This window comes from Heptranchias perlo, chromosome 3, assembly GCF_035084215.1.
Source record: "Heptranchias perlo isolate sHepPer1 chromosome 3, sHepPer1.hap1, whole genome shotgun sequence".
In the NCBI taxonomy this organism is placed as follows: domain Eukaryota; kingdom Metazoa; phylum Chordata; class Chondrichthyes; order Hexanchiformes; family Hexanchidae; genus Heptranchias; species Heptranchias perlo.
Window position 1 is genome coordinate 130005866 of NC_090327.1, and position 72089 is coordinate 130077954.

The 72089-nt window shown below is 43.7% G+C and overlaps 1 protein-coding gene across 1 annotated transcript; it reads right to left on the bottom strand.

Moving 5' to 3' along the window:
* Positions 1-3080: 3080 nt before the first annotated feature.
* riok1 (RIO kinase 1 (yeast)) lies at positions 3081-47587 on the bottom strand. The gene is made up of 17 exons (XM_067981973.1): positions 47431-47587; positions 42175-42361; positions 41485-41572; positions 40594-40663; positions 38830-38872; positions 37648-37740; positions 35016-35128; positions 32236-32316; positions 30122-30208; positions 26811-26948; positions 25014-25117; positions 19942-20048; positions 13620-13685; positions 9549-9668; positions 7211-7264; positions 6429-6590; positions 3081-5422 (listed from the first exon to the last, which is right to left on the bottom strand). Exons 1-17 carry the CDS (start codon positions 47502-47504, stop codon positions 5309-5311), a joined length of 1701 nt encoding a protein of 566 aa, XP_067838074.1. The 5' UTR covers positions 47505-47587; the 3' UTR covers positions 3081-5308.
* Positions 47588-72089: the final 24502 nt, after the last annotated feature.

A 72089-nucleotide genomic window follows, 5' to 3' on the forward strand; every position in this document is an offset into this window, starting at 1 on the left:
CTCTGCTACCTCGGTTTGAATCCAGCAGATTGATGGAATGAAAGTCTCCTCTGTGTTAGGTGAAGGGTTCTAAGTGAAAGTGTTTGGATAATTCCAATCCTGTTCTACGTGAGCATGGGCTTATAGCACAAAATTACCAATTTCAGAGTGGCTTAAGGATGGTTTGTGTGGGAAATGTAGAAATATCACACTAGTGTTACATCGAAACTACAGCACAGAAGGAGGCCATTCAGCCCAACTGGTCTATGCTGGCGTTTATGCGCCACAAGAGCCCCCTCCCTCCCTTCTTCATCTGACCCTATCAGCATATCCTTCTATTCCTTTCCCCCTCATGTGCTTAACTAGCTTCCCCTTAAATGCATCTATGCGATTTGCCTCAACTACTCCTTGTGGGAGTGCGTTCCACATTCTTACCACTCTTTGGGTAAAGAAGTTTCTCCTGAATTCCCTATTGGATTTAACTATTTTATATTTATGACCTCTAGTTTTGGATTCCCCCACAAGTGGAAACATTTTCACTTCGTCCACCCTATCGAAATCTTAAGACCTCTATCAGGTCACCCCTCAGTCTTCTCTTTTCTAGAGAAAGGAGCCCCAGCTTGTTCAGCCTTTCCTGATAAGGATATGCTCTCAGTCTAGTATCATCTTTGTGAATCTTTTTTGCACCCTCTCCAATGCCTCTATATCCTTTCTATAATAGAGAACAGAACTGTGCATGGTACTCGAAGTGTGCAGTAGGGGTGCTCCTCTGAGTCTGGGACTGAGGCATATCGTTGAAGCAGAGTAGAGGGAGTTTTACTCTGCAATTAACCCCTACAGTACTGTAACGCTGACATTGGGTGCTTCAAATGGAAAGTGTTCCCTGCCCCAGCAGCAACATTGCTCATTTTGATGTGCACAAAATTCACAAAGAAGTAAAAGCAAGTCACAGCCTAACTAGATAAAATGAATGTTCCCCCTCCATTAAAATCTCTCCATGAATATATGCGGAGAGTACTGAAGTGTTGAAGTGTACTCCTAACAATCAGTATTCTCAGCATAATTTCATTCATTAAGAAAGTTATTTAGAAAAGTAAGTGTCTTCATTATGGAACCCACATCTCCTCTTCCTTCAGATGACCACGATTTTTCAAAATAAAGTCTATTCTAAATCCTAACTGCCTAGCTTTTGGCCTACCATTTGTCACAATACTTCTGCAGCTGTCGATCTGCTTAACTACTTCCTCATGTCCACCTGGTGTAACCACCCAGCTTTGCTCCAAGTCCAAGGGACGCAGACTTGAGCGTATCTGGTGCACAACTAGTTTAGCCACCCATCAGCACATCTGGCTGGACCACATCAAGCGTTATCGGGCCTCACTCTCTTCTGCCAAAACTGAACACTACTCCAGGATCATCCTGGAGAACAAAGATAACACCCAGGCCTCTGCCGCTTCCCTCAAACCAAGCCTTATTCCCAGCCTCCCCCCTGCCCTGAACCTATGTCTTTCTCCAACTTCTCTCCTCATACCTACTGAGCTCATCTTGTTCACGAGAATTCCTGCTCCCTTGATGCAATTCCCACTAAACTTTACTTCCTGGCGTCCCCCCTTTCCCTTCACCCGATCATTGTCAACTGTACCTTCAACCATCTAAGCCCCACGCTCTGAAATTCCCCTCCTAAACCCCTGGCACCTCCTTAAAACCCACAGCTTTGACCAAGCTTTTGGCCACCCCTCCTAATAGCTCGCTCTTTGTCTTGTCCATTTTTGTGGTATTACGCCTGTGAAGTGCCCAGGGACCTTTTTCCACATTAGAAGTGCACGTCATTGTTACAATTTCTATTGCTTCTTCTCAAAAGGGGTGGCCTTGAATTTTTATGCAACCCACAACCACACACTCCATTCATTGCTCATCGCATCCTGTAATAGAGCTGTATACTTTCTTCGCAATGCCTACTGCATGGATTAGACATTTACAAAGAGATGAAAAAGTCGTTTGTTCCAGAGTTGGAACTAGTTTTTTAAAAAAAAGTCATAACTAGCAGAAAATTTTCCTTAGTGGTTCAAAGGACCAGTGATGGGGGAAAAAAGTGATGTGGTGAGAATTAAAAAGTTGTGGTCAAACAGAAAAGGTGCTGTGATTTAAGAGCTACATCCCCCTCAACCAAAAAAATGTGTAGCAGGAGAAAATACAGAAAAGTGGAGAAAAAAATTGAACATTTGTAGTTTTTTCTAGCACTGTTTTTGTTCTAAGTGTTAAGGCATTAAAGTACTACTAAGGTGATACTGAAAGATTGAGCCCACCTTGACTTAAGTTTGAAATATCTCATCAAATATAGTTATATATTTTCAATTTTGATGTCCTTTTAATGTTGCTGTGTTTTCTTTTGAGAAACCGAGAGCAGGACATCATGAAGGCTAAAAATAGCAAGAAAAAAAGTATACTAGAAAGTAATGACTAGGTAATGCTAAGCTTGAATTTCAAAAGCATTACTTCACAAGCTATGCTCTTGAGCACTGTGAATGATTGAATCTTCTACTCTGCTGATTTTGTATCAGTTATCATCACCGCCAGTCTTATTTTTTGAAATTAATGCTTCATTAGGCTGTGCTTGGTTCCTCTTGGCATTTTGGACTGCTGTTTGATAATGGCATGAGTAAGGTAGTCATTCCTCCTCCATACTTTTCTTTTCTTCCAAAGTCACACTGGGGATCAATTCCACAGAGGAAAACAGCCCATTGGCACTGTGCCCAAATATCCATTCTTCATAACTGATCCTAGAGTGAATCTCAGTAGGCTATTCAACTGTGTAGATGGTAGTGGTGGGGGGAGGGGATCACTAAAGTCAAGCCTTCTCTTGTCCTCCTCCAATATTAAGACATTGACACTTTCCAGCATGGCTCCCTGGACAGCAATCAGGAGCAACAACTCAGGTAACTTAGCACAGAGCAGGAATCAAAGCTGAGATTTCCCTGGTCTGCATAGTACAGAATTACCACACACCTATGCATGTACTCAATTGGTAATTGAGGAAGCCATATGATTTCTGATTATCATATTTTGCCTATGCTGGGAAAAAAATTAAATAGTCAAAAAGAAACATCTTCACAACGCATTTATTAGATGCAAAAAGAAACTCATCAATGCATCAGCCTTTACCCACCAAGGCACTAGACACGTTTGTCCAATTAAAATTGGAGACACACTATTAGATTTATACACTGCTGTTTCTAAAAATAGAAACATTGGAACATGGTTCATTATACAAAAGGAACAGGAGTATTTTTGGTAGTCACTAACATGTAATTGTTTAAATTAACTCTCCAAGACAGGGTTGCCTCATTCATGAGGGCTTATTACTTTTCTATGACTTGCAGTAGCCAGCTTTGAATACTTATGGTTCAAAAACATCTTGCAAAACAGGCAGTTGGAGGTTCTTATCCCAATTTTCAGTGTGACATTCACCTGCATGGTACAGTTGCCATAGTTACACAGTCATCCAGCTACCTTTGCAAATGTTTTACAAAAGAATGAGGGGGGGAGGGTAGGGGTGGGATGAGTCATAAGACTAATTCAATTGAAGGGTTAAGAGGGTATTATGAACTGTGCAAACAAAGAGTTGGTAAATACTGTCTGGATCTGGAGATTGAATTACAACTTTGTACGTCACTTCCACATTCAGTAAGTTTTGCTATGCAGCTGAGAAAATGAGCCATAGCTTACAAGTGGTCTTACATTCAAGCAAAAGAAACACTGGTGCATTGGTATTAAGTTCTATTTTGTGTAAGCATTGGTTTACAAATAAAAAAAACTCATTTGGAAATGCATATAAAGTGAGAATTAACCTTCCTATGTGCTGAATATGAAAATGTAACATAAAGGAGATTAGCTCATACTTTCTACACATCATTTGAACTGCAGAATGTATTTCAGCACTCAAATAAATCTTTTTTGTTTCTATACATATACATGAGCACAAGATTTACCAAAACATGTTGAAAGTTCTTCTGTAGTTATAGTGGCTGGAAATCTTGCTGAGGTGGTTAAAAGTGAGCAGGGATTTGCTGCGGGGTCAGACACCATATGGCATCTTTAACAATGGGAGGAAAAACTGCACACATTATATTAAATATTAACAATTAGCCTGAGTTATTCAAAACAATTTGGAACAATGTGTTCCCTATTTTTTTTTAAATACTCACCAAGATAAAGCATGTCAGTGATTGGGAAAGATACACTTTTACTTTGGGAACCAGGTCAGCACCAGACACTCCCAGGCCAGGTACAGCATAGTGAAAGGCAGAGTAAATAACTCCTCCTACTTTGTCCTAATAACATGCTTTAACCTTAACTTCAAAGGGTTATTCCCCATTAGAATTTTTCAACATTCCAATCATCTATCTTCAAGGCTCTCTGAATGAGGCTGTCAATTTGTGCTGTATTTTATTAAGTTCAGTGCTTTTGACCAGTATCTATCAAAAACTAAGTTTAGACTGATCAAATTAATTTAATTTAGGACAGTCAGCCATCCTATCACCTTGGGCTGAACTTGAACGCAGCTTTCCTTCTTACAACAATGCTCTTAATCTTTATATTCTGAAATGTGCATTCTGTTTATTTAAATGATTTTCTGCTTGAACCTGTTTTCCAATACATGCACTGCTTTAAAAATAAAGGAAATTTGAGTTTGGGGGTGGGGGGGGGGGGGGGTGGCGGTGGGAAATACACTACCAGACACCTACAGCTTATGGTCCATGCTGTGCTGTTTAGAAATTCCTACTGTAAAAGGTTTGCTGCTAAATTCTGGTTGCTTACAAGTGATCTCACATTCAAACAAAAGAGGCACAGATGCTATGGTACCTTTCATGAATATTTTCCAACAAATTAGCTCCGTTTCATTTTCCTTCTATTTACACATACTGCTGACATTATGTGCTGCTCATTCACTAAAGTCATGGATAAAATATAATGAATTTCCTCTCTCGTTTTGTCATATATCAAGATTATATATTACTTCAAATTGCAAGAGTAGGATAAGTGGATACAGGTTCAAACTGGTAAAAGGACAACTCCTTCAGGATGCTCTTTCTCACACAGTGAGAATGGACACGTGAAATGGACTTTCAGATTGAGTAGTGGAGGAGAGATCCCAGGAATCATTTAAGAAATAATTAGGTATGGCAATGGGGGGAGCTGTGGGGTCTTCTTGGATGGATGAAACAAGATGGGCCAAATGACCTTCCTCATTTTATAATCTTGTGAATGGTTGACAACCAACAAATTCTGTGGTCACCAACTGCTTTACTACAAAGTCCAATTTAAGTTTCTATGTTTTCCCTTTCTTCATTTTAGCAACCTTCTCTTTTCTTTTCTTGACATGTTTAGGCACTTTGTTTTTTCGTTTTTCTCGCTGGGCTTCTTTAACTAACTTTTTTCTGTCCTATAAACAGAAATAACATTGTTCAGATACATGTAACATAGATGAATCAATACTAATTTCACTTTTTTCATTGTATTCCATTCTACATAACTTCTTGTCAATTTATTACATTAATTCACTCTCAGCAGTGCAAATAATGCAATTGATAATTACATCAACAGAAGTAATATTTAGAGAATAGGCATTTACTGCAAAAAATAGTGCACGAGTTAAAAAATTAACACTCCAGTACTTCCAGTATTCCTCTCAACCAAACAAAACCTTCTGTGTGGTATCGCTCACGGTCGATCGGGGGACTGGCTCTAAAACTTACTTTCTTATGGTCCTGGAATCTTATTGGTCCCTGAACATATGTAAAGGGCAAGAAAAGATCATCAGGCCCATCAAGTCCACCCGAACCAGTCAGTGGTGCAACCTCGCACACCATCCACCCAACCCTAGCAAATACTAGCCCCCACCCCCTGAAATTCCTTGGCCCCGATGGCACAAAGCCACTGTTATCTGGGTGGGTAGGGAGGAAGTTGGGGTAGAATCCAGTTACTGAAGGTCACTTTTTTGTGTCCTCTACCGTCCTCCTTTGACATCTTCTAGTCTCCATCATTGCAGTCCTTGTTCAGCCCTGATCGAATTATACCCTGCTCTCCAACCACATTTGGCCTGAAGCCTGCACTTCATCTTTACTCCCCATGCACCTCAACTAGTATTAAAAATAAATAACTGAGCAATAAATTGATCAAGGTTTTTAAATACTAAATAGCACAAATTTACTTTGCACGGCAACATTATACAGTGCTTTCATAATAAATAAGTAATTTGCAGCGCTTACCATAATAAATAAGTATAGCAAAAATTAATTGTCAGGTAGAAACTTTAATGTTAAAACTATTGTCTGCATCTTAAATGCTAGGACACCAATAAGTTTCATGTTATTAATCCTACCAAGCTCCCCCTCAGCCATGAAGATGCAGAATTCTTAAAGGAATCTGACCGACAAATGAAAACTAACCTTTTTGTTAGTTTCGTCTTCCTGCGTATGTTCTTTAGGATGGATCCTTTCTCCCTCTTCTTCAGAGCTATCGTGCTCAGAATTAGATTTTTCTTCACTTTCTTGCTCAGAATTAGATTTTTCTTCACTTTCTTCTTCCGAATTCTCGAGAAGTGCAGGTACCTGGTATAAATAAATAAAAATGAATTAAAGTTTTGGATTAATGGAACATAATCTGTCATCCACAATCCATACAATAAGTTGAAAATGTAGATCCTAAGTTACAGACAAGTTCATTACTTTTGAAGCCAAGTGTACAATAATTATTCAGTTGCTTTGATGAGTTTTTTTTAAAAATAGGGAAAGGCGACTTAGCTTAACAAGCCTGTCACTCTTTGATTAATCTCAACCCACCTACTCAACATATCCCCAAATATCTTGTCTCTAGAAACAGACTGAACCAGCTCAAATCCATTTATATTATTTATTTAATGACCTTCCTGGAAAGTTATTTCACAACTCTCATATGTAAAAAAAAGTTCCACCTGATTTCCCTTTGTACTCAACTTCCTAATTTTTAAATTTGTTATTTGAATCCTTCCCCAAAATGAACAATTTACCCAGATCAACTTTGCCAATCACCTTTATAATCTTGAAAACTTGATCTTCCTGTTTCCAAACAAAATAAGCCCAACTTCCTTAACCTTCCCTCGTGACTTAGACTAGATCCTGGGACTCCCTCAAAGGGCTGCTGGTTATACAAGATTCTTGACTTCTGAATGCATATTCAGCACAAATCTTACCTGTTGAACACCAGTCAAGTCTTTCTTCATTCCAGTTACTGTCTGGTACAGAATCTAAATGAAAATAAAAGTTCAGATTACACTGTGGCTTTAAATCTATTGTTGTAAAACATTTCTAAACATTATACATTTCTGATGGTAAATGTTATAATAAAGGATGGATATAAACATACATATATATATATATATATATTTAATATGCAGTATTTTCTAAACAAAAGTTTGATTTATTAAGTATGCCACCAGACTTCTCAGACATATTTTAAAATACCAACTCATTTAAAATGTGTATAATCAGCACTAAAGGAACAATTTTTTTGTGTTTTTTTTAAAAAGTCATCAAATTGGGGGGGGTGGGGAGAAACAGGAAGGAGCCACAGGGGTCTTACATTTAATGAATTTGAGCAGTCTCATGTTTATTCCCTGTGGTAAGGGGCCCACAGCACAACCTGCCATTAACTTGGAACAATTTGAGTGTACCACTCAAAGGCCACAAAGGTGGTTCATGTGGGACATGGAAATCTCACACTGTTGCATTTTCTTATGTCAGAGTGGAGGAAGTTTTACTCTTTAGCTGGTGTTCTAATCTTGCTTGATGCCTGAAATGGGAAGGTGGGTCGGGGGCGGGCAACTAACCTGCTCTCCAGTGATGGGTCTGTCCTTAAAATAGTTTGAAGTGCCTTTCCAGCACAGCTTGTGGGCCAGGAGGAGCAAGAGTGCTTCCACCGGGCCTACCTAGCTCACTTACATCCATCCCCGCATTCGGATCCCCTCAATCGGCTGACTCCCACCGCAATTGAACCTCTGACCTCCAACCCCTCCCATGCCCGACTCACATCCCGACCTCCGATGTCCAACAGCCCCCACCCCCCAGACCTCTGATGTCCAACTCTTCCTCCTCCCCCCCCAAACCCTGATGCCCAACTCCCCCCCACCCCGGACCTCTGATGCCCAACACCCCCCCGACCGACCTCCGATGTCCAACCCCCGGAACCCCCATGTCCAACTCCCCCCCCACCTCCAATATCCAGCACCCCCCCCCGACCTCCAATATCCAGCACCCCCACCCCCGACCTCCAATATCCAGCACCCCCCCCGACCTCCAATATCCAGCACCCACCCCCGACCTCCAATATCCAGCACCCACCCCCGACCTCCAATATCCAGCACCCACCCCCGACCTCCAATATCCAGCACCACGCCCCCGACCTCCAATATCCAGCACCACGCCCCCGACCTCCAATATCCAGCACCCCCCCCGACCTCCAATATCCAGCACCCACCCCCGACCTCCAATATCCAGCACCCACCCCCGACCTCCAATATCCAGCACCCACCCCCGACCTCCAATATCCAGCACCACGCCCCCGACCTCCAATATCCAGCACCACCCCCCCGACCTCCAATATCCAGCACCACCCCCCCGACCTCCAATATCCAGCACCACCCCCCCGACCTCCAATATCCAGCACCACGCCCCCGACCTCCAATATCCAGCACCACCCCCCCGACCTCCAATATCCAGCACCCCCCCCCGACCTCCAATATCCAGCACCACGCCCCCGACCTCCAATATCCAGCACCCACCCCCGACCTCCAATATCCAGCACCACGCCCCCGACCTCCAATATCCAGCACCACCCCCCCGACCTCCAATATCCAGCACCACCCCCCCGACCTCCAATATCCAGCACTCTTTCCTCCCCCCCCCCACCCCGGGACCTCCAATGTCCAACTCTTTCTCCCCACCTCCCCCCCCCCCCCCCCCACTGATCTCCTTCTGGCATCGGACAACCCCCCCACCCCAAACTCCTCCTCCTGGCTCGCAATCTTTTCCCCAGCCCTCCGATGTCCTCCACGGCGCCCCCCCACCCCAACAGTCATGGCCCACGATTTCTCCCTCCTTCCTCTCCCAGGCTGTGGCCTGGTGCCGCAGGCCTTCCCGCCCGACAGCCAGCCTCAATCAGGTTGAAAAAATTCGATTTGAAAAATTTAAAACAAGCCCTGCCGTTAAATTCTGCAAGACCTCTGGAAAACCCGTATTTCCCGGCTGCTAAATCCCACCACCCCACCCCCTTCCCGCCTCCCCATTATTGGGGCCAATGTGTTAGCAAAAAAAACCTCAAGTGCCCCAGCTGAAAAAAGTGTAATAATTACAATTTCTGTTAGGGTAAGAACCCATATAAATTTTTTTTGATGGGGAGGTTTCCACAAATACACAAGGATACATCTAATATCTTTCCTTGAAGCATTCCTTTAATAAGCATCAAAACATTGGAATATTTTCACACAAAATCCAGCTTTTTCCCTAAAGCAGATCACATGGACTACCACTTACATTGTCATGTTGTCTATCCATAATCATATCTTCTTCCTTGAGCTTCATCATTATGTCAACATCTCGTTCATAATGTTTCACTTCATTCAGTGTCCTGGGAATGTAGGCATTTTTGAACACCTACAGAAAGAGTAGTAAATATATTTAAAGCTAACCATAATCATTGGAAAGAATGGACAGAAATTATTCAAGATAATGTAATATCAATTTAATTATCTGCTTCTTAATGTCAAAATCCATGCTTCTATCTCTTTTCCCAGTCCAATACTCTGTTTTTTTAGTTTACAATTGTTAGAAAGTTTAATCTAGAAAATAAAACATTGAGAACTAAATTCAATGTTACAACTTTTTTAAAAAATGCATCTTTATTTTACTGATTATACATGATATACTTTTTCCCCCTAATTTTATTTTATACAATATAATTACAGTGTCAGCTGGTAGCACTCTCACCTCAGAGTCTGAAGGTTGTAGGTTCAAAGCCTACTCCAGGACTTGAGCACATAAATACAGTACTGTGGGAGTGCTGCATTATTAGAGGTACTGTCTTTCAAATAAGATGTTAAACTGAGGCACCACCTGCCTGTTCAGGTAAATGCAAAAGATCCCATGGCACAGTACAAAACAGCAGGGAGTTTGCCAGTGCTCTGACCAACATTCTTCCCTCAACCAACACCACTAGAAACTGGTATTTTGTAATATTTGCTGTTTATGACATTTTGCTGTGTGCAAATTGGCTGCTATGTTTGTCTATATAACAGTGACTACACCTCAACAGTAATTAATTGAATGTGAATTTCTTTGTGATGTCCTGGGGATGTGCTAAGGTTCTATAAAAGTGCAAGTTCTTTCTTACTTGTGTAGTTTGCTTTTCAGCAGTGTACTAAAATTAAAACACTACGGCCAACATAACACACTATTCCCATATATTATATATATATATATATATATATATATATATATATATAGCCCAATGTATATTTAAAGAGAGACACAGAACCAAATATCATGAGATGCGCAATAACAGTGTTGAGTTTGTAAGTCTGTAAATTTCCAGGTGAAAACAAATAAAAACTGGTTAAGATAATTTTTAAGTGGCAGAAATTATTAAAGAAAAATCAATAAAAACTGAAAGCAAACAACCTTAAGTCAGTTTAAAATTTAATGAGAAAAACTTGCATTTATAAGGCACCTTTATTGTAGAAAAATAAAGTGCTTCACAGAGGCATTCGGAAAGAATGGATGGCGAGCCAAAAAAGGATATAGTAGTCGAGACCAAAAGCTTGGTCAAAGAGGAGTGTTTGAAAAGAGGAAGGTGGAGAGGCAGAGGAATTAACGGAGGGCATCCCAGAGTGGGGCCTAGGTGACTAATGGTAGGGAAAAAGGATGGGGGATTGGGACGTACAATAGGCCAGCGTCAGAGGAACAGAGTTAGGGGGAGGGGAAGTTGTAGCATGGAAGAGATTACAGAAATAGTGAGGGGCAAAACCACATAGGAATTTAAACAGAATTATGAAAATTTAAAATTTGAGGCTTATGGGGAAAGGAGTCCAACATAGGTCAGCAGGACAGGGACGATGAGTGACTGAGACTTGGTGCGGGGCAGGATATGGGCAGCAAAGTTTTGGATGAGCTGAAGCTTATGAAGAAGAGTGGAGAATCTGTGGCTCGGCAGGAGAGCATTGGAGTGATCGAGTCTGGAGGTGACAAAGGCACGGATAAAGGTTTCAGCAGTAGATGGATTGAGGCAGAGGTGGCCGATGTTATGCTGATGGACGTTGTTGGTCTTTGTAATGGAGAGAATATAGGGTTGGAAGCTCATCTTGGGCCAAGACTGCAAACAGTCTGGTTCAGCCTAACAGAATGACCGGGGAGGGGGATTAAGTTGGTGGCAAGGATACAGAGTTTGTGGCAAGGACAGAAGACAGTGGCTTTGGTCTTCCCAATGTTTAGCTGGAGGAAACTGCGGCTCATTGAAGACTGAATGTCGGACTAGCAGTCTGACAGCATGAAGGCAGTGGAAGAGTGGAGAGGTGCAGCTGGGTGTCATCAGCATACGTGTGAAAGCTGATCCTATGACTGCTGATTATGTCGTCAAGGGACAGCAGGTAGATGAGGAAATGAGGGACCAAGAACGAATCCTGGAGGTGCTTCTGAGGTGACAGTGCAAGAGTGGAAAGAGAAGCCATTGCTAGAGATGCTCTGGCTAGGATTGAATAGGTGAGAGTGAAACCAAGCAAAAGCTGACCCAAAGAGCTAGACGATGGAGTAGGAGACATTGGAGGAGGATGTTGTGGTCTACTGTGTTGGAGGCTGCCGAGGTCAAGGAGGATGGGGAAGAATGATGCACCATAGTCAAAGAGGATGTTACTTGTGACTTTAAATTTCTACAATCAGATTTCTGCCTCTCCCACAGCTTTGAAAAAAGTTTAATCAAACAGGCAGTTGCAGGAGCAATGGGCACGGATGTGGGAAGTGTCAACACAGTCAAAGACTTCAGACAGGAAAGGGAGATTGGAGATGGGATAGTAGTTTGCAAGGACAGAGTGGCTAAGAGTGCGTTTTTTGAGGAGTTGGATTACAACAATAGTTTTGAAAGGGTGGAGGACTGTGCCTGAGAAGGTGGAAATCATTTACAACATCAGCTAGCATAGAGGTCAGAAAAAGAAGTTCCTAATTTTAAGCTTTCTCTTTAAAAACTTACTATCTTAAGCCTTTTTATTGCTTTCATTACTGTTATACTGTGCCAAAGTGTGCAGAAACTGTTCAATTTATGTAAGTGGTGCGAAGAGCTTCCTCGCAAGCTGGCTACAAAACACAAAAGAGTAGGGGTTAAAGATAGTTAATCAGACTGGAAAAAGGTGGAACCACTGTTGTTTACCATTTACATAAACGATTTGAACTCGGGAATTGGAAGTACAATTTCAAAATTTGCATACAACACCAAATTGGGGGGGGGGGGGGTATAGTTAATACTGAGGAGAACTGCGACAAAATATAAGATGACATTAATTGATTTGCAGAATAGACGTGTAATTGGCAAATGAATTTCAATATAGATAAGTGTGAGGTGGGACATTTGGTGCTTACAGTAAATGTTTTTCGCGCGCTGAGTAATTCATCCTCACTGGGCTCAATACTCGGGATATGTAGGCGATTTGACACAATTTCTGGTTGGTGTACTGGAGCAGGACTGTTGACTGTACATAGTCAGTGGCCGCCACTTCCAGATAGAACTGGTTCTCCCCATCGGGTGCCTGCAGTGTCGGGGCTGATGTTAGGGCTTTTTTTTTAGAAAGAATAAGGCGGCCACATACTCCTTGGAAAATAAGAGTCTAAATGGGGTAGAGGAGCAGAGGGTTCTGGGCTTACAGATACACAAATCACTAAAAGTAGCAACACAGGTTAATAAGGCCATTTAAAAAAAGCAAACCAAGCACTGGGGATCATTTCTAGAGGGATAGAATTGAAACGCAGAGAAGTTATGTTAAACTTGTACAGAACCTTGGTTAGTCTGTATCTTTTAACCCTTATAGGGCATTCTTTTTCCACATGCTTAGCATCAGTGCAAAGTAGAAACTGCTTCACAACACTAAAGGAGTGTAAATCAGGTGTGACTATCTGAACTGACTCTGAAGTGGAGTGGAATGGTGAGATTATTTCCTCTAGGAAATCTCGCTCTGCTTCATTCATAAGGTTGGACCCGAAACTGGATTCAGGTTGCATTTACACTATAACTGCAGCATTGGTGCACTGCACTGCAGTAGTAGTATGAATGCACCCTAAAATGAAAATAAGGGTTACTAGAATTTTTCAACTTTAACTTCAAAAAAAAAATCTTAGTAGTTCTTCACAACTGCTATTTTTGCAATGAAGCTAATACACAACCGTACTTGTACGAGGTCACCTTGTCCAGATAGTCATGCTAACAGCACATTTGTCCATTTTATTCTACACTTTTGGTGTTATGGTGTGTCCAAGAGGAAACTACAACAGCACTGGAAGTACAGTGGAAAATCTGAGCAAGAAAAAGCCAAGATATAGGCAAGAGCATTCAAATAGAAGATTCACCTCTTCATCTACTTTGTCCTGGTTGGATCGTTCTTCCTCTGTTCTATCTGTAGCTATTTCCATTGCCTAATCAACATAAGTACAACAGTGGTGGTGTTAGAGATACACAATAAACAACTCATTGGAGTCAAGGGATCTTTTTATTGTTCAATTATTTATGCAGTAACCATTTGTTTTTACTCTTGGAATACTATATGGCATCACATCCCTTGGTTCAGTAAAGCTATTCACTGCTGTGAATGGATTTTGCACCAACAATTATCTAAAAGTCCAAAATTTGTAGACAGCCATACTTCTTCGAAGGGAAAAAGGGAAGAGAAGACCAGTCATCACAAGAGATAACAAATGATTTAAAGACAACCCGAGAACCAAGTGCTACGAATGTTAAGTACTTGCCCCTAAATGAGCCCCATGTATATTTTACTCAAAAATCATTATAAACTGTAAGGCATTACAATAAAAGTTCTAGAATTGTTGAAAACTTAGTTAGGAATTGCTTGATAACGTTAATTTTTCTGACATCATTATTTGATAGGATTCATATAGACACTGGGCTCAATGGCCCCAATATCAGAGTGGAGGTGGGATGGCAACAGGGAGGGGACGGGGTGATTGGTCGCATGGGTAACCCGCCCAATAAAAAATGTCCGTTTCCCACGTGATTCAATTGGTGCCACTTAACGTGGCTTCCAGGTTTGCTGTCAGAAAGCCGCACAGTGGGCGGACTGCGCACCCGCATCACAGGCCGTCAGCTGCAGCAGCTCTATTTAAAGGGCCATTGCTCCAATGGCTTTTTCTAGAGCAAACACCCACACACCACAATGGAGCAGAACAGGGAAAAGGCTACTCCAAGGTTCAATGATGCCTCACTCCAGGTGCTACTGGATGGGGCGAGGAGGAGGAGGAGGGATGTGTTTTACCCCACGGACGGGAGGAAGTGACCTGCCTCTGCCACCAAGAAGGCCTGGCTCGAGGTGGCAGAGGAGGTACCAGCAGCAGCAATATCTCGCGCACATGGATCCAATGTAGGAAGCGCTTCAATGACCTAACTAGGTCGGCCAAAGTGAGTACACTTACTGATTCTCCCACATTCCGTCTTCCACATCACCGCCCCCACCCCCTAACTCATTCTGCACTGCCATCACTACTCTATCACATCACTCCCCACAACCACTTAAGGCTCATTCTCAACTTACCTGCACTTCCTCACCTCCCCATTAGTCACCCCACCACTACCACTCAACCCAATCCTCATTCAATGTCATGGCTCTGTCTCATACTCACCCTCTGATGCATCTTTTTCACGATCAGCCTCACCCAAACCAATGCATTCATCAGTTGGACACTTCACCATCACTCACTCACGTCGGTTCTTTCTCCCCTTCCAGGAGAAGAGAGCGCAATATGCATGGGAAAGGGCGAGGACTGGAGAGGGGCTGCAAAAAATAGTCGTCCTCACAGAGGCAGAGCAGGAGACGCTGGATCTCAGCCGAACCCTTGAGTGCCTGTCCGTCAGGGATACAGAGACTGGCACCCCACAAACTTCTGGTGACACAACTTTAACATTCAGCACACACAATATGAATTGATGTTAACATGCCTTGCCATCTTCAGCACCTCAGGTATGCTCATTGCAACATGACACATCTGTGATGATGCTTAATATTGCCTTCTGTTCTCTTACAGGGCCTTCAGCGACTGCTGTAACAGGAGAGGGCGATCCCTCAGAGGACCTAATGGCCTCTGAGGGAGCACCGTCACATCTTAGTGAGCCATCCACCAGCGCAGATACTCACACCTCGGTGGGTCCTAGTCCTCAGTTAGTTGGGTTGGCACCTGGTGAGTTACCACACACGAGCACGAGCATACACTGGTGGTAGGGGCAGCTGCGGAGAGTCCACGTCGGTGGGAGCACTCCTCTCCAGGCTCTGCTCAGCTGGACACAGATGCTGAACACTGGGGGCCATCCTCTAAAATGAGAATGATTGAGGGACAGCAGCACATTTGAGAGGTACTGGAACAGGTGCCACACGCACTCTCCACAATAGCGCAGAGGATGGAGGAGTCCAACTCCTGCATGACTGGAATGGTGGCAAAGGTACAGGAGGGACTCTCTGAGATACTGTCACAGGGACGTGAGCAACTCTCTGAGATAGTGTCACAGGTAAGTGCAGGAATGTCTGCGATGGAGAGAAGGCTAGCTTCCATTGAGCTTCAAGCACGGCTCACAAACGAGTCCATTCAGGCCTTGACAACAGACTCAGGGTGAACAACATTCTGCTGCCTTAAACAGGCAGACAGATACACTAACACTGGTCTTACATGGCTTCACACATGTCCTCCAAACTATTGTCCAGCAGAGTGGTAGGAGTGATGTGGCCTTGGCCCAGGGGAGGGAAGATGGCAAAAGGGGACGACATTCAATGCGCTCCCACGTCTCACCTGTTACCCCCCTCTCAACCAGTACCCACAATTCTGCCTCCTCTCCAGGTGGCCAAGTCTGCCCCCGCACAGGGGCAGGTGAAGCAGTCTTTGGAGGGGCCCTCACGGGCTCTAAACCCCAGAAGGCGTAGGCCCAAAGCATCTAAGCAGTCAGGGCATGAACACGAGCAACTTGCCACTACCTCTGCTGCAGCCACAGGGGATGCATCATGTAGAAGTAACCACAATAGAAAGGCGAAGGTTTTGTAAGCACGAAGGGGATGTACAAGGGTGTTTGACAGATGCTCATGTTTTTCATTTATATTTGGTTTTTGTTAAAATCACATTCAATTTGATGATTGTCATCACTGCTGCCACGTCTTGTCCATTCTTGACTGGCTTTTATGATAGGGCCCTTTCATGAGGTTCACCATGAACGGCGACACTTGATGCCACCCATTGGGTCACTTTACAGTGGGCGAATGTGTAGTTGCAGGACTGTTTTGTGCAGGGAGGGGTGGACGGCCTAGTGTGGGCGCTGCTCTTTCCAGGTGGTCTGAGGACTGGACTCTTCACTCTTTCTGATGTTAGGAGAATCGTTCACATATCAGTGACTCCCTGGCCTCACGAGCAGCCAGGTGAGTCGCTGCTCTGCCCATGGGCTCCACCTCCTCCTCAATGTGGATGACAGATGTGAATGGGGCCTTCTCAATCGGCACCCCTCTCTGTTGTGCCCTGTTGTGCAGGGCACAACAGACGACTATAATGTGTCCCACTCTGTCTGGTGCTATTGAAGCGCTCCCCCAGAATGATCAAGGCACCTGAAGCGCATCTTGAGCAGCCCTATAGCATGTTCAATTGTACATCTGGTAGCGGCATGGCTGTCGTTATATCGACACTGTTGCTCGGTGATGAGGTTCCTCAGAGATGTCATGAGCCACGTGTGCAAGGAGCCAGCCCTTAAGAGAAGAAGGGCGGGATGTTGGATTCGCTCAGGATGAAGGAATCGTGGCAGCTGCCAGGGAATCTGGCGCACACATGAAGGAATCTTTTGCGGTGGTCACGAATGAGCTGAGCGTTGATGGAGCGATACCCCTTCCTGTTGATGAACAGTCCTGTCTCGTGTGGAGATGCTCAGCTTGCTATATGGGTGCAATCGATTGCACCCTGCACCCGTGGGAAGCCAGCCACAGAGTGGAATTCCACTCTGTGGCTGGCTTCCCACGGGTGCAGGGTGCAATCGATCTCCGTCTGGCTGAGGTCGTCCATGGGGACGCTGACGTACTGCGAGGCCCTGCGAAACAAGCTGTCAGTGACCTGCCTTATGCACGTGTGCACAGATGACTGAGACACCCGGCGATGTCCCCAGTGACACCCTGGAATGATCCGGAGGCGAAGAAGTTCAGGGCAGTGGTGACTTTGACAGCGACAGGTAAGGAGATGCTGCACGGCCCGACTGGGAGCAGCTCGGCATGAAGGAGGCTGCAGATGTCTGCGACTACCTGGCGACTCACTCTGAGCCTCCGTATGCATTGCTCCTCAGAGATTTCCAGGAAGCTGAGCCTCAGTCTGTAGACCCTGTGGCGAGGGTAGTGCCTCCTGCGATGTCGCTCTCTCTGTTGTTGCCTTCTGGCGCAGCACTGTGTTGTGAGCTCCAAGTGGCGGAGGTGGACGCTGTGCCTGGTGATGTTGTTGTCCTTGTATGTAGTGGTGCATGCAGCCATGGCGGCCCCCCATCCTGATGGTGAGAGTTTGAGGGGGTCCGAAAAATAGTTAAATATGTGCGAACAGAAGAATTGTGAGTGGAAAGTAAGAATTTTCAATAAAAACACAAAGATCTCACAGCCAAAAGTTTGTCTGAAAGAACTGAGTGCCCGGCTGCAAGACCTCACCTTTTCTCCCCATCTGTCAAACAAGCATTTGAATGTGCACCTGGCTGCTGGCTGAAACACGTCTGTTAGAACATGGAGTGTTCCCCACAGCACGGGAAACACACTGAGGATGTATCAAAATCGGACCCCTGCCTCAATACTGCTGCTAATGACCTCCTCTGCCACCGGAAGCCGCGTTAAGTGGCACCAATTCAGTTGCGATCACGTGGGTAACGGACATTTTTTATTGGTCGGGTCACCCGTGCACACATTCACCCCCCCACGCTGCCATCGGGGCCATTGTCTTCGGCACCCTCCCCCCACAAACGCCGTTCCCTCGCCACTGAGTACAACCCCCTTCCCGGCCACTGTCTCAGGCTGAATGGGACTTTTTGGAACCTCAGCATTCTATTTGATCCTGAGCTGAGCTTTCAACCCCATATCTTCTCTATCACAAAGACCACCTATTTCCACCTTTGTAACATCGTCTGTATCCGCCCCTGCATCAGCCCATCTGCTGCTGAAACCCTGATCCATACTTTCGTCACCTCCAGACTCGACTATTGCAATTCTCTCTCTCATACACGTGCGCACTCACAAATGCCCTCTCCATTTAAAAAAATTCAACATAAACTTTACCTGAATGAAGATTTTCAAATTTGTCCCCTAGCTTTTCTTCTAATAATTTTGAACCAAGCAAATATTGATGGAAGTTGGGGAGAAGCAGTTAAAGTTAACTAAATGCTACTGATACATCCTGAGAAATTGCACACACTATATGTGGACATTCTGCAGGATCTGCCTTCAGCTCAAAGTTAAGGCTCTAGGTAAAAATATCAAGCCCAAGGTTTTTGGGAAAGACTGGATCATTCAAGTAAAGACTTTAATGAAGTTATTAAAGATACAAAAGAAAATTCAATGGATAAATTTGATGATATTGTGAAATATGTTTTTCTTATTTTGTTCAAAACCTTATTTTGGACATGCTATTTTTAGTAATTGAAATTTCTCATCAATTGTTTTCCAAAGAACATTGAGTGATTCAATTGGTTCACATTTTTTCTTTTTATTTGAATTTGCTAGGTTCTCCTGATATGTAAACAACCTTTCTGTCCTGATTTACCAAAGTCCTTAGTACTTCCTCACTGGCAATTTTCTAGCTACTTTCCTCACTTTTGATTTATACTTTTCCCACCTCTGGTTCAGATTTGCAGTTGTTTTAGTTTGAGCCAAACAAAAAGTTTTGTGAGAAAGTGTTACAGCAGGAAGTATAACAAATAAGAAGTGTGCGCTAGTTGCAACACTTTCAATGCATTATTAGTTGATTCCCTGGGTGTTGCATATGGGGAGACCCATGTAGTCTTCAGTGAAGTGGGGTTAGAGGGCAGGGGATAATTGGAGCAGGGCACACATAATTAAGGTACCATTTTAGTCATACATTCAGTCTTGGTTTTATAATACTTCGATTTTATACTAGTTATAGTTAAGTAGCTAAATATACAGCAATTTGGGAAGCAGAGTTGGTTGGAGTATAGGGGTTTCTCTGCGGTATAGGTAGAGACGCTAGAGATTAAAAAAGACGCTGCAGCACCACCACAGGCAGGAGGGTGTAATTACAGCGTGACAAGTTTATGTTGGCAGTTTCCACAATAAATATGTACATAAGAATTTAATATGAGAAAAGTTGACAGGAAGTGTGCACAGACATAAGATTATAAACATTCTTGCATATACACACAGTTTTTGGAGCATTTGGTAAGTCAGTTCTAGAGAAGGAATGAAGTAGGAAATTAATCCACATGCTGAAATAAATGATGCCAATTAAAACCACCGAATAACAAAAATATAAATCAACCCTGTATTCCCACAGAAGTGGGATTAAAACTAAATTTTCTGTGACCTATACGACCTATATTACCACTGATCGAACCTCAACGTGGTATAATTGAAGTTCAATCTCCCTTTCTGGATCTTACTGCTGAATGAAAAACAGTTTAATTTAAGGAAAGTACAGGTGTATAAAGTCTTACCTTCTGTAGGTAAGAATCAAGATTATCTTCTGTAATTGAAGGGTCTGTGACAAATTCAAAAAGTTCTCGCACTGTCATCACGGCAACATCATGTTTTCGGAAAAATTCTATCACAGAAAATAAAGGCTATAACGATGAACTACATTTCAATATTGATTATAGGAATCACATAAAATTCTTAAAACATTATAGATCATTGTCAGTTGTAAAGTCCAAGCATGTAAATCCAGAAAAATCTACAAGCCTTTTAGGTCTGCTTTAAATTTCACATAAGAAATGTTCTTTCCCTGCATATCTGACAAATAATGCCCACTGTTATTGCGGTATCAACAGTTTAAATGCCTATGCATGTTACTTCAGTGTACCGTGGAGTAATAAAGAATACCTCAAAACTATCCACTAAGAAATGACCAAACCAGTAACAATGTGAAGATATTGTCCACTGAATACATAAATAGTTACAACTTTTTCTTATTTGTCTGTTAAATTTCCAATTCTATAGCTGAAATGAAAATTAAAAATGGATGTCAAATTGCAGCCTCGAGAAACCAACAAAGTGATTAATAAAAAAAATTAGATGATGAAAATGGCATCATTGCATTCTAAAAGGGTATTCTGATTATGAGAACACAAGAATACCTAGTTAACTGGACAGCCTTTGTTTAAAATAACCACTTTAACAAAATACAAATCTCAGACTGCTGAATTAATCCATTCAAGTGTAGTTTCACTGCACATTCATACTCTATGTTTATGTTCAAAGCTGCATCCATAGTAAGGCTCTGGAGGCACTTGATCTTATTGGTAAAACTATGCATACTGTGGGACAGTTCAAACAAGCAAAGGAGAAGCAGTTACAATAGTAAACAAAACTGTTCACTGTCAGCCAACTTCCTGTGAGGGTTGCACCCTGTTGCTTAGCAGTTTCGACTGGTCTTAACTTGAAATCAATTTTCTGCTTTAATCATACAAAAACTAAATAGCCCAATGTGCACACAGCATATTGATTCCCCTAGAGTCCAAAAATCTATCCATCTCAGCTCTGAATACATTCAATGACTCAGCATCCACAGCCCTCTGGGGTAGAGAATTCCAAAGATTCACAACTCACTGCGTGAAGAAATTCCTCCTCATTTCAGTCTTGAATGGCCGCCCCCTTATCCTGTGACTACGCCCCCTAGTTCTAGACACTCTACCCAGGGAATCTCTCAGCATCTAGCCTCTCAAGCCCCCTCATAATCTTATATGTTTCAATGAGATCACTTCTCATTCTTCTAAATTCCAGAGAGTATAGGCCCATTCGACTCAACCTCTCCTCACCAGACAATCCTTTAATCCCAGGAATTAATCTAGTGTACCTTTGTTGCACCGCCTCCAAGGCAAGTACATCCTTCCTTAGATAAAGGAGACCAAAATTGTATGCAGTACTCCAGGCGAAGTCTCACTAAAGCCCTCTACAACTGTAGGAAAACTTCCTTACTCTTGTACTTCAACTCCCTTGCAATAAAGGCCAACATGCCATTTGCTTTCCTAATTGCCTGCTGTACCTGCATACTAACTTTTTGTGTTTCTTGTACGAGGACACCCAAGTCTCTCTGAACACCAATATTTAATAGTTTCTCACCACTTTAAAAATATTCTATTTTTCTATTCTTCCTACCAAAGTAAATAACCTCACATTTCCCTCCATTATATTCCAACTGCCAGTCTTGCCTACTCACTTAATCTTCAGCTGCTTCATCAATGACCGTCCCTCCAACATAAGGTCAGAAATGGGGATGTTCGCTGATGATTGCACAGTGGTCAGTTCCATTCGCAACCCCTCAGATAATGAAGCAGTCCGTGCCCGCATGCAGCAAGACCTGGACAACATCCAGGCTTGGGCCGATAAGTGGCAAGTAACATTCGTGCCAGGCAATGACCATCTCCAACAAGAGAGTGTCTAACCACCTCCCCTTGACATTTAACAGCATTACCATCGCCGAATCCCCCACCATCAACATCCTGGGAGTCAACATTGACCAGAAACTTACCTGGATCAGCCACATAAATACTGTGGCTACAAGAGCAGGTCAGAGGCCGAGTATTCTACGGCGAGTGACTCACCTCCTGACTCCTCAAAGCCTTTTCACCGTCTACAAGGCACAAGTCGGGAGAGTGATGGAATACTCTCCACTTGCCTGGATGAGTGCAGCTCCAACAACACTCAAGAAGCTTGACACCATCCAGGACAAACCAGCCCGCTCGATTGGTACGCCATCCACCACCCTAAACATTCACTCCCTCCACCAGTGGCTGCAGTATGTACCATCCACAGGATGCACTGCAGCAACTCGCCAAGGCTTCTTCGACAGCACCTCCCAAACCCGCGTCCCCTACCACCTAGAAGGACAAGGGCAGCAGGTACATGGGAACAACACCCCCTGCACGTTCCCCTCCAAGTCACACACCATCCTGACTTGGAAATATGTCGCCGTTCCTTCATCGTGGATGGGTCAAAATCCTGGCACTCCCTACCCAACAGCACTGTGGGAGAACCTTCACCACACGGACTGCAGCGGTTCAAGAAGGCGGCTCACCACCACCTTCTCGAGGGCAATTAGGGATGGGCAATAAATGCTGGCCTCGCCAGCGATGCCCACATCCCATGAACGAATAATTAAAAAAATAAATCTGTCTATATCCCTTTGCAGACTCTATTTCCTCCTCTCAGCTTACTTTGCCACCTAGCTTTGTATGATCAGCAAACGTGGATACATTACACTCGGTCCCTTCATCTAAGTCATTAATATAGATTGTAAATAGCTGAGGCCCAAGTGCTGATCCTTGTGGCACTCCACTAGTTACAGCCTGCTAACCTGAGAATGACCAGTTTATCCCTACTCTCTGTTTTCTGTCCTTTAACCAATTCTCTATCCATGCTAATTCGTCACCCCCAACCCCATGAGCTCTTACCTTTAACAACCTTTTATGTGGCACCTTATCGAATGCCTTTTGAAAATCCAAATATACTACATCCACTGGTTCCCCTTTATCTACCCTGCTAGTTACATCCTCAAAAAACTCTAACAGGTTTGTCAAACACGATTTCCCTTTCATAAAACCATGTTGACTCTGCCTAATCATATTATGATGGTCTATGTGCCCTGTTCCCACTTCCTTAACAACAGATTCCAGCATTTTCCAGATGACCGATTTAAGGGTAACTGGTCTGTAGTTCCCTGTTTTCTCTCTCCCTCCCTTCCTGAATAGCGGGGTCACATTTGCTACCTTCCAGTCCACTGGGACCGTTCCAGAATCTAGGGAATTTTGGAAGATCAAAACCAATGCACCCACTACCTCTGCAGTCACTCTTTTAGAACCCTAGGATGGAGGACATCAGGTCCAGGGAGTATGTGGTTAAATGATTTAGTATATTTTTATACATTGTTTTCTCTTTGGGACATGGGGGTGGTGCTGGCAAGGCTTGATTTGGCCAATATTTATTCCTCAACCAACATCACTAAAACATCTGGTCAGTGTCACACTGCTGTTTCTGGGATCTTGCTGTGCGCAAATTGGCTACTGCGTTACCCTACATTACATAATTGGCGGTAAAGTGCTTTGGGATGTCCTCAGGTCATGAAAGGTGTTATATAAATGCAAGTCTTTATTTTTCTTTTTTCTTAAGTGTTCTTGCAACTGCACTCATCCAGGAAAGTGGTGAATATTTCATCATGCTCCTGACTTGAGCCTTGAAAATTGTGAAGTGGCATTAAGGGATCAGGTGGTAAGTCACTTGTCAAAGAGTCTCTTTTAGCCACATTGTTGATATGGTTGGTCCAATTAAGCTTCTGGTCGATGGTGTCTCCGCCACACCCCGCCCCTCCCCCCCCCCCCCCCCAAGGATGTTACTGGTGGGGGGGAACCCAATAATGGTGTTTGTGAAGGTCAGGGAGAGGTGGTTGGGCTTTTTCTTATTGGAGATGGTCATTGCCTGGTACTTATGGGGTGTGAACATTACGTGCCACTTATTAGCCCAAGCCTGCATGTTGTCCAGGTCTTGCTGCAGGCTGGCATGGACTGCTTCAATATCGGAGGAAATGAGAGTAGAGCTGAATACCATGGAATAGTGAGTGAACATCCTCACTCCTATGATGAAGGGAAGGTCATTGATAAAACAGCAGAAGGTGGGTTAGAAACTCCTGCAGTGATGTCCTGGGTCTGCGATGATTGGCCTCTGAAAGTCAAGACCATCTTCCTTTGTTTCTGGTATGACTCCACCTCTTGATCTCAGTATTGCTCGGGCTCTTGGGTGCCATACTCATTCGAATGCTGCCTTGATGTCAAGGGCAGTTGCACTCATCTCCCCTCTGGCATTTGGCTCGTGTCTATGCGTGGATCAAGATTGTGATGAGATCTAGAGCTGAGCGGTTATGGCGAAACCTGAACTGAGTATTGGTGAGCCAGTGCCACTATTGATGTCACCTTCCTCAGTTTGCTGACGATTGGGAGGTTTTTGGTCAGATTAGATTTATCTTCTTTTTGTAGATAGGACAAAACTAGGCAATTTCCCATATTACCTAGTAGATGCTTGTTTCATAGGAACACTAACAGCTTGTTTCTCAATGGGAACTTTCCTACCAGTCTAATGAATGGAACTAGATTGTGATTGACTGAAATATCTCAATGACTAGCATGGTTTTGAGCAAATCTCAATTTTTTGCCCCATTAATGGTTCATTCTTTTGAGATATTGACATTTTTAACATGACACCATTGAGCAATGTGACACTATGGATGCACACTAAATAATATTTTAAATTTTAATAGATACAGTTAAATAGTAGCTGGATTAGATTCCCGGTTGGCACTAGGGACAAGGTACCAGATGTCAACTTATTGTGCATTCCCAGTACATGGGTTGGAGTTCTTTTGTTTTTACACTCAAACTCTAGCCGGTTACATTAGTGGCTTTATGTATATTCAATGCTTAATTTACTTAAATATGACAGATTTATCATTAATCATGTTCATTGACTCAGCAAGAAAAAATCTGAGCAAATGCAAAACAAAATTGTGGTTTTGACTCACCACTAATGTTGAGACAGTCTTTTCGAAGAAACTCCAAGGCACATGGATGATCATGTTCCACTGACTGTGATACATCAATGATATAAATCCCCCCATTGTGGTACCTGCAGGATGGCAGAAAATTATAATATGTACAAATCACCTCCTCCCTCAAAGTCTTGACTGCCATTAAAAAACAATGGAACCCTGGACTATACAAGACAACTGCACGTTAAAAAACATTTATTTTTACCGGCAAACTAAACAAAGTCATGAAGATGAGTCATTTATTCATTTTAAAATGAATTTCAGTATACATACAACAGTGCAAAAATAGTTTCATTAGTCCCTTGTATCATCATCCTACATACATATACAGTAACTAATATATTACACTTAGTTGATGCTTATTTAATAATGGTGTGAAACATATAACATATATCACATTTAGAGTACTGTGTACAGTTCTGGTCTCCATATTACAAAATGGATATAAAGGCACTGGTGAAGGTGCAAAAAAAGATTTACAAGGATGATACCAGACTGAGAAGTTATAACTATCAGAAAAGAATTAATGAGCTGGGGCTCTTTTCTCTAGAAAAGAGAAGGCTGAAGGGTGACCCAATAGGTCTTTAAAATTATGAAGGGGTTTGATGGGGTGGATGTAGGAAAAATGTTTCCACTTGTGGGGGAGTCTAAAACTAGGGGCCATAACTGTAAGATAGTCACTAATACATCCAATAAAGAACTCAAGAGAAACTTGTTTACCCATACAGTGGTTAGAATGTGGAACTCACTACTACATGGAATAGTTAAAGGCATCGATGCTATTCGCCTCAAAGGGAAGCTAGACAAGTACACGAGGGAGAAAGGAATCGAAGGATATGCAGATAGAGTTGGATGAAATAGGGTGGGGGGAAGCTTGTGGAGCATAAACACCAGCATAGATGAGTTGAGCCGAATGGCCTGTTTCTGTACTGTAAATTCTATGTAATTTTTCCCATCCTGGTCTAATACATCCATTGTAATCGGATTCTACTAAATTTCCTTTCAATCTCTTATTAAACACAAGAGTAATGACTTACCTTTTATAAGTACAATCCTTTTTTGTGTTAAATATGTATGCAATAGGGTGAGATGAACACAGAAACAAATGTATAGAACTACAGGCCATGAACAGCATGAGGCAGGAAATAAATTTACAAAGTTCATGGGTTCGACCCAAGTGTGAATTACTTCCCCAAATGTCACTGCTTCCAGGTCTTCCATTTCTACTATGCTTGTGTGCAATTCACAATGAATATTGATTATCGTGCGACCATCATTATTGCCACAACTCACTCTCCTCATTTAAGACCTTAAAACCTATCACTGCCTAAGCTTTTAGTCGTCCATCCTAATATCCCCTTCTTTGGATCGGGTCAATTTTTGACTGATTACCATCTTGTGAAGGGCCTCGTTACATTTTCCAATGGTAAAGGTGCTATATAAATGCAAATAGTTGTCTCAGTTATTGTACATTTGAAAACATTTCTGTAACTTGGGGTGCAAAAGTTTACAGCTAATGTCTCACATTTACACAAATGCATACTGGTGTTGTCATTTCAGGATAGGTAAATGACAAAATAAATGGACGACGTGACAACAACTTGCATTTAAAAAGCGCTTTTAACGTAGAATGCAGCCCAAAGCACTTTGCATATTGGGGGGGGGGGCGGTAAAGAGGAATAGATAAAAGGAATAAAGGAACAGATGCATTAGAAGCCCTAACCGCAAACAAGATTCAATAGACAAAAAAACACCAGAGCAGTAACTTACAAAATGTTAAATTCACTGAGATCAGCATGAACCAGTCTGGCATCCTTGTACATTCTTCGCATGTACTGAATAACAAATAGATATAGTTCACGGGCTTTGGATTCGGACAATTGGGCATTCTTTAACAGTGGTGCCGGCCTAGAGAATAAAATGGAGGGAAATTAAAGCACTCAATATTAATTCCATTACTTCAAAAGATGCCTCTGGCAATTTCTGGCTTGCAAAACAGAAATGCGTGCAAAGGTTCTCTGTAGCAAAAATGTAGCTGAAAGAATTCAAGCCTGCTGTAATTTTTAAAAAAACTATATGGAGAATTTTTGAAGTTTTAAAGCGAGATCTTGGCACATAACTGCAGCGAACCTACATGTCCACCGACAGCTTTGCTACTCCAATCTAGCTATTAAATACAGACATTTATCTATGCAATTATTTTTGTGAATCGTTTCTAACAATCGTTCTTTAAATATAGGTTGCTTGCAAGAAATGAAACAAAAATGTATATAATTTTCTTATATTAGACAGAAAAAGATGTCTGGTTGTGCATCTAAGATTTGGTGAGTCTAAATGACATTATAAACAGAAAAAATGAGACTAGCAGATCACAAACATTTGAACTTTGGGATTGTGTTCAAACAATTAATTTATTCATAATGTACTGTCTCTGATGAGTCTTCATTTACAAGCATTTCTATTACAAGTTTTAGTATTGTCCCTCAATGCTGCTTTGCTCTGCAGAAAACCAGAAGCGACATGACGAAAGATTTTTTTAATGCAGAGTTGTTATGATCTGGAATGCACTGCCTAAAAGGGTGGCAGAAGAAGATTCAATAATAACTTTCAAAAGGAAATTAGATAAATACTTGAAGGGAAAAAATTTACAGGGCTGAGGGGAAGAGCAGGGGGGTGGAACTAATTGGATAGATCTTTCAAAGAGCCGGCACAGGCACGATGGGCCAAATGGCCTCCTTCTGTGCTGTAACATACTATGATAATTCTACAAAATGTTTCATTTACATTTTTAAATAAGATTATGACAGAAGAGGGTTGAACTAGTGTCAGTTAATAATGTTTAACTAGCTTACAAAACATATATTATAAAAAGGTATTCTCCTGAAGGCATTGACTCCTTAGTGGAGTTGTTCCAGGGTGCTAGACACTCTCTGCTACCTTGTCCAAGTGACTGTGCCTCTGCAGTGGGCGCTGGAAGCTCTTCAAACAATAGGGGCCTCACAGATAGGCTCAATCTAGATCTCACCTGGACCACACTTGAGCACTCTTGGTAATAGTGACTGGATTGTAATCAAGTGCAGGTATCCTGGCTGTTTTTGCCCTCTCTAATGCCCGAAGGCTGAGGTCAATTATAGCACCCTGATGCTGTCCCAGCTGAAATCAGCTTTCTTGGCACAGGCTGAAGATCAAACCTGGAGCCTTCCTGATTTGTATGGTTCGACAACTCACTGAATAAATTTACCGAGTCTTTGGGGGAGCTAGAGTGCCCTATTTAAAATAAGTGGGATATTTCAAATGCTAGTAAAAGTTGAACTTAATTAGGTTATTCAAATAATTTATTCTTATTAAGAATTGATGTGCAGATTTCATACAAATCAGAGAAATTACAGTTCTAGATTTGTCTGAGAATTTTAGAATGCAATGTCAAAAATTAAAAATAGCAAAGTAAAAAGAAACCTTGAGAGTACATTCAGTATACAAGAACATCATTTTTGAAACTCCTATTCTCTTTTACAGCATATTCCTTAACCTCCACCCTTAATTGTTTTATGAATCCATTTATTTTGTTCCATTACCCTTTGGGTGAAAATGTTCCAATGACATTTTAATTACTAATCTCCTCCATTGCCCAGCTGGATGGGACTGCCTTCGCCTGGTTCCACTTATTATCCACTCAATCAGAAAATCTCCTGAAATCTCCAGAATTTCTCTTCCCCCGCACAGTTACCTCTGGAATCCCCCATGAATCTATCCTTGGCCTCCTCCTATTTCTGCTCATCAACATATCCGAAGACAATGAAGTCAGATTCCACATATACGCCGATGACACCCAGCTCTATCTCACCACCACTTCCCTCGAACCATTGCCTCCTTGCTGTTAGACTGTTTGTCCGACATCCAGCCATGGAAGAGCTGCAATTTCCTCCAATTAAACATTGGGAAGACTGATGCCATCGTCTTTAGCCCTCGCCACAAACTCAATTCCCTCGCCATCGATTCCATCACCCTCCCTGGCCACTGTCTCAGGCTGAACCAGACTGCTCGCAACCTTGGCGTCCTATTTCCTCTCCATCGCAAAGACCGCCTACTTGCATCTCAATAAATCGCCAGTCTCCGCCTCTACCTCAGCCCATCAATTCCAATATTCCCCTGGCTGGCCTCCCATCCTCCACCCTCCATAAACTTGAGTTCAACCAAAACTCTGCTTCCCGTATCCTAACCCACACAATGTTCCACTCACCCATCACCCCTGCGCTTGCTGACCTATAATGGCTCCCAGTTCACCAACGCCTCGATTTTAAAATTCGTATCCTCATGTTCAAATACCCCCATGGCCTCACCACTCTTTATCTCTCTAACTTCCTCCAGCCCTACAACTCTCCAAGAACTCGGCACTCCTCCAACACTGGCCTCTTGCGCGTTCCCCACTTCCTTCATCCCACCATTTGTGGCGTGCCTTTAGCTGTCTAGGCCCCTAGCTCTGGAACTCCCTCCCCAAACCTATCTGCCTCTCCACCTCTCCTCCTTAAAACCTACCTCTTTGACCAAGCTTTTAAATCACCTATCTTAATATCTCCTTTGGCTTGGTGTTAATTTTTGTCTGATTACATTCATGTGAAGCGCCTTGGGACGTTTTCCTGCATTAAAGGCTCCATACAAGTGCAAGTTGTTGTATTAAACTTGTGTCCCCTGTTACTGGAATTCTTTGCTATAGCAAGCAATGTTTATAAACATCGTTTTGCTATTTCCTTTCATAACCGTGACAAATTCAATTAGGTCCAAAGTGTGCTCCACGTGTATTTGAAAAACACCTCAATTGAAGGCTACAGTGAACAATTTCCGTAAAAAAATAAGGGATTGTTCCAGGACACATACAATCACCACCACAACCTAGCTTATATATAGAATACTGCCTCGAGGCTTTCTTTCACTTTTAACCATTTTATCTTTTTCTAATCCCAGATGATCAGTACAGTACATGCATGGCATATAGCTTTATTGTTAGCTAAATTATTCTTTTCAGAATGCCTCTTCAATAAAAGTAATGGTTTGAATTCCACAAAAAGAAAAAAAAAACTCACATCTCATTTTTACCAATAAAACCCATGACAAGCACGTGACTCCTGAGCATGATTGGCTCCGGACAAGGTATTTCTGCTGTTTGCAACCTACGTCAAAAATAAACAGTATTAAATCTTTACTGAAGTAAAATATATGGCCCTGCAATTCTGTTTTGCTATCATACAGACATTTAGCGTGTTTGCATGGAATACCGTCCTCTGCTTTTTTTAAAAAAGTAAACAGATTTAATATCTGTTAAACAGGTTAATGCTTCTGTTAAAATAGTAGGAGAAATGTTATGTAGACACATTTAAGTGTTCAAATGCTAGTATCCCACAGCTTAATTACTAGGCCAAGAGAATATATACATCAAGTGGCAATAACGTGCACAAGCAGTCATTTCACCATAATTCAAATTGACATAATTCTTTTCAACAGCCAACAGAATATTGATGGTGTGACAAATAATTAAGCATTTTCTTTAAGATTTAGAATGATAGTTAGTTTCTTCATTTCTGTCAGAGTGCATAAAGGTCTAAAACCATTTTCAATCACAGAAATTATGTGCCAGATTAATCTTATACAACTGTTGGAACAATTAGTTGGTCTGCCTGAAACTGGTGTCCAAAGGAGGGGTCAAATCATTCAATTCAAACACCTTTTGGGATTTTTTTCAAATATGGTATGATTATTAATTTCAAAAAAGATGTCAGTTATTTAAATTTATTTGGTTCCAGTTACTTTTTTTGATGGTATTTATCATACTGTCTTTTTCAAATCAAGAGAGTCTGTACCTGAGAAGTGTTAGTCAAGCCATATGGCTTCTGTGTCAGTAAAAGGAAAAGAACCTCTACATGAGAATTACTTACATCACAGTTTAGCACAACAGATGCAAACTATTTTTTATTTTCTACTAACTGAGGAGCTACCTAAGCTTAACAACTACTTCAAAAAATATACATCAAGTTACTATTTTAATTCACTTGTTCTGTTAAATTTGTTTGACCTATGTCAAAGTCTACTGTAATGTTTTTCTGCCACCTTCTGAAGACAACGAAGATCACAAAAGGGGGATGTGATAAAACTAGTAGCTGAAATAAATTGGAAGGTTTTCAGTTTTATTCATGGGTATACTACAAATTTACTTAGATACCTGGGCAGTGGAAACACTCCTTAAGACCATCTATGACAGTAGTCTGAGACGTGGAAGCCAAAAAAATCTAAGGTTAAACAAAAGTGAAAAACCCCCAAAACTTAACATATGGTTCCAAGCATTGCCACTTTAAAAAATGTTTCATAAGGGGAAAACAATCATATAGGATTTAAATCTTGTATCCTAAAAATAAAGTCATTGGGGATAAACTGCCTGTGTGAATAACCAGGTGGACAACGCTATATATAACGTGAATACCACTAAGACTTCTAAAAGTTCCTACGGCACTATTTAAAAGTGCAGGGCGTTTCTCCTAGTGTCCCAGCCAACATTTATCCCTTAATCACCATCACCAAAAACAGGTTAAGACACATTTTATCTTACTGCTGCTTGTGGGACCTTGCTGTGTGCAAATTGGCTGCTGCACTGCTTACACAATAGTAATGGCTACACTTCAAAAGTAATTAATTGAAGCACTTTGGAACATCCTGCAGATGTGAAAAGTGCTGTAATTGTAGACCTGACGGAGTGGGGGGGGGGGGAAAAAACCAAATTCAATAGTTGCTAATCATTTTGAAGCAGTAAGTACTATTGGCCGATTGAATGACATTGGTGACAGAATAACCCTGTGCATACATCATTCCACTGCTAAAGGTGCAGGCAGAATTAGGATTGTAGAGTGTAGAAGAGTTCACTCATCTGTACACTGAGCAGTTAGGCAAGCACAATTGGATGCCACGGAGCTCAGTAAATGAAAGAGCTCTCGCACTGCACTAGATTTCTGTGGGAGTCTATTGCTCGCATCTATGAACAAATTAATGATTTTTTTCTGGCAGTATTCATGGCATAGTCTAAAAAGATAACCATTTCTATCAACAAAACTTCAGGACAAGATTTAGCCTTCTTATTAAGGTATCCACAGCCTTAATAGCAAAGCAACCTGAAAGGTTCCAACAAAATGTTATACAATATTTGTGGTACCTGATCAAATTTCTCATCTCCTTCTCTGCCCAAGTTCTCACCATTTTTCTTGGATTTCCCTTACAGTATCCATGGCGGAATCTAGAAAAGAGATATTGTTACTTGCAACGAAATTTACTGTATAAAAGCACAACTTTAAATGCACCAAATAATTGTTTTTAAAAGATTTAAAAAATAAGTTAATATTTCCATCTGCACTGCTTAGACTGTTGTCAAAGGAGTTTCTTTAAATTTTTCTACAATAACAATCCTGCTGCATGTTTTAGAACATGAAAACTAGTATGACATACATTAATAGAACAGTGGAACAGGTTCGAGGGGCTGAATGGCCTATTCCTGTTCAATGGTCCTATTAAGAGCATTATTAAGAAATAGTGAATAATGAATAAAGCTTAGGTCCTGCCTATAATATTGGTGGCTTTTAATAGTGAAAATGCATTGCATCCATAGATTATTGTAAGTAGCTTCAAGAAATACTTCACGTCTAACCACTTGGTTGGCACTCAAGATGATGTGGTACGGAGAGGAGATTTACTTTGATCAGATGGAAGACACTGATGTTAATAATTACTATGTGGTCACTGATCATGATAGACTATATCAATGTGCATGCTCTATTCAAAAATCTGATGATAACTCTGTATTTGGAGGGTTTCTGAAAATATTTAAACCATTGTCACTGATCATCACTGGTTTTTTGCATGTCTTCCTGTAGTTAAACTGCTTTATTGTAAATGAAAATAAGGAAACGGCAGACATGTTAAATAATTACTTTGCATCGGGATAGCATGCCGGACACCCGAGGGAAACTAATTTTGAATCAGGGACAGGGACTCACCATAAATAACGTAAGTAAAGTAACAGTAATGAAGAAAACAATGGCACTAATGAATGACAAATCCCCAGGACCAAATGGTTTCCATCCCAGGGCTTTAAAAAAAGGTGAGAACATTGCAGAGGCCCTAACTATAATCTTCCAAAGTTCTCTCGATTCAGAAACCGCTCCTTTAGATTGGAAAATTGCACGTCACTCTGCTATTTAAGAAAGGCAAGAAAGGGAAACTAGGGAATTATACACCAGTTAGCCTAACATCTGTTGTCAGGAAATTACTAGAGTCTATCATTATGGATAGAGTGACTGAACACCTTGAAAATTTTCAGTTGATCAGAGAGTCAGCATGGATTTGTAATAGGTGGGTCCTGCCTCATGAATTTGATTCAATTTTTTGAAGAGGTGACTAAAGTAGTGGACAGGGGAATGTCTATGGATGTTGTTTATATGGACTTCCAGAAGGTATTTGATAAAGTTCCTCATAAGAGACTGTTAGCTAAAGTTGAAGCTCATGGAACTGAGGGGAAATTATTGACCAGGTAAAGAAATTGGCTGAGCGGCAGGAGGAGAGTAGGGATAATGGGCAGGTATTCAAATTCGCAGGATGTGACTAGTGGTGTCCCACAGGGATCTGTGTTGGGGCCTCAACTATTCACTGTATTAACAACTTAGATGACAGATAGAGGAGTCACATATCCAAGTTTGCCGATGACCTAAAGATAGGCAGCAGTGTAGATGGAAGCATAAAATTACAGAGATATTAATAGATTAAGTGAATGGGCAAAACTGTGGCAGAAGGATTTCAATGTAGGTAAATGTGAGGTTATCCATTTTGGACCTAAAAAGGATAGAGTAGAGTACTTTCTAAATGGTGAAAAGCTCGAAACAGTGGAGTTCCAAAGAGTCTTAGGGGTCCATGTACATAAATCATTAAAATGTCATGGACAGGTACAGAATATAATCAAAAAGGCTAATGGAATGTTGGCCTTTATATCTAGAGGACTAGAATACAAGGGGGTAGAAGTTATGCTATAGCTATACAAAGCCCTGGTTAGACCACACCTGGAGTACTGTGTTCAGTTCTGGGCACCGCACCATGGGAAGGACATTTAGGCCTTGGAGAGAGTGCAGTGTCAATTTACTGGAATGATATCTGGACTCCAAGGGTTAAATTACAAGGAGAGATTACACAAACTAGGGTTGTATTCCCTGGAATTTAGAAGATTACGGGTTGATTTGATCGAAGTTATCAAGATATTAAGGGGAACTGATAAGGTAGATCGAGAGAAACTATTTCCGTTGGTTGGGGGAGTCTAGGACTCGGGGACATAGCCTAAAAATTAGAGGCAGAACTTTCAGGAGTGAAGTTAGGAAACACTTCTACACGCAAAGGATGGTAGAAGTTTGGAACTCTCTTCTGCAAACGGCAGTTGATGCTAGCTCAATTGTTAATTTTAAATCTGAGATTGATAGATTTTTGTTATCCAAAGGTATTAAGGGACATTGGACTAAGGTGGGTATATGGAGTTAGGGCACAGATCAGGCAAGATCTCACTGAATGGCGGGACAGGCTCAAGAGGCTAAATGGCCTACTCCTGTTCCTATGCAATTCATCTGTTTCACTAAGTAGTTCAATGAAGGTTGGTTTCACCATTCTCGAGTTTCTTGCAAGTGGCTTGCGTTTAGGTATTTGTGTCCAACACGCAACATTTACTTTTGGAATTTTTTGGAGGGAGAGGAGTGGCTACAATAATTGAATATTTATAGTATGTGAAACAAAATTAAGATTTGGGTATGCATGAATATATGCAATTCACAAATTGTTATCTATGACTGAGGGGCAATATACATTCCTCCTGCTTTTATGGTTTACAAATCATTTAAGATAGTCTGCATATAAATTAAGAAATTTAATACAGAAAGAAAAGAACATTTCAGAACATCTTACCTGAATTCACCACTAACATATTTATCACGATCTTTGAAAATTAAGATTGAAGTTTTGTAGATTTTTATTGCTCTGCTTTCTCCAGTGTTTGTAGTTGCATGATATACATTTGCCTGTTGGAAAATAGAGACACAAACTAGGAATTAAATGAGTTCAAAAGGTTTATAAACCTGCACTCTTTCAAGGAGAACATAAGAACTTAAGAAATAGGAGCAGGAGTAGGCCAATTGGCCCTTCGAGCCTGCTCTGCCATTTAATAAGATCATGGCTGATCTGATCCTAAACCTCAAATCTAAATTCATGTCCAATTTCCTGCCCGCTCCCCGTAACCCCTAATTCCCTTTACTTCTAGGAAATTGTCTATTTCTGTTTTAAATTTATTCAATGATGTAGCTTCCACAGCTTCCTGGGCCAGCAAATTCCACAGACCTACCACCCTCGGAGTGAAAAAGTGTCCCCTCATCTCAGTTTTGAAGGTGCAGCCCCTTATTCTAAGATTATGCCCCCTAGTTCTAGTTTCACCCATCCTTGGGAACATCCTCACCGCATCCACCCGATCAAGCCCCTTCACAATCTTCTCTGTTTCAATAAGATCGCCTCTCATTCTTCTGAACTCCAATGAGCAGAGTCCCAATCTACTCAACCTCTCCTCATATGTCCGCCCCCTCATCCCCGGGATTAACTGAGTGAACCTTCTTTGTACTGCCTCGAGAGCAAGTATGACTTTTCTTAAGTATGGACACCTAAACTGTATGCAGTGTTCCAGGTACGGTCTCACCAATACCATATATAACTGCAGCAATACCTCCCTGTTTTTATATTCTATCCCCCTAGCAATAAAAGCCAACATTCCGTTGGCCTTCTTGATCACCTGCTGCACCTGCAAACTAACTTTTTGATTTTCTTGCACTAGGACCCCCAGATCCCTTTATACTGCAGTACTTTCCAGTTTCTCGCCATTAAGATAATAACTTGCTCTCCGATTTTTCCTGCCAAAGTGCATAACCTCACATTTTCCAATATTGTATTGCATCTGCCAAATCTCCGCCCACTCACCCAGCCTGTCTATATCCCCTTGTAGGTTTTTTATGTCCTCCTCACTCTCTACTTTCCCTCCCATCTTTGTATCATCTGCAAACTTTGATATGTTAAACTCGAGACATGAAGTGGGACAATGACTCCCATATTTTAGCTAAATGCTAATATTTATGAGAGGATAGACAGGCCCTTTTGTACTGGGGAATCCATTTACAAAGGAGATTCATTTATTCATATGAATTTGAAAAGTTTTGAGAATTGTGCGCTTTTGGTAACAAATTTGAAACATGCAGGCTAATTATTAGTACCAAACTATGTAAACCAAAAGGCTTCAGGTTTGTTTCCCAGTCTGTGCTGACCTAACTGATCATATCTGGGTGTTAATTTCACACAAGGTCATTACAATTGGCGTTGACACCTCTGCAAGGGCGAGGTGGTTGTAGCAGAGCGGGTTAGAAGGATGCTGGTAAATACAATAGGAAAAACAAGTAGTTAAGGGCTCCTCCTGGCAGCAGCCCTAAAGTAGCAGGAGATGGGAACACAGCTGGGAAAGCACTGAGCCGAAAGCTAAGGAAGCAGACACCAGTAATGCGCAGGAAGTGGAAGGTTGGACAGAAGGGAGCACTGGGGGGGGGGGTGGGGGAAGAAAAGGGAAGGGCAAAACAGGGGAGGTGGGGGGGGGGGGGGGAATGAGCGAGGGGGGAGTAGCGGTTGAGCAGCGAGGGAGAGGTCTGAATTTTGCTTCATGCGGGGGGGGGTAGGGGTTGGGGTTGGGGAAGTGAGATGAAAGATGGGTTCCAAATCGTGCAGCAGCCAACGTCATTTTGGGGGGGTGGGCGGGGATCTTACTGCTGACTTATGCTAGGGCGAGGCATTCCAGTTCTATTCTATTTGTCTGTTGTGGTTTGATACTTGCTTATAGTAGTTACGGTGGTTTATTTCCCATTCCATGGATCAATTTTTTAAAATTGTTTTTTCTCGCTATCTTCTGCTTGGTGTTTAGGATTCCCAATAGCACTTGTTGTCAATATTTTTGGTCTTCCTTGTCGACAATCTGTGAATTGGGAGACTTCAATACAGTCTTTGCGCTGTGCTACTCGGTTTTACTGTTGTGTTCTGTTCCTGATATTTCTGTCTTTTCTGAGTTGGCGTTAGGCCACAACCATTACCTTTTCGCTCATTCCTAAAATTCATTTCATCACTCCCTTTCCAGTTCCAATATCCTGCTTTATATTTACATTATTTCCTTTGTGTTTTTACAGAAACTACTTTAGATTTCTGTTCATCCTGTGTCATTCCATAGCCGGGATTGACTTTTCCTTTACATGGCCACACCACATAACTATGTTCACAGCACCATCTACAGGTGCATTAGCTTTGGAATGTTGCAACCGACCGACTGAGATATGTGCACGTTATATATTTTTATAATTCCACCATAAGCTCCTCCAGTATTAGTCATGGCATCGACCTGGTATTTTTTAAAAATCACCTGATCCAAGCCAGTGATCAAGTGATAAAAAGTATAAATTCACAGTATATATTTATCATTCCGAATTGATTCTCATCACCCTTCTCATAAAGAGAGATTTACCTCCTTGCCTGTACTGATACATCCATTGATTTCTGAGATCACTCCTCTGCTCAGCATTTTAAACAGAATCATTCGAGTTCTCGGATCTAGTACCTAAGAATTAACGGAACAGTAAAACGTGAGCTTTAAAACAACCTCGGTTTACACAGACTGATCAGGATGTTTGCACAATGTAGAAGGACCTTGATTGGAATATGGACAAAAATATACCTTTTAGCCTGTTATGATCTTCGTGCAATTTTCTGTCCTCATGGAGGCCCACCATTATCTGGCTTCTGCCTTTCTGCACACCATACCCTCTCTGCAATATATATGTTATGAGGAGGGAGTGTGTGCAATAGAGTTCAGCATGGGAGCTGAAAAGGGGTCATCCAAAAAGCAAAAAAAATGCATCAATGTCTGGATAATACTGAACACACAACCGTAGAGTTCTTTCCAGGGTTCAGCAACTCCAGGTCGACTTCCAGGACGGACCCCACTGCACTAAATGCAACCTCTCCAAAGGTACACACCTGTAACATTCATCATGGAGTGACTGAGGAGGGAAGCAGAAACCCAAAACAGTGGGTCTCAGCAAGACCAGATAATGTCATGTCATTTTGTAACAGGCAAAACGCCACAAAGGAAAAAATCTCATTTTATTTTAGAGCTTGTGATGCTTTTGAACAGAGAATATACCCCATCTTTCCATTTCTTTTAATTATTCAATTTTTGAAAATAAATTATTTGACATGATGTCAGTAACCCAATAATGTAATCCAAAAAAGATCATTCTGGCTCCACAATGAATAAGATGTAGCAAAGTTCAAGTTTTACCAAATTAAAAAGAAAAACTGTATGTGGCAGATTAAAAATATCAAATAAAACAATTATGCAGGTATTTTTTCTGACCCTAAATTAGACATTTAATTGTGTTCACAGCTTTATTTTCTGTACTGGAGCCCACAAACTATAGATTATGCACAATACTTAAAAAAACAATACAAAAATTCAAACTTTTATAAATATGTTATACTTTTGATGAGTATAAGTTACTTTTTTTTTACATTTTCTTTAATTTACTGAAACAAGTACCAATGTCAAACACATTCTGATTAAAAGTAACATTGGAATACACAAATTATTTCCTTGAGCTACCCAAACACTTCATGTGCATCTTTCGTTAGTATAATTGAATATTACCTGTTCTACAGTGGCTCGGTCAGATTTGTCTTTAACTCGATGCCTAAAAAACAAATGGCCAAAAATGAAGAAGCTTGAGCCAGCTCAAATGCACTACATTTCAGGTGACTCACAGTTCTAAGCAACATCTGAAGTATAACCTAACTGTGGCAAACAACACATTCTTTAAAAATTTCAATTTGTACAGACTACATTAAATCTACTGCTTATTAGAAAAACATATTCCATTTACATTGCCAGTGGATGTCACTTGCTATAGCCAGAATTGATTCTGGAAAGCTGATATAGTGCTATACAGCAGTCTCTCAGGAATCAAGTCTACAGTGAAACATCAAATGGCACTTTTAGCAATAACTAAGGAATTAACTATATTCAGGTTATTAAAATATTGGCCCAGATTTTGCTGGAGCGAGGCATCTCATGGCGTGCTTTGTTAGTTAGACTTGTTCGTGCATGTTTAGGTTTTTAAATTTTTTGATCACAAAGTTGCTGGAAATACGAACTGATAACGAGGGCAACGGGCATCTGGGACTTTGGTGAACAATGGGACAAACAGTGTATCTCTAACCAATGAGATTAAAGGATTGAGAAAAAGGACTGAGAAGGAGGGTAAGTTAGAGTGGGTGAATTCAATGTCAAATCAGGTACAGAAAGAGAAATAGAGAGAGAGAATGAAAGAAAGATTGGATTAAGAGATGGAGAAAAAAGAGACAGAAAGGAAAAGTAAGATTTTTTTTTTAAATTTGACATTTTTAAAATCTCCAACAATTCACAACCTGAAGGAATGCGACTCCACACTTTTAATTGCTCACTTTCTGGGCAAGAGGTTGATTGGCAGTCATTAACAATTATCACCTTGTTAAAAAGGTAGTAATGCTGTTAATTACCAGAATTAACTTTCTGTGGCAAGTTTAATGGGCAATTGATGTGCAAATGCAGCAACTTCATGAAACTCAGGGGGCGGTTAAGGGCAAAGCTAACGGCGGAGCTGCGCAAATCGGCCAGCAACTTGTGGAGACTCGCAATTCACAGGGGATCTCTTCCTCGCCGCATGGTGCTGGCCGACTTATGCAGAGTTTAAAGGTATTACCTAGAGACTGAACAAAATGCTGGAATTCCTTAACTAACACCATCACCATAAGGGCTATAGCAGTTCCAGAGGAAGGCCCACCATAGCCTTCTCAGGGAACTAGCGATGGTAATAAATGTGCTCATGCCAGCGTTGCCCACAACCCGAGAACAAATTTTTGAAAAACTCAACTGAAATGCACCTTTCCTGTTTTTTCTGTGATTTTTTCACCCCTTCCCTCAAGAGGATTGACTTATTTTTTGAGTTCTGTTCCATGGACACTGGCATTACAGCCAAGCCCAACCCTGTCCTCATCTAACATCTACACACTTGCACTTCCAGCAGGAGTCACTGGACAGCAATCAAGAATAGGAAAACTGGTTGATTTACCCATCCTTAACCACCTGGCATTGAGGCCAACTGTAGCACCCTGACTGCTGCTCCAGTTGACATCACCTAACTCACCAGACTCAGGATCGAACCTGATACCTGATAAAAATGACTGAGTTACTCATTGGATAAACTGGTTCAGCCACTGATGGAGCTGTCTTTCTTTAGATATCAATAACCATAAGGTAGTAGGAATCTGTTTTATTTTAAATTAAAACACACATCGTAAGGTTTGCATGTGTAAAAGCTGTTAAGAATGTGGTACTGCTTAGTTTTAAGTTTCTACCAATACAAAATTTACTTACATGTCTGTATATTTCTGCCTTGACTTTTCAGTTACTCTGTTTATCACAGAGTCAGCAAAATTTAGTTTATCTAACAAAAAAAAAGTTGAAAGATCACAAACTATTCTTTAGATAAGACAATTCTGTTCCCATCACAAAGATCTATGTTATTTTGATGATAGTGTTAGAAGTAGAGATTGCTTAATAGCTTTTAGATACTACTTCCTCACCCAACAATTTGCACCATTTCCTAGTTGAAAAGGCAGGAAAGTAACCTACCCCTCGGCTTCTACAAAACGACTTTGCAGTTGGCCACTAGGAGGCGCATGATACTGACCCAGTCTAATTTGGCTCCAATTTCACTCCAGCTCTCCCTGCAAAGATGCATTTTAGCTTCACTTAGTGTGCCGAGATTAGAAATTCAACTTTTGGGGAGTCACAAGCATGAACCCACATCTTACCAATTTGTAGCATGGTACATTGGCATACCAAGTTGCTACGTTGCAAAATGTTTTTTAATATTTAATAAATCAACAGAGGGTCAAGAACTGAAATAAAAATGTTATACTCACTTTACTGAAACTGAACTCAACTAGATAACAACTTCAACTGCTCACTTTGTGGAAAATTAACTCAACAATATAGGTAGCATAACAAAAACTTACTGCTTTAAGTGTTAATAGGAATTACAAATCTTCAATATTTTGCTTGACAAATAACGACCAGTCTACAGTTACAAAACTATGGAAACCCCACTCATTTAGGCACTGAATATTCTGGGTGACTTAGCTGAAAGTTTTAAAATGCAAATTAAATCTTTGTCTTCCGTCCACATCTATTTTTAAGTTTTATCAAACTATTTTATCCGCTTGTAAAGTGCTCTGTAACATGTTACTTTCATAATAAACTTACCGAGATTAATTTTATGCTCAAACTTTCTGAGAACCTTGTCTGTAGGAGTGGACATCTTTGCTGAATTACAGGGAGTCTGTCTATTTGCCTGAAAGGACACAACATTGCAGCAGAAACTATGAGTCACATGTTTTGTCATGGACTTAAAATTAAGCAAGTGATGAATAGACTTTACTAATAAATGTATATATGTTAATATTAAGAAACTATAACTACAAAATGTAAGAAAAAATGCATGTTAATAAAATTTTAATTCACAAAATGAATGCAAGAAAATACTTTCCAGCATCCACTATTATAGGAGACTTTTAATAATGAAATAGTTAAACTTTTCAAAAAACTAAAGTTGGAATACATATTGCTTGATTTAAACAGCTACAAAATGCAATGTGTATTAACAATATTCCAATTGTTCTTTTTTGAAAAATGACCGCAAAGATTCTAATTTATGATGAGTTCTGCATCTGGGATGCAACGATGAGCAAAACTGTCCTGTTTATATTGCGGGAGATGGTGAAATCCCTCAGAAAATTTAATTTATTCCACATTCTTTAAATTTGAAAGCAGCCAAATCATTTGTGTTGGCTGTTATAAGTGTATGTTTTGGGACCAATTCGGCTTCAATTTCCCACTATAAACAACCTAATAAATTAATTCAACACAGATTGATATTTTGAAGTATTGCATTACTTGTCGGTTGTAATCCCTGGAAGCAGCGTAGCGCTTGGTGAGGTCTCCATCACAATCATCCCAGTCCCAGTCTTCATCTTCATCACTCTCAATATATTCTTCCTCTTCCTTCTTCAGATGCAGATTCTTAACTTCTTGCTCTGCCACTCTCACTTCCTCTAGTGTTTGCTCAGGACAGGCACCATCACTAAAAGAACCAGCAAACTGATGATAACCGTAAGAATTTACAGAAAAAAAGACCAGCAGATCCTCAAAAATGGCCTGCTTCGTTTTCCAAAGGTCAACTTCACTTACCAGCCTTCACAGCATTTCTTTCTCTTTCCAGAAATGTATGCAACCGTCTCTTGACCACACCAATACTGTGTTTCAATGCCTTCCCTTGTAACTTATTCTACAACTTTATTACGCTTTGGATGAAAAAGTTCTACTGGCAGGGTTGTCATTTTGTTCTGAGCTCAGTCAGACAGAAATTTAATTTTCTCCAACATTACAGAAGATCTGCAGCCAGGATTGTAACATCAGTCTCCAAATCCACCCCACAGATAAATGAGGCAAATTCAGCACAAAGGGAACTGGATCATACTGCAGAACAATTTCCAGTGCAATGTTTCCCGAAAATAAATGGAGTATTAAATTAGGCACTAATGATCGTGAATGACATGCACGGATCATTTTTCTTTAAAATTGTGTTTCTGAAACAGTCTTCCTTAAAAGGTTTGACTAGATTGTGCCTTTTTATTTCAATTTTCAAAATTAGGACATACCTGTTTGAAAAGTGCAGCAAGATTTTTTATTTTTGAAACAAAAATGTTTGTTTAAAATAGACTGCTGCTAATGTACTTTGGAAAAACAGCTTGATGGATGACTGGTGGGTGTTGTTTTGCTTCAGACTATGTACATATGTGCAGATCCAAAACTTTATAAATCCATTAAACATTATCTTTTTGATAGAAGCAAAAAAGTTAAGATTATAATAAACACTCAGTTGTATTTGAAAGATTTAGTAGGCAACGGAATCTAGAGACCAGAGGGTGAGTCTGGTCACATCTGTGATCTGGTACAGAACAGCTCATACTTCACTCTCATTGTTTATGACATGCTCCAAACTGCTCAATTGAGTTATTGATTTTAACACAGTTATGGGATAATTAAATCACCATGCTGACTATGATCACCTGCCTGTTAAGCTTAAAGATGTTTAGGAGTCAAATCATAATGTAGTTATAAATAACTTCCCAGAATAATTTATTTGCGTTGTTTAAATACTGGTAAATTCCTGTAGGTTTTACAAATCTGAAACTGCATCCATTTTAGTGGAACTAGAAATTTATACTTTGCGTTCCATCTGTTGGTTTAAGTTCAACTCACATCAACAAGTGTAAAAAATTTGATTCATCAATTAATTTTCCTCCCTTTCCGATAGTTGCCTTAGCCTAAATTTAAAAGCAAACATATGCTGTTCTGTGCATCTGCACCTTAGTGTCAACAACCTCAAAATAATGTTAATAACACCAAAACACATTATACTTAATATATGCTGTTTCATTAGCCATCACTTAATAAAATGACGGGATAAGTAAGAACGGGATATGACGCTCGACTCGTCGATCGACAGTTCCGACGGGCCACAGCAAAAAATCGCATAGACCTCCTCAGGAGACTAACACGGGACGCAACCAGAGTACCCTTTGTCGTCCAGTACTTCCCCGGAGCGGAGAAACTACGCCATGTTCTCCGCAGCCTTCAACATGTCATTAATGAGGACAAACACCTCACTATGGCCATCCCCACACCTCCACTACTCGCCTTTAAACAGCCACCCAACCTCAAACAGACCATCGTTCGCAGCAAATTACCTAGCTTTCAAGAGAACAGCGTCCACGACACCACACAACCCTGCCACGGTAACCTCTGCAAGACATGCCAGATCATCGACACAGATACCACCATCACACGAGAGGACACCACCCACCAGGTGCATGGTTCATACTCCTGTGACTCGGCCAACGTTGTCTACCTCATACGTTGCAGGAAAGGATGCCCCAGAGCATGGTACATTGGCGAGACCATGCAGACGCTGCGACAACGGATGAACGGACACCGCGCAACAATCGCCAAACAGGAGGGTTCCCTCCCAGTCGGGGAACACTTCAGCAGTCATGGACATTCATCCACCGACCTTCGGGTAAGCGTACTCCAAGGCGGCCTTCGAGACACACGACAACACAAAATCGTCGAGCAGAAATTGATAGCCAAGTTCCGCACCCATGAGGACGGCCTCAACCGGGATCTTGGGTTCATGTCACGCTACACGTTACCCCACCAGCGAACAAATGTTATCTGTTTTTAATATAACGGGTCAGTTGCTGTCTTTTCTATGTTTCTACCTCTCTATCTCTGTTTTTTTTGTTTGTTGTTTTTTTTTTGGTGATTTGTATATTCGGAGACCTTGCAGGTAACACCTGTCTGTCTGCACACTGATTGCCTTGGCAACGGGCAGTTGAAAAAACTGTCTGTAATCACCAAGCATTGTTCTGTGAATTATAAATGCGATTTCATTTCGAGGATTTCATTTTCACATCGTTCACCTGAGGAAGGAGGTAGCCTCCGAAAGCTTGTGAATTTAAAATAAAATTGCTGGACTATAACTTGGTGTTGTAAAATTGTTTACAATTGTCAACCCCAGTCCATCACCGGCATCTCCACATCATTAATAAAATGAACAAGGGGAGAAACATTTGTACAATTATCCATGCAACAGGTGTATATTTTTGTGTATATTAACTGTGGGTATGCTTTCCCTATGAAACAACCTGCCTGAACATTTAATATGTCCACTATCCCCCTGTCAGACTATAATACAGCAGTCAGGATCATAATTCCAGATATAGGGAGGCATACAAGTACTAAGGGGAGATCAGAATTTGCTACAGAAAATGCCTTACTTGGTTGAACTCCCATCCCAATCACATTACCCTGACACAACTAAAATATCAAAAAACTGAACTATAACTATTTCTACGGCCTATGGATAATAGTTTGATAAACTCAGTGAATTGTGTATTGAATTCTTTTGAAATCTGGTCTCCCTTTCACACGCACACACTGTTACATTTGAATGCAACATGTCATGAAGTTGCACTGTTTATACTGCCTGCCAGCTCTGCTAATAGTCAATCACTAAAACTAAAGATACTAGAGAACCTACGTGTACAATTTTGTTTAAAAAAATTGCATTAAGCCAGAAACAGATGCCAAGTAAGGACGAGAGGATATAGGTGGTGAATCTGGCTGACTTAAATATTGACAGAACTCCACAAGGGCACCAAGATAATTCTAATTAACACTGATGCTAACTGGCAAAGCAATAGTTGTGGTAGTTTATAGCAACAGAAGGAATTTAAATTTCTGAAGATAAATTATGAGATGAGCAAGTTCACCCAAGCAATAGGTTGCTTAACTGCTGCACAAGTAAGTTAATATTGGTCCCTGGATATAGATTATTTTGTAATGGTAATGTACTCGATTCAAAAATATATTTAGGCTTTTAATTTGGTACAAAAGACACAAACCTGCCAAGTGCCACTCACTGGGAGCGAGTCACTCATTTTGAATTAAAAATGAAAGTTGTTTTTATGCAGATTGCCCTTAAAATACAATACCATGGATTTAAAATTTTGTTTAGTAATGTTCCTGTGAAACGTCTTGGGATGTTTTACCATGTTAATGGCGTTATATAAATGCAAGTTGTTGTTGTTAAATGCCATCCTTTATGACCATGAATCTCATTTTGGAGATATCCCTTTATGGCTCAATGCATAAAATATATTGTGCAATGTAAGGCTGAGCCATATAAACCAGGACGGCCTCGGGTTTGATCCCCATTCTTGGAAAGTTTGAATTAGAGAATCAGGGAGAAGAAAATAAAATGAACGAGCAAGTACAGTAAAAATAGAATCATGTTGAGTGATGCCCTCCATAACTCAACAGCCTGCTGACGCTCACTGTCTGTGTAGCCACTTGGGTGAGGTACTGGAGGGCACCCGCAGAACTGTTGCCTAGCAAAGAATCAGTTAGGTACCCATCGGTCTGTACCCAGCAGGGCACCCGTAAGACCGTACCCAGCAAGAGACCCATAGAATGCTACCAGCAGGACACTCATAGGACCTTACACAGCAGAAAACCTGTAGGACCGTGCTCAACATCAGCAGCCCCCCCCCCCCCCAGGACCGTGCCCAGCAGGGGTCCCCCCCCCGGGTAGGACCGTGCCCAGCAGGGGTCCCCCCACCCCGGGTAGGACCGTGCCCAGCAGGGGTCCCCCCCCCGGGTAGGACCGTGCCCAGCAGGGGTCCCCCCCCGGGTAGGACCGTGCCCAGCAGGGGTCCCCCCCCGGTAGGACCGTGCCCAGCAGGGGTCCCCCCCCCGGGTAGGACCGTGCCCAGCAGGGGTCCCCCCCCCGGGTAGGACCGTGCCCAGCAGGGGTCCCCCCCCCCCCCCGGGTAGGACCGTGCCCAGCAGGGGTCCCCCCCCCCCCCGGGTAGGACCGTGCCCAGCAGGGGTCCCCCCCCCCCCCCGGGTAGGACCGTGCCCAGCAGGGGTCCCCCCCCCCGGGTAGGACCGTGCCCAGCAGGGGTCCCCCCCCCGGGTAGGACCGTGCCCAGCAGGGGTCCCCCCCCCGGGTAGGACCGTGCCCAGCAGGGGTCCCCCCCCCCGGGTAGGACCGTGCCCAGCAGGGGTCCCCCCCCAGCAGGGTCTCCCCCCCGCAATAGGACCGTGCCCAGCAGGGTCTCCCCCCCCAATAGGACCGTGCCCAGCAGGGGTCCCCCTCCCCGGGTAGGACCGTGCCCAGCAGGGGTTCCCCCCCCCCCCCCCGGGTAGGACCGTGCCCAGCAGGGGTTCCCCCCCCGGGTAGGACCGTGCCCAGCAGGGGTCCCCCCCCCCGGGTAGGACCGTGCCCAGCAGGGGTCCCCCCCCCGGGTAGGGTCTCCCCCCCCCAATAGGACCGTGCCCAGCAGGGTCTCCCCCCTCCCCCCCAATAGGACCGTGCCCAGCAGGGTATCCCCCCCCAATAGGACCGTGACCAGGAGGGGTCTCTTCCCCCCTCCCTCGGTAGGACCGTGCCCAGCAGGGCAGCCGCGGCCCCGAACGCTTCCCCCTCCCCTGGGGTGTTTTACCGAAGTGCTCCTGTCCCGGTTGAGTCAGACAAGTCCGGGCATGTACCCCCGAGAGGCGACCCCCCGCCGCCAGCCCGCTCACCTCCTCTCACCGCACTCGGCGTCGTCAAACTGCCCGGGGAGCGGCCCGTCCCCCCGGTAACGCCACGCGCTCATCGCCCACCAACCGTCACCGCACCTCACCGGCCGCCGCTCGCTCGGCTCGCTCGCCCGCCCGCTACGGGAGCCGGGCCGCGCCGCTCGCTGCAGGACCCGACCCGACCCGACGTCACGTCACGTGACGGCGCCCGCCAAACGCGTTTTCGAAATGGAACGTTTCCGTCACTAATTCCAGAACTCAGATATGACTGAACATTGGAAAATACAGACGTTTGTGATCCACCAGTGACTGCAAGTCGACCGTCAAGAGCCGCATGCATCGGAATAAGAGCCTCTGAAGAGGTTGCGTTTATTATTTAAAAAAATATTCCCCAATTCAAAGTGAAGGTATTCACGAAGATTTTTTTTATTTTTTTTTAAAAAAGCGAATCAAATAAGACTTCACAAAGTCAATGAGAAGTAATGGGAAATGCTTTGAATCTCTTAATATTTCCACACAGCTACTTTCATTTGACTTTGCTTTTCGTTTCATACGACACTGATAAGTTAGATCTTCCACAGGTAAATATATCAACTCAATCTAAAAGCTCGGAAAACCAAAAAAAAAATTGAGCGCTCTTTTAAATATCTGCATAACTTGTCACAATGAATTGGCCGCGATTATTGAGCACAGGTGAGAAAACTGTCAACACCTGTTCCGCGACCGAGGTGGGGTGGAGTGCATAGTGGATAATATTTATCATTTTAAGTTTTACAAGTTTCCTTTGGGGTTTATTTTTTGTGTGTGTATGTGTGGTTTAAGTTCTTTATTAGTTGTGCCCCTTTAAAAGGGGAAGGGGGGCACGTTTTTTTTGGTTTGGTTTTGACACTGGGGGCAACCCGGTGTGTCCTTCTGGGGTTATTTTCAAGAAAAGGATCCACAGACTACACAAAGGGACAGAGAGGTAGCAGCAAACTCCCGCCCCGGGCACAGAGCGGCAGATGGCGTCATAGAACGACCAAGGTGTAACGAAATGACCGTTTGTGACATCATAAAGTCGGATGCGAATGACGTCACGGAAATCTGCGCGCGCGCGCGCGAGACGCTCTCAGGTGTGAATGATGAACCGGTGAACAGGTACCGCGGGGGGCGGGAGTTGAGCAACTGCGCTTTGCAGGTTGTGGATAGACAAGAATACCTGGTATTCTTTTTCTTTCATGGAACCAACCGAATCCGGAACGGTGAAAGGTCACAAATGGTGAGTATTTTTTGTTAACTGCTAAGAGAGGTGCATACTGCAGAGCTTGACGCATTACTGATGTGATGGCACTCTACTTTGTCCATTCCTATTTGTCTTTTCCACTTTCATTCTTCACATCCAGACCCTCTATCGCAGAAGGGCAGGTCTAACCCAGCCAGGAACTCCAGTGAATTGGCTGGCCAAGTTTGCACACAGCGACATCCCGCGAATGAGCTAGTGGTATAGATTGTGAGGGGAGTAATGTTGGCCGGGGCGCCCAGGAGAATTTCCCACTCTTGTTCAGATTGAACTGCTGAGTGGTGCTGGTCAGGCTGTGTAACTTTCAAGTGTTGTCAATGAGGAGGTTTCGTCTGTTGTGGCAGTATTTTCCACAAAAGTCCCAACCCAGCAGTCTATCATATTTAAAGAGTCTGTAACTAGCAATATTTTTAAATGGCTTGACGTATGGCTAGTTTACAATGCCATTTGGAGACTGCCTACTACATTGAGGACTGGGAGATGTGCATCTGTGTCTAGTTGGAATACTGCAGGTTAAGATTATGGCCGTGGTATTAGCAGGGAGGCAGGATGGCAGTGGCGGGGCGATTGGGCGTGTGGGTAATCCGCCCAATAAAATCTGACTGTTCCCCACGCGATCGCGGGTAAATTGGAGCCCCTTGACGTGGCTTCCGGGTTTGGCGTCCGAAACCTGCGCAGTGGGTGGACTGCGCACCCGCATCACACGCTGTCAGCTGGAGGAGCTCGATTTAAAGGGCCAATCCTCCAATGGCTGCTCCTGGAGCAAACACCCAGATAGAACAATGGAGCAGCCCAGGGGAAAGACTGCTCCTAGATTCAGGGATGCCTCACTCCAGGTGCTACTATATGGGGTGAGGAGGAGGAGGGATGTGTTCTACCCGGCAGACGGGAGGAAGTGGCCTGCCTCTGCCACTAAGAAGGCCGGGCTCGAGGTGGCACAGGAGGTCACCAGCAGCAGCAACATCTCCCGCACCTGGATCCAGAGCAGGAAGCGCTTTAATGACCTAACTAGGTCAGCAAAAGTGAGTACTTATTCTCCTACATTCCGTGGGGATGGGAGTCGTCAATGGGCGGGAGGATGGCGGCGGATCGAGGATCAGCCAAAGAACCTTCCAGAAACCTGCAAACAGGACCGCAGCCTGGCGCTGCTCATGACGTCAGCAGCTGCCCGAGTAGAAACCAATCGGAAATTCTGATGAATTTGTTTTAAAAAGAAATATTTTTACAGGAAGGATGTGATCGCTTTGGAGAGGGTGCAGAGGAGATTCACCAGGATGTTACCAGGGCTGGAGCGCTTCAGCTATGAAGAGAGACTGGGAAGATTGGGTTTGTTTTCCTTGGAGCAGAGGAGGCTGAGGGGGGACATGATTGAGGTGTACAAAATTATGAGGGGCACAGATAGGATGGATACTAAGGAGCTTTTTCCCTTCGTTGAGGGTTCTATAACAAGGGGACATAGATTCAAGGTAAAAGGCGGGAGGTTCAGAGGGGATTTGAGAAAGAACTTTTTCACCCAGAGGGTGGTTGGAGTCTGGAACTCACTGCCCGAAAGGGTTGTGGAGGCAGGAACCCTCACAACATTCAAGAAGCATTTGGATGAGCACTTGAAATGCCATAGCATACAAGGCTACGGACCAAATGCAGGAATATGGGATTAGAGTAGACAGGGCTGATGGCCGGCGCGGACACGATGGGCCGAAGGGCCTCTATCCGTGCTGTATGACTCTATGACTCTAAATAATGATAGAAACAGAAATATTTTATCACCGCCCCCACTCCCCAACTCATTCTGCACTGCTAACACTATATCACATCACTCCTCGCACCCACTCAAAGCTCATCCTCAACTTACCTGCACTTCCTCACCTCCCCATTACTCATCCCACCACTGCCACTCAACCCAATCCTCATCCAATGTCATGGGTTTGTCTCATACTCACCCTCTGATGCATCTCTTTCATGGTCAGCCTCGCTCAAACCAATGCACTCATCGGTTGGCCACTTCACCATCACTCACTCATGCGTCTGTACTTTCTCCCCTTGTAGGAGAAGAGCCCAGAATGCACGGGAGAGGGCGAGGACCGGAGGGTGGCTGCAACAAATCGTCACCCTCGCAGACGCCGAGCAGGAGGTGCTGGAGTTGAGCCGCGCCCTCGAGTGCCTTTCCATCGGGGACACTGAGACTGGCACCCGACAAACGTCTGGTGACACAACTTTAACATTCATCACACACAATATGAATTGATGTTAACATGTCTTGCCATCTTCAGCATCTCAACATCTGTGAGCATGCTTAATATTGCCTTCTGTTCTCGTACAGGGCCTTCAGCGACTGCTGTGATGGTGGATGGTGATTCCTCGGAGGACCTGCCTGCCTCTGAGGGTGCACCGTCACACCTGAGCGAGCCATCCACCAGCGCAGATACACACACCTTGGTGGGTCCCCATCTGCAGTTAGTTGGGGTCGTACATGGTGAGCCACCACACACATGTGAGCACGAGCAGACACTGGTGGTAGGGGCAGTTGTAGAGAATCCGCGTCAGTGGGAGCACTCTTCTCCAGGCTCTGCTCAGCTGGACACAGATGCTGAACCCTGGGGGCCATCCTTTAAAAGGAGAATGATCGAGGGACAGTGGCACATTTGCGAGGTGCTGGAACAGGTGCCACGTGTACTCTCCACAATTGCTCAGAGGATGGAAGAGTCCAACTCCTGCATGAGTGGAATGGTGGCACAGGTACGGAAGTGAATTTCTGAGATAGTGTCACAGGAACGTGAGGGCATCTCTGAGATAGTGTCATGGGTAAGTGCGGGAATGTCTGCGATGGAGGGAAGGCTAGCCTCCATGGAGCTTCAAGCATGGCTCACAAATGAATCGATTCAGGCCCTGACAACGGCCATTCGGACTCAGGGTGAACCACATTCTGCCTCCTTAATCAGGCAGGCAGATACTCTGGCACTGGCCTTACAAGGCTTCACACATGTCCTCCAAACTGTCATCCAGCACAGTGGTAAGAGTGATGTGGGCCTGGCCCAGGGGAGGGATGATGGCAAAAGGGGACATGGAAGTGGGGACGCCACTCAAAGCGCCCCCACGTCTCACCCGTTGCCGCCCTCTCAACCAGTACCTGCAATGCTGCCTCCTCTCCAGGTGGCCGAGTCTGCCCCTGCACAGGTGCAGGTGGAGCAGTCTTTGGAGGGGCCCTCACGGGCACTGAAACCCAGAGGGCGTAGGCCCAAAGCATCTAATCGGTCAGGGCATGAACAAGAGCAACCTGTCACTACCTCTGCTGCAGCCACAGGGGATGCACCACATAGAAGTAGTCAGAAGTGAAAGGCAAAGGTTTTGTAAGCACAAAGGGAATGCACAAGGGTGTTTGACGGTTGGCCATGCTTTTTATTTCTATTTGCTTTTTGTTAAATGCACATTAAATATTATTATTGTCACCACTACTGCCACGTCTTGGCCATGCTTGACTAGCTTCTGTAATAAGGCCCTTTCATGAGGTTCACCATGAACACCCACCCTTGATGCCATCCATTGCGTCACTCTACAGTGGGTGTATGTGTAGTTCCACGACTATTTTGTGCTGGGGGGGTGGGGGGGCTGGTGTAGCCGCTGCCATATCCAGGTGGTGAGGACTGGACTCTTCACACTGTCTGATGTTAGGAGAACCGTTCACATATCAGTGACTCCCTGGCCTCACGAGCAGCCAGGTGAGCCGCTGTTCTGCCCATGGGTTGCTCCTCCTCCTCAGTGTAGGTTGCAGATGTGCTTGGGGCCTCCTCAAGTGGCACCCCTCTCTGTTATGCAGGGCACAACACACGACTATAATGCGTCCCATTCTGTCTGGTGCGTATTGAAGCACTCCCTCAGAACGATCAAGTCACCTGAAGCGCATCTTGAGCAGCCCTAGCACATGCTTAATTGTAGACCTGGTAGCGATGTGGCTGTTATATTGACGCTGTTGCTCGGTGGTGGGGTTCCTCAGAGATGTCATGAGCCACATGTGCAGGGGTATCCTTTGTCCCCGAGGAGCCAGCCCTTGGCGTTGGGTGTGTGGAAGAGGGGCGGGATGTTGGACTCCCGGAGGGTGAAGGAATCGTGGCAGCTGACAGGATATCTGGCGCACACGTGAAGGAATCTTTTGCGGTGGTCACAAACAAGCTGAGTGTTGGTGGAGTGATAGCCCTTCCTGTTGATGAACAGTCCTGGCTCGTGTGGAGGTGCTCGTATTGCTATATGGGTGCAATCGATTACACCCTGCACCCGTGGGAAGCCAGCCACAGCGTGGAATCCCTCTGCCCTCTCCATCTGGCTGAGGTCATCCATGGGGAAGTTGACATAGTGCGAGGCCCTGTGAAACAAGCCGTTTGTGACCTGCCTTATGCACTTGTGTGCAGATGACTGAGACACTCCGGTAATGTCCTCATTGGCACCCTGGAATGATCCAGAGGTGTAGAAGTTGAGAGCAGTGGTGACTTTGACAGCGACAGGTAAGGAGATGCTGCTCGGGCCAGCCGGGAGCAGCTCGGCATGAAGGAGGCCGCAGATGTCTGCGACTACCTGGCGACTGACTCTGAGCCTCCGTATGCACTGCTCCTCAGAGAGGTCCAGGAAGCTGAGCCTCGGTCTGTAGACCCTGTGGCGAGGATAGTGCCTCCTGCGACGTCGCTCTCTCTGTTGTTGCCCTCCGTGCTCTTGTGCAGGTGCCTGTGGAGCAGCACTGTGTTGTGGTGGAGGTGGACGCGTACCTGGCAAGGCTGGTGATGTTGCTCGTCCTCAGATGAAGTGATGAATGCAGCCATGGCATCCCCCCATCCTGACGGTGTGAGTTTGAGGGAGTCCGCAAAGTAGGTAAATTTATTTGCGAAGCAGAGTTTAGGGTGGAAAGTGAGAATTTTGAGTGAAAACACAAAGGTCTTACAGCCAAAGCTTTGTCTGAAGTGACAGAGTGCCCTGCTGCAATAAATGACGTTTTCTCCCCACCTGTCAAATAAGCATTTGCATCTCCTGCTGGCTGAAACACGTCAGTTGCAACAGGGAGTGTTTCCCATAGTATGGGAAACACGCTGAGGATCCTTCAAAATCCCACCCCTGCCAAAATGTCTACTCAATCAGCTATCTCAAGCACTTTAACTATCTGTAAAAGTATGTAAATTATCATCCCGCTGGCTTTAATTGCCGGTGGGATTCCCGCATTCGGGAGGCGCACGCGCACCCAAACGCGTCACTGGGGAACCCGGAAGTCAGTGGGTTGGAGCCGGGCTCCTAACCCGCTCCGGATTTGCACGATTTTAGGAACCCGCTCCGCCATCTGAAAATCTGCCCCATATGTGTGTGAGTAGGGGGGGGGGGAAATCAGGATTTAATTTGCTTTGTTTCACCACAATTATAATGTTTTGACAGATTATGGAGGGGGAAGTGGTGATGTGTATATTTGCACAGTACAGGTGCTACTTGTGGGATGTATATACATCACTAGTTTAGAGACCACATGTATGAAAGTAGTTCACACGAGCAGGAGTTGATGAAGGGTGACGGCAGTATTCCCTATGGGTTGTGTTATGAGTGAACAAAGGCCACAGATGGTATAAGATAATACTGTAGTGCTGTCGCTAGGATTTTTCAAGTGAAATGGCCAAGTCAAGTTTTCATTAACTGTGGAGATACGCCTGACAGGACAATTATTGATGTATGTTCTTCCAAACTGAGACTTTGCAGAAAGCATTTTGAACTGCAAAGCACTTAAGGTGAATTCTTGGTGGTTACAGGACTGTCATTGTTGTTGATGGAAGCGAGAGCAATTTAAAGTGAAGAATTCTCAGATTAACTCACATGGAAGCAGAGAGTGGTGGTGAACGGTTGTTTTTCAGACTGGAGGGAAGTATACAGTGGTGTTCCCCAGGGGTCAGTATTAGGGTCATTGCTCTTTTTGATGTATATTAATGATCTGGGCTTGGGTACACAGGATATAATTTCAAAGTTTGCAGATGACATGAAACTTGGGAATGTCGTAAATAGTGTGGAGGATAGTAACAGACTTCAGGAGGACATGGACAGACTGGTGAAATGGGCAGATAGATGGCAGATAAAATTTAACACAGAGAAGTGTGAAGTGATACATTTTGGTAGGAAGAATGAGGAGAGGCAATATAAACGAAATGGTACAATTTTAAAGGGGGTACAAGAACAGAGAGACCTGGGGGTGTATGTACACAAATCTTTGAAGGTGGCAGGACAAGTTGAAAAGGCTGTTAAAAAGCTTATGGGATCCTTGGCTTTATAAATAGAGGCACATAGTACAAAAGCAAGGACGTTACCTAAACCTTTATAAAACAAGGTGTGGAGATGCCGGTGATGGACTGGGGTTGACAATTGTAAACAATTTTACAACACCAAGTTATAGTCCAGCAATTTTATTTTAAATTCACAAGCTTTCGGAGGCTTCCTCCTTCCTCAAGTGAACGAAATGAAATCCTCGAAATGAAATCGCATTTATAATTCACAGAACAATGCTTGGTGATTACAGACAGTTTTTTCAACTGCCCGTTGCCAAGGCAATCAGTGTGCAGAGAGACAGGTGTTACCTGCAAGGTCTCAGAATATACAAATCACCAAAAAAAAAACAACAAACAAAAAAAACAGAGATAGAGAGGTAGAAACATAGAAAAGACAGCAACTGACCCGTTATATTAAAAACAGATAACATTTGTTCGCTGGTGGGGTAACGTGTAGCGTGACATGAACCCAAGATCCCGGTTGAGGCCGTCCTCATGGGTGCGGAACTTGGCTATCAATTTCTGCTCTACGATTTTGCGTTGTCGTGTGAGTCGAAGGCCACCTTGGAGTACGCTTACCCGAAGGTCGGTGGATGAATGTCCATGACTGCTGAAGTGTTCCCCGACTGGGAGGGAACCCTCCTATTTGGCGATTGTTGCGCGGTGTCCGTTCATCCGTTGTCGCAGCGTCTGCATGGTCTCGCCAATGTACCATGCTCTGGGGCATCCTTTCCTGCAACGTATGAGGTAGACAACGTTGGCCGAGTCACAGGAGTATGAACCATGCACCTGGTGGGTGGTGTCCTCTCGTGTGATGGTGGTATCTGTGTCGATGATCTGGCATGTCTTGCAGAGGTTACCGTGGCAGGGTTGTGTGGTGTCGTGGACGCTGTTCTCTCGAAAGCTAGGTGAATTTAAAATAAAATTGCTGGACTATAACTTGGTGGTGTAAAATTGTTTACAATTTATAAAACAATGGTTAGGCCTCAGCTGGTAGTATTGTGTTCAATTCTGGGCACCACACTTTAGAAAGGATGGTATCAATGATGAGGGACTTCAGTTATGTGGAGAGACTGGAGAAGCTGGGGTTGTTCTTCTTAGAGCAGAGAGGGTTAAGAGGAATAAAAACAGAAAATGCTGGAAAAGCTCAGCAAGTGAGGCAGCCTCCGTGGAGAAAGAAACAGAGTTAACGATTCAGGTCGAAGACCTTTTATCAGAACTGGAAAAGGAATTAAAGTTTTTAAGCAAGTACAGAAAGGGGGGGGGTGGAGGGGAGGGGAGGAAAGAACAAAAGGGAAGGTCTGTGATAGGGTGGAGGGCAAGAGTGATTAAATGACAAAAGGGATGATGGTGCAAGGAAAGGAAGGTGGTAATGGGACAGGTTAAGAAACAACAGATCAGTTTAGAGGAGCTGTGAACGGCAACAGCAGAACCATTACCATCACTTGCTGTCCGAAAAAATGGGAGTAGTGGTTATGATCTGAAGTTATTGAAATCAGTGTTCAGTCCGGAAGGTTGTAAAGTGCCTAAATGAAAGACGAGGTGCTGTTCCTTGAGGGTTAGGAGGAGATTTGAGGAAACATTTTTTTAGGCAGAATTGTTATGATCTGGAATGCATTGCTTGAAAGGATGGTGGAAGCAGTTTCAATAAGAACTTTCAAAAGGGAATTGGATAAATACTTGAAGGGAAAAAATTTACAGGGCTACGGGGAAAGAGCAGGGGGATGGGTCTAATTGGATAGCTCTTTCAAAGAGCCGGCACAGGCACGATGGGCTGAATGGCCTCCTTCTGTGATGTAACTACTATGATACTATGAAAATAGTGCTATGAGAGCCTTTATAGCCACCTATACAGGCAGATGAGGCCACAGTTTAAAATCTCACCCAAGAGGTGGTACCTCTGACAATGTAGCTTCCTTCTGTGCTGCACTGAAATGTCAGCCTAAATTGTGTGCTCAGGATATGAAGTGGGATTAGAATCCACAACCTTCTGGCTCAGAGACAAGAGTGCTGCTAATTGAAGCTAATTGGCAAATATATTAAATGAGTTTTGAAATTTGGTGCTGATTTGTATAAAACCACAGTGGCAGTTTATGCCTTATTTATTTACCCAGTTTTCAATGCAGAACTTTCTAATACTTTAAAATGCCCTATGACCTTGTTAACTTGTTCCTCCCAGCCTGTGTAACTGTTTTGAAAATGACTTTTACTCCTCCAGTGCCAACAATATGCTGACTGAAGGGACCCACAATACCTTCTCAGAACAAAACAAGCCACTTGGGCTGAATATTGGCTTTGCTGAAGGTAAGACTTTCTCAGGTGTCAATTGACCTTATCTTGCTTTGCAATTTGGATGTGATATTAATCCAAATCAACTTTTTTTGAGGGTTTTAAACTATTATTTTTTAATATTTTCCATGGGCTGCACATGCCATACATAATCTGGGGCCAAAAAAGTTGCTGCATAACCTGATCCCAAACCACAACGAGCTAACTGCTAGAAGCTATTTTTTTTTAACAGATTTAAATATACTTTATTCATACAATTTGCAGCAATACATACAATACAATTGTCATATCACATTCCAAACATACACAATACAGATCATACAATTTGCAGGTTACATTAACTACAGTTCAATGAACACATTGGACATAATTACAGCCCATGTCACTCTTGGGTGCCTCATTGCATTACACTCAATACAGATTATTGATAACAGGTTCACTATATCAATTAGAAATTTTACTTTCTGCCTGAGGGGTTTTTTTTTCAAAAAATATACTTTATTCATAAAATTTGCAGCAATACATACAATACAGTTGTCATGTCACATTCCAAACATACACAATACAGATTATACAATTTGCAGGTTTCATCAAGTACAGTTCAATGAACACATTGGACATAATTACAGTTCATGACACTCTAGGGTGCCTCAATGCAATACACTCAATACACATTTTTGATAACAGGTACGTTACAGATTCTTTCCAGGTTCATTACAGATTCATTACAGTTACATTACATCAATTAAAATTTTACATTCTGCCCGAGGGGGTTTTTCCCTGATTGCAGCCCCTCGGTATACAATGGCGGGAAGGCTCTAAACGGTTGCCTTTCCCCACAGAGCCTTTGCGGCGGCCGCACCCATCCTCAGTGCGTCCCTCAGCACGTAGTCCTGGACCTTGGAATGTGCCAGTCTGCAACACTTGGTCGAGGACAGCTCCTTGTACTGGAAGACCAGCAAGTTTCGGGCAGACCAAAGGGCGTCTTTCACCGAGTTGATGGTCTTCCAGCAGCAGCTGATGTCCGTCTCAGTGTGCGTCCCCGGGAACAGCCCTTGGAGCACAGAATCCTGTGTTACGGAACTGCTCGGGACGAACCTGGACAGATACCACTGCATCTCTCTCCAGACCTTCTTTGCAAAGGCACATTCCAGAAGGAGATGGGTGACGGTCTCGTCTCCACCGCAGCCTCCTCTGGGACAGCGCGCGGTGGCGCAGAGAGTCCGGGAGTACATGAAGGATCTGACGGGAAGGGCCCTTCTCACCACCAGCCAAGCTAGGTCTTGGTGCTTGTTTGAAAGCTCTGGCGATGAGGCGTTCTGCCAAATGACATTGACAGTCTGCTCGGGGAACCAACCGACAGGATCCACCATCTCCTTTTCCCTCAGGGTCTCGAGGATGTTACGTGCGGACCACTTGCTGATCGCCTTGTGGTCAAAGGTGTTTTTCTGCACAAACTTTTCCACGAAGGACAGGTGGGGCGGAACGGTCCAACTGGACGGAGCGTTCCGTGGCAGTGTGGCCAGGCCCATCCTTCCCAACACCGGGGACAGGTAGAACCTCAGCACGTAGTGACACTTTGTGTTTGCGTACTGAGGGTCTATGCACAGCTTGATGCAGCCGCACACAAAGGTGGCCATCAGGATGAGGGCCACGTTGGGCACGCCTTTCCCCCCTTTCTCTGGAGATTTGTACATCGTGACCCTGCGGATACGGTCCATTTTTGATCTCCAGACAAAGCGGAAGATGGCTCGGGTGACTGTCGCGGCGCAGGAGCGAGGTATGGGCCAGACCTGCGCCACATACAGCAACACCGAGAGCACCTCGCACCTGATGACCAGGCTCTTGCCCACGATCGAGAGGGATCGTCGATCCCACAGTCCTAGTTTCTGCTTAACCTTGGAAATACGCTCCTCCCAGTTTTTGGTGCACGCCCCGGCCCCCCCGAACCAGATCCCCAGCACCTTCAGGTAATCCGACCTGACGGTGAAGGGGACAAAGGATCGGTTGGTCCAGTTCCCAAAGAACATGGCCTCACTCTTGGTACGATTTACCCTGGCCCCCGAGGCCAGTTCGCACTGGTCGCAGATGCTCATCAATCTGCGGACCGAGAGCTGATCTGAGCAAAAGACGGTGACGTCATCCATGTACAGGGAGGCCTTGACCTGAGTACCTCCGCTGCCTGGGATCGTCACCCCTCTTATGCCCGCATCCCTCCTGATGGACTCAGCAAAGGATTCGATGCAACACACGAACAAGACGGAGGAGAGAGGACAGCCCTGCCTGACTCCAGATTTGATCGGAAAGCTTTCTGATTCCCATCCGTTGATTGAAACTGCGCTACTGATGTTTGTGTAGAGCAGTTGGATCCAATTGCGGATTCCCTCCCCAAACCCCATTTTGGAGAGCACATCCATCATGTACGTGTGGGATATTCTGTCAAAGGCCTTCTCCTGGTCCAGGCTGATCAGGCAGGTGTTCACCCCCCTGTCCTGTACGTAGGCAATCGTATCCCTGAGTAGCGCCAGGCTATCAGAGATCTTCCTGCCGGGTACAGCGCAGGTCTGATCGGGGTGGATCACCACCTCCAGGGCTGACTTGACCCGATTGGCGATGACCTTGGACAGAATTTTGTAGTCCACGTTAAGTAGTGAGATGGGTCGCCAATTTTTGATTTCTTCCCTCTTCCCCCTTCCGCTTGTAGATGAGGGTGATGATGCCTTTCCTCATGGAGTCTGACATGCTGCCTGCCAGGAGCATACCCCCGTACACTTCCAGCAGGTCTGGGCCTATCCAGTCCCACAGAGCCGAGTACAACTCCACCGGTAAGCCGTCGCTTCCGGGAGTCTTACTCTTCTCGAAGGAACGGACGGCCTTTGTCAGTTCGTCCAGAGTTAGCGGGTGATTTAGACTCTCCCGCTTGCTGTCGTCTAGAACCTCCGTGATAGACGACAAGAAGGAGTGGGAGGCCGCGCTGTCTGTGGGCTTCGCGTCGTACAGTCCGGCATAAAAGGATTTGCAGATCCTCAGTATGTCGGGCTGCGAGGACGTGACCGAGCCGTCCTCTTCCTTCAGGCTGCTGATCACAGAGCTCTCTCTGTGCACCTTTTGGAAGAAGAAGCGCGAGCAAGTCTCGTCCCGCTCCATGGACCGGACTCTGGACCAGAAGATGATCTTGGAGGCCTCGGAGGCAAAGAGCGAGGCTTGCTGGTCCTTCACCTCTCTGAGTTCCTCCCCAACATCGATCCCCATCGACTGCAGCAGGAGAAGATTCTGCATGCTTTTCTGGAGTCGGGATGTTTCCCTCTGCCTCTCTCTCGCCTTCTGAACACCTTTGAGGATGAAGAACCTCTTGATGTTCGCCTTGATGGCTTCCCACCAGTGCACTGGGGAATCAAAGAGGGGCTTTACGGTTCTCCAACCTTTGTAATCCCTCGTTAGTTCCTCAATGTTTCCCGGGGTCAACAGTTTCACGTTCAGCTTTCATGTCCCCCTGCCCACTCTCTGATCGTCCTGTAGGAGACAGTCGGCCAGGAGGAGGCAGTGGTCAGAGAAGAACACCGGTGTGACCTTGGTGGATCTGACCTTGATGCTAGAAGCTATATAAAAGTGGCTGGTGATGACTGGGAGGGGAGAGGAGGGTGGGTGGGAGCGGGGGGGTGGTGGTGGTTCTGCTGGTATCCTGTCAAAGTTGCGGTGAGAGACCAGAAGTATCCCCTTGGAATTTTGAGGCCAATGTAAACATTACGTGAAGGAAAAAAAAAGAAAATTTATTATCCAGTGTGCTTTGGAATTACTTGTAAGAGAGGTAGAAATGCTGAAAGAGGCCAAACAGCAATGAGAAAATCCCCTTGATGAATGGTGGGGATTTGTGTACACGCTATATGTTCAGACTCTGGCGTCTCCCTGGAACTAACAGATTGATGGAGCTTATCAAATTAACAGAGGCTGAGGTGTTCATGTAAGAATATTAATGAAGCTTCTTAAACATGCAGAAGACAACTTTCTAGGTATGTTTAATCATGTTGTTGTGAAATATATCATTTTTCATCTTTTTATTAAATTTAAAGCCTTTTTTGGATTTTACAAATTTCTGCGACTGGGGAGAAAATGGTGAATGAAAGAATTTGGATGCTTTTTGAGCAGTTTGATTGGTTTGCTTGTTGCTGTACTAACAAATTAATATATGAATGAATGCTATACAGATTTATTCATTGGGATTCAATCAGCTAGAGGAAGTTTGGTTGAGGTAGAATAAGTTTGTATATCACCCAATCAACAAGACATTTGAAGCATAAATTTGTATATTTGAATAAATTTGACTGTATGACACAGAAGCGTTAAACAGAAGCATTGCACAAAAGCAAAGTAAGAACGTTACAGGAAGTGTGTCTTGGCAATTATGTGATGGCACGAAATATACACAATTTTTTCAATACACTAAAGATCATTTCCAATTCCAAACAATACTGCAAAGTTGCTAGGAATGACTGGGCTGGAGTCATTTCCAGGAATCGGGTTTCATCTTGCTCTCTCCATTTCACCATTCGATCTTAAATATCCACCCACAATGGTGAGTGAAAAAATAGAATTTTCCATGTATATATTAACCACACTTCTTTTTTCACTGTATGGTGCAGTCATTATTTTCCAAGCTATTATGTTTTTTTTCTAAAACGCTCTGGGCCAGAATTTGCTGTCAAAATAATGGCAAGGCTGATGACCCTCACTGTTAATTATGGGTAAATGGTACAGTAACTTCAAGCGAGGAGCAGATGTGTGGTTAAATGTGAATATCCAACAGTCGCTGTCCGAGTTGCGCCACCCCGCTGTTAGCTTCGTGAAAATGGCATCTTGCCCTTAGCCTCCCCGTTTTATTAGGAACGTGCTGTATTTTTCCCCATTAATTGCCCATAAAAGTTGCCACACAAAGTTAAGTCTAGTCATTAAAAGCATACAGAGCCTTTTAATGATATGTGTTAATGTCTGCCAATTAACCTCTCTGCCACAGAAAATTAACTATTACAAGTGTGGAGTCTCATTCCTTCAGGTTTTGAATTTTTGGTGAGATTTTAAAAATGTCAATTTTTTTTTTCTTTTCCTTTCTGTCTCTTTCTTTCTTTCTTAATCCAATCTTTCTTTCCCTCTCTTTGTTTCTCTTTCTGTACCTGATTTGACAGTGACTTCACCTCTTTAATGCACCCTCCTTTTCAGTCCTCCCAGTGTTTATTTCCCAATCCTTAAATCTCAATGGTTAAGGAGATACCCTGTTACTTGCCCTGTTCACTCAGGTCCCAGATGCCCCGTTTCCTTCGCTGCCCTGTTGCCAGATCGCACTTTCAGCAACTTTTTGGGCAAAACATTTTTGGAGCTGAAGGGTGCAAGGGGCAAGTTTAGCTAGATGCCATGCTAAAGCAAATTCTGGCCCTCTTTTTCAGAGTGTGTGAGACTGAATTCAATGAAGTTTCAGTAGGAGACTACAGCAATGAAATGGTTAGCCTAGTTCTCGTTGAACATAGTCCTGCCACTTGGCCCCAGCTTTTACTGATCGTGCGTTGATTATTTAAAGGCAAGATACAACGCACAGCATAAGTGGCAGCTTGAATATTAGCATTGCAAACATGGTACATAACGTTGCTTGAATTCACAAAATGAGTCAAAAATTAATGTGAGAATGTAGCCGTACTGAGTTCCCCACCTAATCTACCAGTAGTCAGTAACAAAACAAAAATGTTCATCACTCAGTATGAGAGTAAAAACATGGGGGTAAATCTTAACCCCGAAGAATGGGTGGGTTGGGGGTAGGTTGAATTTGGGAGGAGGAATGAATCCCGGCTCCAACCGACTGACTTCCATGTTTGAACCAGACGCATCTGGGTCCGCGCGAGCTTCTGGAACTCAAATGTCCCACCGGCACTTAAAGCTGGCGGGCCGATATTTAAAGCTGCAATTGAGGTAGTTGAAGTAATTAAGGGCATTAAATTTTAGTGTATTGAGGCGGTCAAATGTTTTTAACTCTACCTTGACGTGTCTCCTGTGGCCTTTGAAAGGAGGTGAGTTCCAGCCGGCAGCTATTTGGACCTTTAAACCAGTGATTGACACGTGAATAAAAGGTGAGTTTTTGCAGCATGGATATCATTTCTCTCAGACAAACCTTTGGCTGGGAGTTCTTTATGTTTAGACTGAGATTTCTTTGGTCACACTCTGAATTCTTGTGTTCAGACATATTTGCCTACATTTTGGACCCCTTCAAACTGACACCATCAGGATGGGAGGCGCAATGGATGTATTCAGCAGTACATCAGAGGAGGAGACACATCACCATCTGCGGCAGGCACGACCTGCAGTTCTGGGAGTTGCAGCTCCACAAGGCAGAGGTGCACCACAAGCCAGAAGAGCAGAGAGGGGAACAACGGAGGGGCCAACGTCGCAGGAGGCACTTCCCACGTGAGAGGGTCTACAGGCAGAGACTGAGCTTCCTGGATCTCTCTGAGGAGCAGGGCCTACGAAGGCTCAGATTGTGTCGCCAGGTGGTCGCAGATATCTGCAGGCTCCTTCATGCAGAGCTGCTCCCGGCTGGGCCTGGTGTCCACCCATTGCCCGTCACAGTCAAAGTCACCACTGCCCTCAATTTCTTCACCTTCGGATCCTTCCAGGGCGCCACCCGTGACATCACCAGGATCTCTCAGTCGTCTGAACGACTGGTCACGGATGGGTTGTTTGCCCTGGCATCCGACTACATCAACTTCCCTTGCAATGACATCAGCCAGTTTGAGAGGGCAGTGGGTTTCCACTCTCTGGCTGGCTTCCCACGGGTACAGGGTGGAATTGATTGCACACAATCAATATCGCCGTTCCTTCATTGTCGCTGGGTCAAAATCCTGGAACTCCCTTCCTAACAGCACTGTGGGAGAACCTTCACCACACGGACTGCAGCGGTTCAAGAAGGCGGCTCACCACCACCTTCTCGAGGGCAATTAGGGATGGGCAATAAATGCTGGCCTCGCCAGCGACGCCCACACCCCGTGAATGAATAAAAAAAGAAAAAGACGACAATGAGGAGGACGATGGGCGAGCCATCGGCAGAGCAGTGTCTCACCTGGCTGCTTGTGATGCCAGGGAGTCACTCACATTCAATAGATTCTCATGAGATCTGTAAAGTGAAGATAGTTAAGTACTCAGACTGCCTGAAATGACCACCAGTACCCCACCCCCATTTGCACAAAACAGTCTTTCAACCACATATATACCCATTGTAAATGCACCCAATGGGTGGCATCAAGTCTCACCATTCATGATGAAACACATGAAAGGGACTCGAGAATGGGCAAGACGTGGCAGTGATGGTGAAAATTATATCATTTAATGTGCATTTAACAAAAAAATAAATAAAAAGAATGACCTTCTGTCAGACGCCCTTCTGCATACCCTTGGTGATCACAAAACCTTAGCCTACCTCTTCCTACAGCTTCTACGTGGTGCATCCCCTGTGGCTTCAGCAGAGGTAGTGGCAGATTGCTCAGATCCATGTCCTGACTGCTTAGTTGCTTTCGGCCTATGACCTCTGGGTTTTAGAGTCTGTGAGGGCCCCGCCAAAGACTGCTCCACCTGCAGCTGTGCAGGGGCAGACTCTGCCTCCTGGAGAGGAGGCAGCACGTCGGATACTGGTGTGGGGGGTTGGTGACGGGTGAGACGTGGGAGCGCTTTGAGTGGAGTCTCCACTTCCACGTCCCCTGTCGCCATCATCCCTCTCCTGGGCCAGGGCCACATCACTCCTACCACTCTGCTGGACAACAGCTTGACGGACATGTGTGATGCCTTTGTAAGGCCAGTGCTAAAGTATCTGTCGGCCTGTTTAAGGCGGCAGAATGTTGTTCACCCTGAGTCCGCACAGCCGTTGTCAGGGTCTGACTGGAATCATTTATGAGCTGTGCTTGAAGCTCAATGGAGGCTGCCAGTCTCTCCATCGCAAACATTCCCACACTTACCTGCGTCACCAGTCCACTAATGCTGGAGGTAGACTCCTCCATCCTCTCCGCTAATGTGGAGACTGAGTGTGCAAGTCTCCCAGTAAGTCGCAAAGGTGCATCTGTACCTCGATCGTTCTACTTTTCAAGGATGGCCCCCCATGACTCACTAGGTGACAACCCAACTAACTTTCTAATAGGATCCACCGAGGTGTGAGTATCTGCGCTGGTGCATGGCTCACTATGATGTGACGCTGCATCCTCACAAGTATGGAGCTCCTCCTGAGGAATCGCCTCGTCCACGTTGTCACTCCTCGAAGGCCCTGGAAGAGAACATACAGCAATATTAAGAATCATCGCCGAAGTAGTGATGTTGCGATGAGCATCCTGAGGTGTGCAACAGGCCAATCATTGATCACATCAATTCATGTTGTTTGTGAGGGATGTTAAAGTTCTGTCACCAGATGTTTGCCGGGTGTCAGTCTCAGCATCCCTGATGGCCAGGCACTCCATCATTCGGCTGATGTCCAAGGCCTCCTCCTTTGCCTCTGCCAGGGCCACTATTTGTGGTGGGCCCCCCCCCCTCCAGTCTGACTCCTCTCCCTCGCATTTTGAGCTCTCTTCTCCTACAAGGGGAGAAAGTATAGAAAGTAAAGCGTGAGTGAGTGAGGGTGACGTGGTCACCCGATGGAGGCATTGCTCTGGGTCAGACTGACAATGAAAGAGATGCATCAGAGAGTGAGTATCAGACAGATTCATCACATTGCATCAGGATTGGGGTGAGTGGGAGAGGTGGGTGCACAAATGGGGAGGTGAGGAAGTGCACAGAAAGTGAAGGTAACTTGACACTGAGTCTTAAGTGGGTGTGAGGAGTGATGCGATGGAGTGGGTTTCGTAGGGCAGAGTGTGAGGGGGGGGGGGTGTAATTTACACCACAGGATGTAGGTGAATCAGTTACTGTACTCACTTTTCCTGACCCTGGTTGGGTCACTGAAGAGCTTCCTGCACTGCATCAAAGTCCTTGAGACGGTGGCCCTGCTGGTCACCTCATCTGCCACCTCGAGCCAGACCTTCTTGGTGGCAGAGGCAGGGCGCTTCCCCCTATCTGCCGGCTACAATGTTTGCCTCCTGCTCCTCACACCGGCTAACTGCAACTCCAGCAAAGAGTCACTGAACTTGGGTGCTGGCCTCCTCCTCTGCTGCTCCATCTCCTTAAATTACTCCTTTCTCCCTCAAAACCCACGGTTGCAATGGCCCTTTAAATAATCCAGATCTCAGTACATCATTCGGGTGCGCAGTGCGCCTGCTGCGCAACTTGCAGACGCAAAACCCAGTAGCCACATTACGTGCCTTCAATTAAGTTGCAATCGCTCAAGAAAAGGCACGAAAATCTTTTCCGGGTTTCCCACGCGTGCATTGACACCTCCTCCCCCCCGCCCCATGCTGAGATCCTGCTGGGATGTTAAAATTTACCCCGTGGTATTTATTTTGGTGCTTTAAACGAGTGATATAGAACATTTTTACCTTTTTAACACTCGGCGTCGGTGTCTAGCGCACTCCGACCAGATATAGCATAGACCAGATGCAGAGTAAATTCCCATCTACACTGCCTCCACAATACTGTTTATTCCCAAGCTCAGATGAGAACCCCCACTACACTAGTAAGGCATTTCACTTTTATCATGGAAGCTATGCTTTGAGCCTGTTTGAGTGAGACTGCCACTTTATTACAATTTGTGTTGCAATGTGGCTAGTGTTGTGTTGAGGTCTTAGAGGTAAGGTCGGTTAAAACTCACCACCAATGTCAATGATCATGAGATATTTTTTAAAAAAAACATGAAGGAGTATCCAGGATAGTGTTCTGGAGCACATTAGTCAAAACACTTGGCTGGAAGGTAATGGGCAGCATTTTCTACTTCTATACCTCCGGCCTGCAATTTTCTACCCATTAAAAATGAATGGGCAGCAAATTGTAGACTGAGAGCAGAAGTGGAAAATCCCAGCCAAATATATTTGCCTACAAAGTTCTGTCAGAATTTGAATTTTGCAGTGCAAAATAAAACCAGAAGATTCCCTCCTACTCCTTACCATCCACGTTTTCCCACTAAGATGCAATTCTTATTAAGTGATGGTGCTACACAATCTACTTTGTAGAAAAATGTTATGCCATGATCTACAAGGGTATAATTTTCCCTAAACCAGCATTACTAAAACTGATGATCTGGTCATTTATCTCATTGCTTCTTGTGGGACCATACTATGCACAAATTGGCTGCTGCATTTGCCTGCATAATCACATTAACTTAGCTTCAAAAGTAATTCATTGGTTATGAAGTGTTGTAGGACGTAGGATGTGAAAGGGGCTATTGAAATGCAAATTCTTATTTTGTTTCTCGCATGCTCTCACGCTTTTTGTTTACACTCTTTCTCAATCTCTCACCTACAAGATAGGAACTTTATGCCTCTATTTGGTGGTTAAAGTAGGTTTGTCTTATACATGAGTAAGGGTCGTTGCAAGGCCTGGGACTCATGATTTGTTTGGCTCCAGTGGAGGTTGAGTAATACACTTTCTGGCTGTGTTTCACCTTGCAAGTTACAGTCAGCCAGTACAATACCTGCATCCAGAACCCAAGACGGAGCAAGTCCCAGGAGCAACATATAGAACAGTCAGTGCGTGCTAAGATCATGTCTCTCACTCTCTGGGAAGTCCACACATCTCTGCAAAGAGTAGGAAATTTGACTTTAATACTCACAGTTCAACACGCTGCTGCTGTTTAGGATGGAGGAGATGGGTACTGTGATTTGCAATGTTTTAATTAATCTTTTGGAATGGATATTAAGGCATCTTCTTCCAATAAAGTGACTTGCAAAGAAGGAAAATAATACAAAATTTGATGGGTCAGAAATTTCTGCATTTGTGGAATCTTTGATGGATTAGGACTTCTGTCTGTCATAAGAACGCATCTCTGATTTTCTGGCCTCGGGGTCATTTGCATTTTGCAGACAGATTCCCTGGCCTCTGCTGGGGAGTCTGTCAGGAGGGGGGAGTGGCGATTGAGGACTACAGCGGGAGCATTTCTGTCAAGTTCAAGTTCAAAAAATGTTTTTTCAAATTAAAAAAGAGACACCTAAGCACATGTCATAAATCACTTTCCAATCAATTATGTAGGATTTTTGGCTTTTTTAAAATTTAAATGATTTAAATGAAAATTTAAAAGGGGTGAAGGGGTGATCTTATAGAAGTCTATAAAATAATGAGGGGCATAGATAAGGTAGATAGTCAAAATCTTTTCCCAAAGGTAGGGGAGTCTATAACGAGGGGACATAGATTTAAGGTGAGAGGGGAGAGATACAAAAGGGTCCAGAGGGGCAATTTTTTCACACAAAGGGTGGTGAGTGTCTGGAACGAGCTGCCAGAGGCAGTAGTAGAGGCGGGTACAATTTTGTCTTTTAAAAAGCATTTGGACAGTTACATGGGTAAGATGGGTATAGAGGGATATGGGCCAAGTGCAGGCAATTGGGACTAGCTTAGTGGTATAAACTGGGCGACATGGACATGTTGGGCCGAAGGGCCTGTTTCCATGTTGTAAACTTCTATGATTCTATGATTCAATGATTCCTATACCATCCTTCAGAACACTGGATGCCAGGCATGAACAGACATATCTTACATCCAGTGTTACGGTGCAAATGATGGAAAATACATAAATTGCATAACATTACAATACAACTGCCCACATATGGTAAGATGTATTGTACATCCCCCATCACTTCCGGTGAGAGATCCCAGAAGTGACGGAGGTGAGCAGGGAGTTAGCAGAGTGGCTGCTGAAGAATTTCCTGCCTGAGTCCATTTGAGTTGCACCCGGGAGCTGACATAACTCGAGTGGAAAATCTATGCCCTGGTATTTTAAATATGCCCATGTATTAGAGAGAAGGGAACAACAAACATGGAGTGCGAGAGAGTGAGTGGCAGACTGGCAGATGGAGTCGTAAGGCCTATGGTTCTATTTTATAGGGCGTAGATTTTTGGGAGGTTTTAGGCTGGAAATTAGAGGGGTGCGAAGTTACCATGTACGTAAACTTGTACAGTACATATTGTTAGGTATTTGCTTAAAGATTTTGTGTGTGGGGGTATAAAATATTTTGGAAGCAAATGTGCATAAATGCAATTTGTTAAATCATAAATATATTTTTGTAGAAATTTTCCTGCAGTTGGGAATGAGTGAACAAAAGATTCAAAAGTGGAATCGTAGTATGGATAACTTAGAAATGAAGGAAGCTAGCTACAGCCAGTATCGGTTCGACAGTATTTCTCCTTTGGATACTAGTTCAATAAGCAACGCAAAAGATGAACTGTCATTTGTAACTGAAACCATCAGTGCATCTTCAGAGCTATCACAGGTAAGACCAACTAGATTTAACTCAGAGCTGAATGTAGGAAGCACAAGGGATATATCATATTTGGCCATGAAAATATATTGTTTATATTCCACAATTCAGGCTGACTGGATTCATAAATGTGAATGTGTAAACATTATGGCAACGTTTGCAAGCAGATTCTATTTCATAGTTCCTTCAATAAGATTCATTAATACCACATCTTTAGGATTGCATCTTTAAAATAGTGTCTATTTTAATTTTATCCCCCAATCTATTTGTAAGGAGAGTATAATGAAGCTCATCTATTGGGCAGTGTGAAGTATTTCTCGCTACTGTCCAGGTACTTGGCTGCCAGCTTGATGATCCAATATGGGGGCAATAAAAATGAGAGACAAATGCAGATTAATTATTTGTTCTGTAACAAATTTAAATTTGTAGCTCTGCAAATTTAAACCTATATTCAAAAACTTGAGTCTGTCCATCTGTCGTTTTCCTGCGATCTGCTTGGCCCTTAGTGGAAGCCAAACATTGATGCCAAATTTTCCACAATCTGATTGGTATGTTAGCTGAAGCTCATGTTGAAGTATCATTTACGGTGATCTGATTCGTCCATTGGGTGAAACCAAAGTTAAAGCTCACTTTTATGCACTGCAATAAGGGTCTGCAATTTAAAGCAAAAGATCCCTTTCCACTTCACATTTAGCGCATTCTACGTTATTCACATTTTTCTTTCCAATGTACAGTACCTTGCACTTGTCTGTATTGAATTTGGACTGAATTACTGTGCATTGAAAAGTAATAGCTGATATTTGATAAATGACATTTATGGCTAATTTACATAAAAGAGCAGTAATTTGCCATATGTATCATGACAATTTACATAAAGATACCTCTTCACCTGCTTTACTAATGGTGTCTGTATGCATATATGGAACATGCTTGGCTCTGGTATGGATTTTCAGATTTAACTAAATTGTATATAAATGCAAATTGTTTCAAAGAATGATTTTCACATTTGTATGTAGACTGCAGGCTGAAAGCTTTTCAATTTATTACAACGGAATGAGGCCACTTTATTCCATTGAATTACAGATTCAGTTATCAAGAATTCACAATGAAATCTTTAAGAATTTTCTGTACCTGATTTGCTTCATTATTTGATTTTTTTTTTGGTCCCTTTTCTCCCCTCCTCCTCCTCTCTTGAAGGCATTGGCCTAGAAATTGGTCCAAGCAGCGCCTGTTTTTCGGGCGCTACTCGGACTACTAATGCCCCAAGGGAGGGTGGGCAGGAAGCGTGTGCACATTTCCTGCTGAAAGTGCGTATTGGGTAGGAACAAAAAAATGTGTCCTTTACCCACGTCTAAAACAGGTGATAGGCCCTTTGCATACGCAGGTGTGCTCTTCCTGATCCCACATTAGAGGAACCGATTTGCCACTGCCCCCATCGCCACCACCCCCAGCTCTGACCCCTGATCTCCCGGCCCTGACCCCCATTTCGCAGCCCTGCCGGCCTCCCAAAATCCCAGCCCCCTGCAATTCCCGGAGCACCAATACCCGGCCCTGCGATTCCCGGCCTCCGTATTCCCTAACCCTGATCCCGAACCTGACCCTCTGACCCACTTACGCTAGCACTGGCCCGATTTTTGCACTGCTCTTCGCTGGCTCCATTATAATGAGGTCCGAGGCCCAATATCCTGGAAGCCTTGGGCTTCACCGTTCATATGGAGGGAATGCATCCTGTGCCCCCTCGCTCACCCAGAAATGGGCACTCCCGAATTTCTAGGCCTTTAACTCTTATTGGGGCATGATTCCATATTGCCAATCACCCACTGAAATTTTGTCTGAGCCTTCATTGTTCACATATGAGCCTTGATGGTGAGTGTCAGTCAGTAAGCTGTTTGTCTGCAGGTAACATCAAAGCTGTGCTCACTGAACTTTCACATGTGCACTTACAACAATCAGGAGTCAGTACCTTTGCTGATTTTTCCCCTCCTAACCCAGGGCATTGAGGCCAGCTATAATGCCAATCCCACTGCCCGGCTGAGATCAGTTTAGGCCAGGGATTGAACCAGGAACTTTCTTGGGTTTGGTTAGCTGAGCTACTTGCTGGATAAACACAAAAAGTTAACAACTAAGATTTTTATTTAACAAAAGTGAATACAATGGATTAGTTAGAAAAAAAAGTCATTATGAATTTCTATTTAATCAACATACAGTGAATGTTTACTCGTCAGTTAAATGGACTGAATGTTTGGCTTGGTAACACAATATAATTTGCATATATATTTAGCTAAATAATATCAGGACATGCTTCACAACCAATTTTGAGACCAACTTTCTGACACCCAAGTTTCTGTCAGCTGTTATCATGAATATTGTCTACTCCAACTGTAGTGAACAAAACTAGAATCAGAACCAAACTTACATTTTTTGGCACTACAATGTCTACCTATAGGGAATGTG

Bases quoted from the DNA above. Each gene is read 5' to 3' on its own strand.
- riok1 (XM_067981973.1), bottom strand. From the start codon at position 47,504: ATGAGCGCGTGGCGTTACCGGGGGGACGGGCCGCTCCCCGGGCAGTTT. The intron at 9,669-13,619 runs GTGAATCTTCTA...CTCTTTCTGTAG, and splicing joins AGGACAAAGTAGATGAAGAG to GTGTTCAAAAATGCCTACAT. The intron at 6,591-7,210 runs GTAAGATTTGTG...TATTTATACCAG, and splicing joins ACTTGACTGGTGTTCAACAG to GTACCTGCACTTCTCGAGAA.